The following is a 66,197-nucleotide window of genomic DNA, read 5'->3' as shown; positions in this document are numbered from 1 at the left end:
GGTGGCTCGCGTAGCACCCAGCTCGCCGACGTGAGGAGAAGCCGGCAAGGCTTGTAGAGCGGAGGGAATCAAGGCGTGAGGAGCTTGGCTCGATGGCTAGGTTTCACGAAAGGGAGAGTGGTGGCGGTAGGGATTCGCGATCTGTGAGAGGGGGGCTGTAGCAATAGTTTTTATTTTATATATAATAATATATATATTATATTATATTATATAATAATAGATTATTATATTATTATCATCCGTGTATTATTCACCCATACACGTCCTCGCGGCGAAGTGGACGTTCTTCTTGGCTAAAATTGTCATTTCGAACGCACTGGTGCAGTCCGTTTCATCATATGGGGCCATTTAGACCACTTTTTTACTATGGTACCCAAAACAATAATTCACACATTTTTACCCTGCCTATGAAGCCATAGCAAAGTGGACATCCTTCGTAGGTGAAATCGACATTCTGGACACACTCATGTGGTATATTTCATCTTCTAAGGTCATTTGGACAACTTCGTTGACAATCGCATCAATTTGAGCAATCTCACGCGTGGCACGACAATTAATATTTGTCGACCCGATCGAAGTCTTCCGCCGTGCCAAAATCCGACCGGCCTTCGCATAAGCGAAAGCCAAAGCCTAGCAGAATGACCCTGGCTACGTGCCCCTCAACACATGCTACAAAGGTCTTGAGTGTGTGTATGAACTATCAGATGTCACGGACGGACCGTAGACTATCCCGAGTCAAGCAGGTGGACACCCTACACTCGTAACATAAAAAAATTGATGCCAACACATATGAATTCCCATCTTTCAAACTAAGACTTGATAGTATTAGGCTAGAATTAGCCTAAGGGATTTCTTAATGCGCTTCCTGTGGGAACGATATTGGCGTTTTTAAAGAAATGCCTGTATTACTTGAAGTGATAATGTGCACTTGCGTAAAACCACTAGTATGTGAATTATTATATATATTTTATAAAACATTTTTATTTTTCACATTAAATATTTAATATAAATTGGGTCAACATTTTGGCCATATTTTTTAAAGCTAAATTACTACGTAATTTCGGGGCTGGCCAAGTTTTTGACACTATTACTTGGGATTTAAATTGACATAAAACACACAGAAAAATAACACACACTAGGGGCGCATCAAGTTCCAAGTTCTGAGAGTGTGGTGCAGTGTCTCTAAGAGTTGTAAGAGGAGAGGGAAATTGAGAGATTCTTCTTACTTACATTTCTAAGAGAGATTGAGTATTTTCGTAAAGAGAGAAAGAGTTTCAAAGGAACTTCAAGGGATTTTCTTGGGGAAGAGATCGAGTTAAGTTGTTTTACTTTTCTTTCTTATTTTGTAAACATTTTTTTATATATATATATATAATCCATGTTTTGTTGTATCTATCATTTCTGACAAACTTAACATGGTTACTTAGTTAGTGTAGAAAATAAGAGAATGCAGATGTTTGCTCTCATTATCTTAAATTAAGAAGGTATTTATTCTGTAATATTTTAATTTCATATTTTTGATGATTCAAACTTCGAACTTCATTTACTTTTTGATCTGGCCAACTGAAATGTTAAAATTTGTTGTGAAATATACGTTGTGAAATATACGATCCGAAAGATCCGAAAGGGTCATGCTTTCCACGACAAAGTAAGAATCATATTCGATTTCATTGATGAGAATATGGTCCATGGGGTTGAGTGCAAAAAAATAGAGAAATATTCATTTATGGGCATAAAATTAGAGAGTTTAGCGTGACAAACTAAGGTGACAAACTAAAAACAAACTAAAAATCCCAATTTGGTCCAGGCGTTTGGAAACTAAAGCGATGTTAGCCCTCAGGCGAGTTTTTGACACTATTACTTGGGATTTAAATTGACATAAAACACACAGAAAAATAACACACACTAGGGGCGCATCAAGTTCCAAGTTCTGAGAGTGTGGTGCAGTGTCTCTAAGAGTTGTAAGAGGAGAGGGAAATTGAGAGATTCTTCTTACTTACATTTATAAGAGAGATTTGAGTATTTTTGTAAAGAGAGAAAGAGTTTCAAAGGAACTTCAAGGGATTTTCTTGGGGAAGAGATCGAGTTAAGTTGTTTTACTTTTCTTTCTTATTTTGTAAGATTTTGCTTTTTTTATATATATAATCCATGTTTTGTTGTATCTTCCTCATGAATTTTGAGTAGATTTCCTTGTACTTCTCCCTACAAAAAGAAATGGTCATGTGAAGAATCAAGATTATTCTGCAATATTTTAATTTCATATTTTTTATGATTCAAACTTCGAACTTCATTTACTTTTTGATCTGGCCAACTGAAATGTTAAAATTTGTTGTGAAATATACGATCTGAAAGGGTCATGCTTTCCACGATGAAGTAAGAATCATATTCGATTTCATTGATGAGAATATGGTCCATGGGGTTGAGTGCAAAAAAATAGAGAAATATTCATTTATGGGCATAAAATTAGAGAGTTTAGCGTGACAAACTAAAATCCCCAATTTGATCCAGGCGTTTGAAAACTAAAGCGATGTTAGCCCTCAGGCGAGGGGAACGTGGGAACTCTGGAGTGAGGGCAAGTATCTTCCCAGTCTGACCATGGATTAGCTAATATTCTTTATCACTTGTAAAAAGGATAAAGAATATAATTGCTCCTATTTGACACAATACAATTTTCTTCAATTTGATGATTCACTGACCATAATTTCATTTTAAGGGGAAGAATGCTTTCATAAATTGGCCTCTTCGTCACAAAATCTAGTTTAGTTTTACTAGCTTTAACTTTGAAGTTTAGAGAATACTGTAGTAAACTTAGTTTCCTTAGTAGCATTAAATAAATTTTGACCTATTTTCTTACTAAAGTTTTCTATAGTTTAAATATTTTGTTTTTGCGTGGTTTTCCAAATAAATTTTTACCTCGCTGTGAGATCGTTACTCAGGACCCATTAGAGCATTTTATTACTTGAGTGATATGTATACTTGTGTTTGCAACCTAGCGACGATTTGAAATTGAAAGGACACCTTAATTCACTAGGAGTGGCAGCTTTAGATATTTTAAAGGAGAAAACTTATTATACTGAAGTAATTTTTATTGTGGTTAATTGGTATATTTTTTAGTATAGTTGCCTTATGTGTTTTGAACATAGCTACTTTATGTGTTGTGGTGTTGAAAAACATTTATAATGCATAAAAAAAACTTATGTGATGGATATATTGTGATTTTGTCATGCATAAATCATATATTTTGTTTGTCCGATGTGATAAAAAATATTATAATATTATACATCTTTTCTATTTGAAATTTTCTATTCTAAAACTTTTATTATATTTTACAAAAATAGTGATATAGTGGTGATATAATGCTGGTAAAGATGAATATATTACTTTTTCTCACAATTGAATTATATATTCTACTATATCTTTGATGTGAGAAACAATAAATTATGATGTTATGCACATTTCTTGTTAGAAACTTTGGGCTTTAGTAGTATTACCATGTTTTAGAAAAACGGTGGTATAATGGTGGTACATATGGATATATTGTGTTTTTTTTCTTACAAATAAACCATATCTTTTGCTCCTATGATATGATAAATAAAAGAATATGATGCTATACACCTTGGTTTGAATATTTTTGTTCTAAAAGTGTTAACATGTTTTCGAAAAATGATGGTATAGTGGTGATACATGCATATATTATGTTTTTTTATCATATATGAACCATATCTTCTGCTCCTCTGATGTTTTAAATAATAAATTATGATGTCACACACATTTTCTATATGAAAATTTTTGTTCAAAAAGTTTTACCATCTTTTGAAAAAATCATTATATACTGGGATAATAGTGGTGATACAGATAAATATGCTGTGTTTTTTCTCACACAATAAATAGATGAAGCTTATTAAATTAAATACATATTTTTGCAATAATAAATCATGATTACATATGGTTCAAATATGAGATATGAGGCAATAAATTTAACAAATGAAGCAAAATAGATTGGCCCTAACAATAAAGTATGATTACAAATAGTTTAAACATGAGTAAAATGCAATGCACTCATATGTACATCTATTTTCTTTTGCTAAGAAGAATTGAATAAATCAATAAAAAATTAAATATTAATCAATAAATAAAATTATATTTAAACCCTAAGGTCTAGAAAACTGGACTGGACTAACCGGTTTGATGGTGAACCGGTGGCCAGTCTAGTCCGGGCCTCATAAGAAACCGTTTATGACTATGAACGACTCATAACCGATTCAACCAAAAAATTGGAGAACCGGTTTATCTTTTTCCAAACAGTAAATATTATTTTATATTTTTTTCTCATTTTTTCAATTAAAAAAACATCTAATCAAACTTGTCACAGTTGCTTTGAATTCCAAATCTCTTTAATGTTAAGACTCAAATCCCATTAATGCTAGTTGTTTTCACTTTTCAATAGAAGAGAAGAGAGGAGAGAGAGAGAGAGAGAGAGAGAGAGAGAGGAGGGGGAGGAGAGAATCTCATCATTATAATAATTTAGAGTACTTTGGTACCTATTATAATAGAGAATCTCATCATTACAATAATTTAGAGTACTTTGGTACCTATTATAATAGAATTAATACTTTTTAAAGAAAATATATAAACATTGTATTTATTTATTTATATATATTTATATTATTATCTTATTATATTATTATTATTATTTAGAATATATTTAATTAATATTTATTATGTAATCCTACTCAACCCAGGTCAAACCAATGAACCTTAAACATTTACTTCATTTGGTTTGATATCCAGTCAGTTTTCACAATTTTGGTAAACCCGTATTTTGTTTTGTTTTTTCCTATCTTACTTTGTGACTTAATTCTTTTTAGTTTACTTGGTTTTTTTCACTGGAAAACCCTAAACATTACGTAATAAACAACTCCATGAGTTTAGCAGAAAACTGAATGTTCTTCTGAAATCCCTTGATTAAAGATCAATCAAATAACCTTAATGATTACTTTGTTGAATGCTGAGCTTCGTGAATCTCATTTAAAAATCCTAAGCAAGTTTAAGAGCTCAGAGAGCATTATTGGTAAGCCCTTAAAGAAAAACATTAAGTGGAAAACACAGGAGCTAAAATAAGAAATGAAGGAAAGGGCATGAGTATTTGAATATTTCACTTTTTTTAAATTCCAGACTCATTACAGACCAGGTTCAGCTCAATGCCAATTTTATTTTATTTTTTTATTAGCAGGAGTAATTCCTTTTCCATTTCCTTTAGAATGATCAAAATTCATATCAGGAGCGCTTATTCCATGTGGACACCGCTCGCAGACTTGCGTGCGGTGTCCAATTAAAATGTGACATGTGGAAATGCAGGCCCCATAGTAAGAAAAATATTAAATTTCTAAGCACCTAAAAATTAAACTGCGCGCCTTACCAAAATGTCATATCATCATTTCAGAAAGCTAAAAGCCGCTCGAGCGCAGAGGACCATCATTAGACAATTGTTTAGGGTTTTGGATTGCTTTCTTGAATCAAAAAAGCTTGGGGTTTTGTGTTGTTGTTCGCGGGTCGAAGTGAAGTCACGATTTCTCCTTACCAAGATAGAATCTGAGCCCAAGCAGACGGAAACCGAAGTGTATTTTTTTGTAGCCTCTTCCAACGGAATCCAAGATCAATTTTCCTGGCAGATCAATGGTATGCACTGAAATGCAGACAGTGATTGATCAAATTATGTCAAAATACATTAATAAGTGAGTAAATCTTTAGCTTTTATAATGCATTTCTTTTATCTTATATGAAAGGATCACAAAGATTTTATGTTATTCTTCAGGAAGGATATTATGTTATGCACTAGAGACATTTTTATAGATTGCAGTTCAATGGAAGAATTACTTTGCAATGAAATGATTGCAAATGATCATGTTGACGCCCAAGCTATCATTTTGAATAGAAAGAAGAATGTTGCTCCATATTTTTAAAGGCTTTATCTTTTTGTATCACCATTATACTGAGTAATCATTGATTCAGTATATTTAAAATTTAAATAACTATATGAATATATTAAAAGTTTATCTTTTCATGCAAAGTTATCATAAAATGGGTAACACCGCAGCATTTGTGTGTCATATCACGAAGAAAATAGTTCAAAAAGTTGATATTATTTTGTTCCCATTGTGCACAACCACACTAGGTATTATTGGTTGCAGATTTGAATGATAGGAAGTGGAAAATATATGATTCATTACCCAATCAGATGCACAGAGCCGTGTGCACCGACGTTGTAAGTATACTCCAAATTATCCATCAAACCCATGCAGTTTTGTCCATGCACTAATCAGTATCACATTAAACTTTATAGATAAAAAAATTTGCAAGAGAAGCTGAAAATTCCTTTAGGGTGAAACCTGCGAAATGTCAACTCTCAATCGTTAAAGATGTTCTAGTCCAAATTAATAGAAATTTATGGAAAAATTAGTAAAGATCTACATAAGTGATTGGAGTGAAGAGCTGGGTTGGCAGACAAACATGCCAAGAATTAAGGAAGAGCTAGCCCATGAAATTTTTTTTGTGGATATTGTCTCAAATTTAAAAGATTTATTTGCATGATTAGAATTTTATTATAGCTCTTTGCAATCTCTAATGTACAATCCCTAATGTATCAAATTCCTTAATGTATAGTCCCTAAAGTTATATTTGGCATGATTATTTCTCATAGTTCATTGTTATTAGAATTTATTTACATTATTATTAGAATGTTGGTATAAAATGTGTGCAAATACGGTCCCTAATGTGTGCAAATATAATATGATGGTAATATTATGATAATAAGCTGTTATTTTGCCTCTGCACTTGTTTCATTCAGGTAATATTAAGGCGTATTATGGTTTTATTGTTATTATATTGCACATATTTTTGTGATGAATTTATTCTGCACTTGATATTCCTTCTGAGCGAGACGTTGTTTTATACTGGTTGTATTTGGGTAATATTTTGATAATATTAGGGTAATATTCACCGGAGGTTGGAATAAGCTAGCTAAATATTCTAATTACACCTATCTGATTCCAGTCGTATTTTGACAATATTAAGGTGAAATATTCTAATTACACCTATCTGATTCCGGTCGTATTTTGACAATATTAAGGTAATATTACTGTTTTATGACTATGATAGTGCACATATTTTTTGTGATGAATATATATAAATAACTTAATATTTAAAATATATCCTCAGAACAACCATGCTACGACCGCGAAGCAAAGAATACACTAAAGGATTATTCCAATCAAACCAAGTGATATTCCTTCTAAGCGAGACACTGTTTTATATTGGTTGTATTCGGATAATATCTTAGTAATATTAAGGTAATATTCACCGTAGGCTAGAATAAGCTAGCAAAATATTCCAATCACACCTATCACATTTCAACAATATTAAGGTAATATTACGGTTTATTGCTATTATATTTCACATATTTTTGTGATGAATATATATAAATAACTTAATATTAAAAATATATCCTTGGAACAACCACGCTATGATCGCGGAGCCAAGAATACACTAAAGGAATATTCTAATCAAACCAAGTGATATACCTTCTGAGAGAGACGCTGTTTTAAACCAGTTGTATTAATAGGATCCTCATCTCAAATATTTCCTTATTGAAGGTCGTTGACCACTTATGTCTGATATTGTACAAATTATTTAACCAAGCATTCTCGTGTAGATTTCCTAGCTCATTCATTCTACACCAGGTTTCTTCAAACTCCTCGGAGTTGCATCTACCCATGCATTTATGAAAAAACTCATTGACTCACTTGGTGCTCACACCACAATAGACTTTTGAAGATAATTTCTTGTAAATATGTCATTGGCATAATCTATCTAGTGTGTGGCAGACACTTTTCAATCAATCTGACAATTGTTTGATCCTGGTCAACGAATCTTGTTCTCGGGTGTTGTTATTCATTATCTGGATAAATGATTTGAATAACCACTTGAAAGAGTCAACTGTTTCATCTAACAAAAAGTCAACTCCAAATAGAATATTCTGCTAGTGGTGGTTCAAACCGACAACAAGAGCACATTATAAATTGTATTTATTTAGTCTATAATTTGTATCAAATATTATGACATCCCCAAAGCAATCGTAATCAAACATGGATATTCCATCACTCCAAAAGAAATTCAACAAACTACTAGACTCATCAATTTGGATGTCCCATGCAAACATTGTATCCTCAGCTTGCCTCTCAGCGAACAATCGTAGAAGAGAATTAGCGTCCTCATGTTCAATTTTATTTTTTCTCTCTTTGTATGAAATTATAAGCATCCCTCTTCGTGCAATCTAGATTTTTCACACCCCCGAATTCTGTAGCTAGAAAACTAAATGCATCACTTTGTTCTAATCCCGGATTGTATCATCGATCTGAGCATTTATGCATTGATATCACACATTTTTCTGCTGGAGCGCAATAGATGTTTGTCACCGTCCGCCGTCAAAAGATGGTTATGACCTTCTATAAGTTCCTTAACCGACCAATTACCTTCGACATCGAAGACATCGGATTATGACTGGACAACCAGTCCTTGTGTCCTATCTTCTGAACTTCACCCTCACATTGTTATTCAATTCTTTCTTAAACAAGTCTTACCACAAATGAAATCCTTTGTCTTAATCCTCTTTGAATTTGGCTAAAAACCAACGTAGTCCTTTCACACAGTGAATTCAATTTGGTGTGCATATGCACAATATTGTTTATAGACTTCCTTCTCATTATGGACCTCTGCGCAAAGCAACCTATCAGCAATTGGATCAATGCACACACTTACACTCGGGGAACTGCAAATTTTAACATACCACCATTGGAATGTGAAAAATAATGCTTCAACAAAACTAATTAATAAATTCAATAAAACTAGTATAAAACGATATATAAATAATACCATAATATATAATACCACCATAATAATACAGAAATAATACTATAACAATGCAAATGTATAGTTCAAAACCAATAATATCATAATACCACCATAATAACACCAAAATAACACTAATTACAATGACAACATAACACTCCAATAAAACCATAGTATTACCCTATGATAAAACCTAAATAACACCCAACTACCCTTACAAGCCCAAAATCAAGACAAAAAATCACAATACCAAAAGGATAAGACCAGTAACAGTCACCATAAGATTCCAACTAAACCGGGTAATTAGAACCAATACTACAACTTAACACCATGATAATATCTAAATAATACCACGTCCACCCTCTAACATAACAGTAACGTTGCAATCAAATAATACAGTAATCACACTAGAATAACACCACAATATTACCGTTGGGACGACATTAATAACACCAGTAAATACAGAGAAATAAGCTCACCTACTGAATGTTTCAAGGCACAGCTAATAAGCTCAGCTCATTGGCATCATTCTCACAATCATTTTACGATTTTATCAACATTTGTTGGTCGAGAGAAAATTCTATCGGGTGACTTACCCTAGCTGTTGAATACGAACTCAAATGCAAAAGGAAAGCAATTGAAAATAATTCATGAACCCTAAACCGGAATGTGACTAAATATTCTTTTTTCCAATTTAGCGGGATCTGAAAATGATAAAAATACGCTTTTTGGATGCTTGGGCGGGGCTCAGGCCGAGTCGCGATGTAAAAAAAAATTTCTTATTATTTTGATGTTGAATAATTTTTAATTTTCATTTATGATCATTCGATGACAGGCTAGGCGCCGCTATATAAGACAGATTCAAGTAAAAGCTCGCTTAAAATCTGCCTAAAATAGAATTAAAAATAGCCCAATATATATATATATATATATGTTTTTATTAAAATCTAGGATCTCATTGGAGGAAAGAACGCGCGTCGGAGTTAAATCGGATATGGGTGGGAAGGAGGATGCGAAGGAGAGGCGTGATTGTCGGAACCCTAGCCGACGGCACGGATCGACGGCTATCTTCGTGTTGTTGGACTACATTTTCATCTTCATCTTCTTCTGCTTTCTCTGCTACTTCCTCGCCAAAATCTTGCTCGGATTTAATCTGCCCTTCTCTTTTTGATGGCATCGTTTCCAAGATGGCGACGAATTGATTCCTGGAGTGGTATCAAACTTACTCTTTGTAATGCTTTGTTGTTTCCAGCTCTTATTTCTTTCATCATCTTTTTTATGGGATCAGGTTGGAATTGTATTTGGGGGTTTGGTATTTACCTACGAGGGACGATGAAATAAGATGCTCTTTTTTGCTTCATGGTCTATTTAAATCGTTAATGGCGAATTTCCTACAGCAATTTTCATGTTCAAAGCTGCATTTCTTAGAAGAACTGCATTTTCCTGACCTTGGCCTTTTTGGTTTAAACATATTTATGTTATTATTTGGGGTATTTTTGCTTTTCGAAAGTTGGAACTCAGGGTCTGTTTGGGGTAGATGTAGCTTATCCAACTTATACTGATAATCTGATGATAAACAGCTGATCCGAATAAACTGTCTGTTTGTTTGGTTTGTGTGTTTAGAAAATAACTGATTCTAGAAAAATGACCAATCTGCCCCTGTATTGGATAAACTGCAGCTGTTTGGTTTGCGTTTTTTTGTAAACAGTTGATTTGCAATTTTTTTTTACAAATTTACTAAACTTCTTCATGCAATCATAAATTCGAGATAAATGTGAAGATTGAAGAACATGAAAATACAAAATATTCTTATAATTAAAGTTCAAATATTAAGACATAAAAATATAAAATATTTATATCACTTAAATATTTCAGATCACATCACAGAAGCACAATTACCTTAACAAAAGTGAAATACACTTTAACACACTAATATGTACTATAATGAGACCCAAAAAGAAAGAAAAAATAACATGTTAAAGTACCCTTAATTGTAGTAATCATCCTCGTGCATTAGTGTAATAACACTTAAAAAAATATTCATGTCATCACATTTTATGGAATATTTACATAGAAACCACAAAATTCTTATGTGTTTACATTTCTAGCATCCAAAGTTAGGTATTTACTGTTATAAAGCTATGCATGAGAACGTAAATATATAACAAATGTGTGATATGTGCGTAAATCTTCCAAACAAAAATCAATTTCATATGTAAATGCTGGCATGTAATGCTCTTAGTAATAGCTTGCCTAAAAGCTTTTGAGCCATTGGTGATGCTAGGGAGCCAGGCAACTTCCACTGCATTTTCATATAAAATATAGGTGTAAGATATATAAATTTAGGTGTAAGAATCGTGTTAAAACCGATCAGCAGAGGAGCGGCAGCAGTGCGGGAGAAGAAAAAAAAGAAACGAGCGTAAAGGAGCGGCAACACAGTGCGGGAGAAGAAAAAAAACGTTGTTAACCTGTGCTCGATCGGTGAGGGAGAAGAGAGGAGCAACGAGAGGAGACGAGTTTTTACCTATTTATGTTGCCTGCGATATTAAGGCAGAGGAGATTCGTGTGAAATTAGGGCAGAGGAGATTCGTGCAAAATTAGGGCAGAGGAGCGACGAGTCGTCTTTCGAACATATGAAACGCGGATCGCGGGGTCCTATCCGCGATCCGTGTCTAATAGTAAAATAAAAACAAAGTTCTGTAAAACGCTCGTGAAATGAGATTTCCAAACTGAAGGTGGCGTTTTGAAAATGCTACTGCTGCAAATAAGCTCTCCCAAGCGCACCCTCAGTCATGATTTTGAATAAATTTATATGAGGAATCAATCAAATTTTGTATTCAAGCTAAGTAGTTTTTGCATTCATTCTCATTAAAAAATGGACACGGTTGCTCACTATAAATGGTTATTTATTGGATCTTTTATGTTTTGTCTACCATTTGGTTTATATACACAAATGAACATAATTTATATACTCTTGAACTTGACATAAAAGTATTCTCACATCTGAGAAATTGGAAAAATTATTGCATCAGGTGTCCAATGACAATGTGTCATGTGGCAACCCAGGCCCGAACTGTGTATGTGGGCCCAAATTGCCATGTGGCACCCTATTATTACACATCTGATGCAAATTTGCATCATGTGTCCTGATGCAATAAATTCTCGAGAAATTGAATATTTTTTGTACATCTGATTTCAACAACCTTTCTTATATTTAATGTTTCTATTTATAGGGAATTAGAGATGGTATGAAATGACAATTACAACCCTCAATTTTTTTTTGGTCAACCATCAGCTACCGACTTCATGCGATGGGGTCTTTGGATATCCGGTGGATCGTCCTTTAGCCAAGAAGACATTTTTCTGAGTGTTCTCTGAGTCAGTCAACCTCTAGTTTGGTCTCTCCTCCGAGTCGGTTCACCCCTTGTTCGTATCTGGTCTCTCCTCCGAGTCGGTTCACCCCTTGTTCGCATCTGGTCTCTAGGTATCAGTTTATTTTCTAGAAGCTCAATAGATAAACTTTTATATTTACATTTAAAATACTTTACTGTCATAAAATGATGCATGAAAAACGTAGTTCACTTTTAACAAATAAATAGTAGTGATATCATTTATTTAATATTAAAGATTGAATGCTATGCTTACAAAAATAAAAGTTTAGGATATAAGATATGTAAATACATAAGCTTTATGTGTGCTACATATATATATTATGCTACATCTGTAACAAAATTTACTTTTTTTTAAACTTTTTGGGAGATTCTTACATACCCCCCAATATTTATGTAATTACAGATGTATCAACCTAGCTTTAATTTATTAATATAACTTAATATCATATTACATCAAAATATAATATTTGTGATATTTTTTTATGTTATGTTAAAGATTGGGATATCACATAAATAAATATTAAAGTTTAGATGTTTAGATGGTTAAATACATAAGAATTATCCGGTATGCATATAAAGCCCCATTCTTTCTTGATTTCAATGAGCGGAGCCTTCTGTTCTTAAAACGAAATGCAGTCCATCAAAGATTTCTCTATATATTCAGAAGCACTTGAAAAAAATGTAGAAAATGATTTCAGGCATGCCAGTTCTGACTAGCCGTTGCACGATTTATTGATGCCTTTAGTGGAATACTAGAATTTACATATTATATATATATAGAAATTACATAAGTAGCACACAATTCTTATGTACGTACATTTCTGACACCAAAGCTATCATCTTTACATACATGCATTTGTGTGTCCTAACAGTTATCTCTTGAGAGAAGTTGAGTCACCATTTTTTTGTTTGACCATGCTTGTGAAGGAAAACATTTGTACGCGGCACTGCATACGTGAGGAGTTATTCAGAGGGTATAGGCGTGTTATATTCGCTTTATACACTCCTGTAATCTCCCTGTAACTTACCTGTAATTATCGAAACTACAGAAACACGAAACTTATTTGTGAGTTACATATATGTTACAGGTGAGTTATATGAAAGTTAAAAGATGTATAACACGGATATAACCCTCTGTAACTTACCTGTAACGCGAAACTTATTTGATAGTTACATATATGTTACAGGTAAGTTACATGAAAGTTAAAAGATGTATAACACGGATATAACCCCCTTATATCTTCTAAATAACCTCCCAACATATACAGCTCTGTGTAACTCTTACATACACACATATTTTCCGCCTGTGAAATTTTTGTGATGCACTTCTTTGATGTTACTGTGCTTGAACATTCCATTCAATGAAGAAAACTGTTTTAGGTTATATATTTTTGAATTCACATAAAGTTTCCATCACGTAATTTTTATTTAGTTTTTAAACGAAGTCAAAGTGTAGCCTTTCCTGTAGCTCCATGATCCTACTAATGAGGGTCATGGGAAACCACACACACCAAGCCTTCCACCATTTTGAACTACTAATAATACCTACGAGCTTCTCTCTAGAACTCACTCTCTCTTTACGTTTCAACTCTCCTCTTCAGTTTTTTCATTTTTTTTATTATTATTATTTTTGTTTTGTTATATTAAATCTTGAAGTCTTGTTATGAATTTCTCCTAGAGGTCTAACTCACATCTGGTGAATTCCGATAGACGAAAAATTAAATAGTCAGAAATTCTGACACCTCAAGAACAAATTTGCTTTATGCCAATCAAACACCTATAATTTTTAAAGCCTCTGAATTTGATTTACTTTGCACTCCTAATGCATGCCAACTAGTTAGGTCTCCCCGACAACAGTGCTAATCTACCAAGCAGAAATGCAGCAGCAGATTTGAAATGTTAACATTGATGTATCCACCCGACCCAAGAATTAGTTCCACCAACCTCAAGCAGTTTAAAAACATGTTCCATAATAAGGAGTTCAACCAAAATAAAGAGTTCAACCAAAAGATAAGTACGCCTCAAGCAGTTTAAAAACATGTTCCATAACCAAAATAAAGAGTTCAACCAAAAGATAAGTACGATTGAGTATTTCTTGTGATCTTTTAAATCATCGTATGAGATACAATACATATTAATCATACTTGTAGATGATTAACTTACCCAATGGTTTTGCTAAAAATTTGCAAAATTGGGAATGCTTGATAGATTATTATATACAGTTATCGCAAAGCCATAGTGCAAAGACTAGAGAAAAGAATATGGTGCAGTTTAATATGAAAATCAAGAATAAACAAATAGTAAAGTCAAACATCTCGCTGTGAAGGTGCAGAACCATGTGAACTTGATTGATTGTCGCTCCTACCTGTACAAAATTTGCAAGGTTCCGAACACTCTGTCGAACACCATGAATTAGGAACTGTCAAGAAGTATCTAGACATGAATTTTCTGAACCTTTTCTTATACTCCTTGGGGGAGATAATGGTTGGTAATGAATTTTTGGGAACAACCAGAGATGCCTTCACCCAGGTCTCAAGCTGCTTATCCCAGGTATACTGCCTCAAATAATCAATGATACCAAATACCAGCCGCTGCCTTTTTTTATCCACCCCAACAAGCAGAGAATAATCCATGACATTGATTGCCTGCGAAAATTGGCAGGTTTAGTTGTAGATAAGTTTAAACTTTAAAAAAGATGTGCTTTAGAGACAAGGAATAGAAGAACTAGGATACATATACTGACATTAAGGAAAGATGTATCATTCCAGATTGCTCGCTGCAAAAGATGTTTAGTTTTTCCGCCAACATAGATAGGAGATAAGCGCATATCTTCCACAAAGTTCTGATCCAGAAGAACCTTCTCAGGATCATTTACATCTGAAATGTATCTAGAAAAGACAGCACCTTTCAAATCATATGTGCGTGTCACATTGTGGCCAAAAAGGAGGTTTTCCATCACCATCAGATCAATCTTCATTTCCTTGCCATTTTTAGTTAGTCTAACCTATAGTGGAAATTTCCAAATCAATTCACTTAAAGAATATAAGAAATGCTATGAGTTTAAAGGAAGCCAAATGAATAGGTGATAAGATCACAAACCTGATATATTCCCAGGATTTTTGCCAGGCATGTTTGGTTACCTGTGCTTAAAGAGTGATTAATATGTTTGAAATAATTAGATGAAAATTTCAAAAAGGAATCAAGCTCGGCCCTCTTGATTTGCTTAATGATGAGCCTGTCATCCATTGATTTAGCAAAAAAGGCCTTGCTTTTTCCACCTTGAGCATCCCACTTCCTGCAACGACCTAGGGAAGATACGTAAGCCTGTTCTGAAGGGCAGCACATCCTTCGAAGAGCATAGAATTGCTTTGCATGGATACAGACAACAGAATACTTCTTTAAGCCTTCTTTTCCTATGCCTAGTGGGACTTCAGGATGAAGATTTTCTGAAGTTATCAAACGATCCATGGATAATGCACTTTCTAAAGTCAAGGAAAAAAATTCATCCGAGGAAAGTGAAGAGAAGCTATGTGAAAGATGCATTCCTACGGGATCTATAGATCCATTAGATGACCAATGAGATGAAGTCACAGAACCCTCAGAGACAAGGTTAGATGGATTATCACTTTCCTTGTCAGCCTCCATTTTTCCTTCAAATGAATTCTTCGCATCCATAGTTTCCAACAAACAAATCTGCTCCTCAGAGAGGGCCAATGCACAGGCTATTATGCTGGATATTTCATCCTCACGGACAGCCATGATCTTTCTATTAGTGCCAACAGGGTAGTGCAACAAACCCTGCTCTTGGGGAAAGAGCTGACGCATAGGACTCAAATATTTTGGAGTGTAAGTATGGATGAATAAAAACCTGTGCAAGTAGCCACCATCTAGGTCTTTTTTAAATGCAATGCGGAGTTCAGGGAAAGGAACCCAAATCAAGCTTTCAGGGTCTTCAAAGTCAGATATAGCAGATTCCTTAGGACTTGACAGCTGTACCTTCATCACAGAACCAAAAAATAATCCAATTCCACTTGCGCTGTTGTCATTCATCATCTCCAAGTCATATGTATCACTATATCCAGAGGGTTCCATGTTGTGAACTTCATGCATAGGATCAACAAGAGCAGCACATTCTTCCTCGTACTCTTTAAGTGAAGTGTTGTCTGGTGAACTAGAGAGAGGATTTTGATATACTGCAGTAGGTGCATTTTCTACAGCAGATGGATCAAAAGATGCTGCTTCCATTGAACATTCCATCCAATCAAACCCTGAACTTTGGAAACTTTCAGCAGAGTTGTAGACTGCATCAGGTTGTGGATAACAGTGATTTTGATCATTGTAACTGCTATCAGAAAAGGATCGCTGAACATTAATGGGAATAGGATTTGGTTCTCCAGATACTATATGACCAATTTCAATGCTGCCTTTCCCCATATATTTTTCATTTTCATCATGTGATCTGATTAGGTCTTTGCTGATTTGTGAAAAGTGATGCAAACGGAGGTCCCAAATGTAAAGCCTGAGAAGTAGCTCCTGATTGAACCAACTCAAGCCTATAATTTCATTTACAGACTTCTCCTGTTGCCCAGAGCAGTTGATAGCTTTGAACAAAGCATCCTGCACATCATTTAAATAAAAAGGGGAAAAATTGATCAATCAAAGAAGGAGATGGACTTTGGTTCAGAAGATCAATAAAAAGCAGTGCTTTAAAACTCACCTTAAATTCAGCTTTTTCTTGAATTAATATAGCTTCTGCTTCACAGATGCCTTTTACAAAACCAGAAAAATTCTTATTTTGCTCAGAGACAGAACATGGACAACTCATCTTCAAATTGTACAGGACGTTTGCCACTTCTGAAAAAAATTGCTCTCCTCTTTGAAGCACCTTTAAACAACGACATAAAGGTCAGTTGCTAATACTAAAAGCTAAAACATCATTATCATCATCATCAGCTTTTTCTCAACTATTTAGGAACAGACCAATTTTAGGAATTCTCCATGTGGAAAGCTACATATAACAAAAAATTAAGCTCTTAGAATTCTTACAGATTTTGCTTCTTGCACAACCCAATCTTGTTCACTTGGAATAGGAAACTCAAGTACTGGGGATGGCTTACATGCAGCATAAATTTCAATAGGTGAATATCTGAACATTGCAACTTTGGAGCCCAATCTGCACATGATCAGAATTTAAACAGTATATAAAGGTCACCATACAGAGAAATAGTTACATTAGTTGCAGAAACAAATAAATAATATGCTTACCCAAAAAAGCGAAGACAGTCCCTATGAAGTGAATGTCCGCATTCAGAAGATAACCTGCTTGCTGCAGAGTGGCTAGTGAAGCTAAGCTCTAAGAACTTGCCAAAGGATAGGCTACGAGCTGCGGTGGACATCACAACCCTCTTCGAAGATCTTGGGATCCCATTTTCATGCTCACATTTTAGGCATCGACTCCACATCCAAATTTTCCCCTCTGTTTCTCCTGATAAAGATGAACTGGAAGGCAGCTGTCTAACTAGAACGGTAAGATTTCCATTCTGGTGGGTATAACAGTAAATATGTGCTTCCGGTGGTTCACCGCATGAAGAGCAGACATGTTTCTGTCATGCAGTCAGTATCCATTAGTTCTGTTAAATAAGAAAAGTAAAATAAATTAAATTAAATAATCTGGCCAAGTAGAAGAGTCATAAACCTGGTTGAGTAGAACATCTTGAAGGTATCTTCCTAGAGAGACATCAAAATTCCCATAGTATTTTATGCGAGAAAGATGACTCTGTTCACAAACAATCCCTTTCTCAATACACTGGCTAGACAAGAGAACCAATATGCTCTCAGAACTCATTACACCATCACTGTCATCCTTGCCTTCAGTTTCACTTCTGTTTGCGGTAACAGCAGTAGAGTATTGAACAGGTTCATTCAAAATTGACATGGTCTCAGACCTTTCATAGTTTGGCTTCTCTGCCATCATGTTATCATTTACTTCTATACCATCGTCAATAGTCCCAGATGAATAAATTGGTAGGCCACTCAAACTTGGATAATCATGCTCATCCTCTTTAAAACCACGGTAGGATGAAATGGACTCAGATGTCACAGGCCTCAACCTGTTCTCTTGTGACAGCAATTTCGTAAGGGAAGCTGAGAAAGATGACATTAGCTGTACAGAAAGATCGGACGATAATAATGAGCTAGATTGATTCACTGCATTTTCATTGGATAAACTTCTGGGAAGATGTTCTTGAGTAAAGTTATCTTCACAAACATCAAAATCACCAGCAACTTCTGAGTCATCTGAAGATCTGTTTGCATCAAGATGTGCAGTGTAAAACCCTTCATGAGATGAATTATTTAAAAAGCCATTAGAAGCAGGAGTATCAGTAAAATTTGAGCTTCTTGCGGCAATAGTTGGAACTGCTTTATGTGTTAATGCATGACTGTCTTCTGAACTATCAATGTTAGAGAATAATGCACTTTGATCAGCAAAAAATGAGGTTTCCAGAATCAATTGATATGCTGCAAAGATGGTGTATTGAACAACTCGTTTAACTCTTTTCAGTTCATCAATATGAGCACCTTTAAGCAATATCTGTAACATCAAAAGAGCATCATATGTTAAGGAGTATTGGACATATTTTTTTTACTAATATAAAGGGTTTTGCACTTAATTGAAGATACTAGCTTCCTGCTTAACACACCGAAGTGTTTAAATAGTTATCAAGAAGATGCATAACCATAATCCTAAAAAGTAACGCTGCAAGAACCAATACATTAAGTATTTTCATTACAATTTGCTTCTTAAAGTAACAAGTTTGCGTTAGGTCATAAGTTTTATATTTGAAATTATCTTCAAATCTAGACTAAATTTAGATCTCAATATACTAGTTCCTACCTTTTGTTGCACTAATTTGGCAATTCATAAATTGTTTATTTGATCATACAACAGTTAACGAAATATCTAATCTCTCAAACAGATCATATATTCTAAATTATTCAAAAATGAACTATGTGAAATCTCCATTTAGCAGTAATATAAAGCATATAGCCTTAGTATAACGCCCATCTAAGTCATTTTCATAATAGATTCGGCTTGTTGTTGCTATACATTCAAGAAACTAATTAACCACAGGTAAATTAAAATTCAAACAAATCTATTAAGATGGGGTTATTTGTTTGTCATTGTATTTCATACCACCGGATGGCAATGGTAAAACCATTTACAAGTATCATTAGTAAATACCCTCCAATCAAATTACGGATTAACTTTAATGTTAGTTTTCCTGCACTGAATTCAATAAATAATAAAATATCAAACATCTATAGAAATAGATAACAAACAAATCATTAATTTGTTGCATGCCAAAAAATTTATGTTTTCTGCAAATTGATATTCATGTTGATGCCTAGTATTGCAGTTAAAAAATCAGTTAAAAGAATGACTGCAGCATCCTATTAATAAGTTGCTTTTTTCCATCCTAGCACCAAATCCCTTCTTGAGGATCTATATGATGCAACCAGAACTTTATTCATTAAGATTTTTTGAGGCATGGCAAATTCTCATCAATTTAACCATTACAACTAATTCAATAGTAATATGGGTTTGTTTGGGGCAGCTGCAGCGGTTTGAAGAAGCAGCTATGAAGCTTCTGTAGAAGAACCAGCTGTTCAAAATAGAATTGTGACTATTACAAATTCATTTTAATATCAAAAAGTTTAACTGTAGCTTTGCCACACTTTAATAGGTTAGGTTGAAAAAAAAATGCTGTAGCTTTGTGGCAATTGCCACACTTTAATAGGTTAGGTTGAAAAAAAAATAGCTTTTAACCACAAAACTTTCTAGAAAGCAGCAAAAAAATAGTTCCCAAACAGAACTGCAGTGGTAGAATGAAAAACAAAGCAGCCAGAAAGCTGTCCCAATCGGACCCTAAATGCATTTAAACAATGATTTATACATGAGGGTCTTGTCAACTGTTATTTGGCCTGAAAATGCTGCTCTATGCATGAAAATAACAGCAGCTACTTGGCTGTAACGTTTTTGGATGAATGAAGAAGTCTTGAATCTGAACTGGTAAGCACAGCTGAAAGTGGCTTATCATATTCAGTAGACTATTTTTTTCAACATGATCACGTAACTTTGCATGTGTGCAATAGACAAGGATCTCACAGGTTTTTAGCATAAACAATTTACTAACCGTGCATCCCAATGGCTTGGAGAAGCCCTCCAGAAACATCAGAGTTTTGGTTGTCCTTCTGCCAACTTCATTAGAGGTGTTATGTTCTTCTGTCAGCTTTTCAATATGGAATGAGTCACACTGTGTGACATTTCGGTTAGTAAGAATGTTGGCAGAAGGAATAATCTGAGAACCAGTACAGCGAGCAATTCTTTCTAAACGTGCAATTTTCATATCAAATACCAAAGTCATTCCCTTAGCTAGTAGAAACTCTTGTATATCACGTGAAACAGATTTCTCCACCAAAACCAAATTGGGATGGCAGGCTTCGATCATCTCATTGATTGACTTCAAGTAGTCTTTTTCCTGCTTCCAGTAAAGAAGCCCGAGTGAGAAAAAACATATCACTCCATAAAGGCAACCCGCAAAATCCAATTTGAATAACCTACCTGATCCATTGAATCAAATGATGACAATCCAAGCTCACGTTGCCCAAGGACCCCTTTTACCAGTAGAAGCCTTGGATTTTTGCATTTTGTTGGCATGTGTTTGTGAGCAGCATTTTTCTTGAAAATTAAACCCTTGATCACCTGACTGTACAATCAGGAAGTTCTTCGAGAATTTAAAAGGATGTCCATTTTTATCATTGGAAATGCTGAAAATAACAAAAGTAGAAAATAAACACTTTAAAAAAATGAAATGCTCAAACATTACCTTTGGCTTCGAGCACCAGTAGCAACGCATTTTACTTTCACATAGGATCCTGGATCCATAGCTATTCCCTCCTTTGCATCAGGCTTAACACAAAGTGCAGCTTCCCAGGATAAAGAAGTAACAATATCAAGCCAGCCAAGGTCATGACCTTCATCCACAGAAGCAAGTCCTTCTGATGCCAAAAAACGACTTACAAGAATCTTAAATTGCCCATTCATTGCCGCCAACATTGCTTTTTGGCGTGCTTCTTTGTAGCTACTTCCCTGAATTTTATCAAAATCACCTAAAGAAGTAGATTGCCCCCACTTTGTGCCATCCCCATAGTCATCATCATCATCATCATCATTATTTGCAACACTATCCATGTCATCCTCAATATTTGCTGCCTCTGGTGGCTTCCAAATGCGAGGATCAGATTTCAAAGTGGACAACATCAATGAACTACTTGTTGTAACACCATTCTCAACCTTATAAAAATCATCCCCAGCAATTAACCTGGTAGATTGAAGATCTTGCTGAGAGGTGTCAACTTGATGAAGCCTCTCATCTTTACCATTCTCATACCTTTCAAAGGTTCTCGATGTAAAACTTACTCCAGACAATGTGGCCTCTGCAATTCTGTCCAGTCCAGTTGTAATATCAGAAGTTGGAGCACTGAAAATCTCAGAAAAGACCCTACTTCTTGTCACTTCCCCATGTTTAGTAGATCTTTCTAGTTGCTCTTGAAGAATATCAATAGCTTCATCTCCATTTTTCCTGCATAGGAAATACTTTTAGGTATGCAAGGCATGTTGGCGAAGAAAAGTGTATGAATAAATAAAAGGAGGAAATGCCAAAGCACTCAAATTCAAATGCTAGCCGAGTCAAGATTACCAAGAATACAAATTTACTCAAAAATGGTAGACAATACATTGCTCGTCTTTAAACACCGAACTGAAAGAAAAAATCAAGCGCTTATGAATCCAAATTCCAAATACAGGATTCAAAACCTCAAAATGGTATTATATGTGATGATAATTGCTGTCATTGTGTAGCACAAGTATCATAAAATGATTATATAACATAAGAGGCTTCAAAATAAGAGCATCTTGATGATACAAGATAATTGAGAACATAGATAACAATAGATGGAAGTAGAGTTGCTATTTACCTGATAAGTGGATTCACCTCAGATATTGTGTTGCCTAAATAAAGAGAACCAACAAGCAATTGAATCAGAAAATCATATTTACACCTGTTAGCAGAGCAACTGTTGTGTTAAGAAAAAAAAAAAGAGAGAAAAATTACCACTATCAGAACTAGAGTTCAAAGGATCCATTGAGAGGTGTGCTGGAAAACTGCAGGTAGGAGTGTCAGTCTTAGGAATCAATTCAAATTTTGAATTCTGATCGGTTGCATACTTGTCCAAGAGAGAAATATGAGAGTACGTAAGGTGCTTTACGTCTATAGTTAATTTAAATTCTCTTTTATCAAGATCAACAAAGAAGGAAGCACTGCAGCCTTTACAATAAACCCCATGGCCCAGTACTTTCTGCCCATCATTGCATGCATTACACATTGTAGTTATTAAATCCCAATGAATATCGGCAGCTTGAAGACATCAGACACATTCAAAATGATAAAATTCCACTTCTTGATACCACTGCACAAGCAAAGCCCTGAAGAAATGAGAAAGAATGAGCATCAAGAAATACATTAATATAACAGAACTTCAAGATATAAGACATTGGAATGTAGTGACACATCATGAATATTACACAATCACATTCTGAACTATAAAGGTTAAACTATGGGCATCCTATAAGCTACAAACAAAAGCCCTAACAGGAAATAAAGATTTACAAAGCAAGAAATATATATCAGCTCAAAAAATCACCGGCCTCATAATGACTACCTGGAAATTTAAGTTAAAGGCAAAAGTTAAGGCACCCTTTGGACCATCATAATCATCATGATTAGCCTCATCCCAACTATTTGGGTTCAGTTCTTTTAAAACTCATTTTTCATTCATTCAAATTAATTGTTGTTTGAAGTGTTAAACTTAGGGGTGTAATTGAGCCGAACACGAGCGAGCACGAGCCCAGGCTCAGCTCGTGTTCGGCTCATTTATATTTCGAGCTCAAAAAGTGTGTTCGTGTTCGGCTCGTTTGCTTAGTGAGCCGGTTCACGAACAAATGACAACTCTAATCAAGTAGCCATAAGATGTTAAGGATTGAGGCAAGATTTAAAAATTATAATTTATATTAAAACATCATTTGAATCTAATTTAATAATATTTATTCTATTGTCTTAATTAATACTTATAATTGATTATAAATCTTTATAGCCTTGTAGCCAATTAAGTTTTTTAAAAATACTATTCATCAAAGATATTAATTGATTTTTTAAAAATACTATTAATTAAGTTTTTTAAAAATATATTAATTGGTTAGGTATTTCGAACCAAAACGAGCCAAACACGAATGAACAAATCTTTCTTCGTGTTGTTCGTGTTCGGCTTGTTTAACTTAGTGAACGAGCCGAACACAAGCTTTTCGCGAACAACGAGCCGTTTTGACAGCCCTAGTCAAACTATTCATCACAAATCATTTGGAGCAACCACTATACCGTTACATTAGATGCACTCAATCTTCTTTAATCATTTGACACTTTTTTATCTGTTCTTCTAATAAATGAATATCTTCTTCTTCCTAGTTTGACAATCCATTCATCATAACATTTTGTTCTTGTCACCCTCAATTTTTTAATATACAATATTATGTTTTATGCAATAATACTAGCTAATTGTGGTTTAATAAGTCTTATCATTTGGAATGTTTGGTTGCAATTCTTAGCCAAGAATTAAAGCTAAACCTTGTCAAATAATTTTTTGATCCATATAAATACCATTACATTCTTAAATTTTATTCTCCTCCCAGTATAGGCTAAATAAAAAATTTAGTAAACCGTAGAAAGTAGGATTCAAGAGAGACGCATTTCTCACGGTGCCTGTTTTCCCTTCATTTAAATACTAAATCTTGAAAACATTTATCACTGTTTGTTAGGATTTAACCAAATTTAGTGTATATGACATAAAAAAAGTTTAAAAATTTAATGCCCCAGAGTCTGCTAAATATAGATTTACATGATTTACTAAATCCTACTTGCATCCAACTAACCCCTTTAAGTTTCCATATGATCATTCTATCCAATAATACCTCAAATGACACTATTTGGATGTTCAGACCGAGATGAAATGGAAAGACGTTGGAAAAACAAACAATCATTGCCCAATCTTGATTGAGCTAACAAATAATTGAATTCTATTCACGCTCCAACCTAACATTTCTAATTCAATTAAGAGGACCAAAAAATTAAGAAAAACAATTTATTAAATCATAGATGTTGCAAAGCTACCTAAACATAGCAATAAACTAAGCCATAAGCATGATGAATTGCTAAAAAATTCTAGGTCAAAGTCCATCCATAATTAGGTTTCATTCAAGGACATCGTGCCCATAAGTTTATACTAAGGAGTAGTTTCAGATAGAAAACGCAATGAAAATAAACTATTACCAATTAATCCAGAAGAGCAGAATGAACCTAAAAACCTATTCTAAGCAAACTTCTCAGAAAGAAAACGCAAAGAAAATAAACTAGTACCAATTACAAATCCAGAAGAGCAGAATAAACCTAAAAACCTATTCTAAGCAAACTTCTCAGAAAGCTTTCAAGTCATCACAAAGCTATAGTTCACTCAGCGTAAGAATAAATGGATATCGAGTTCAAACAAGCCAAAACACCCACAAAAAGTTCTTCCGATTAATAAACGAAAAAAAAAAACAAATAGGTGGTAAAAGAGGACAACAACGGATCGGCCGTTCACAGGTCATACTCGCTTCCTATAAACCAACCACACAAGACAAAGATCCAGCATCAGACCCGGGACCAAAAAAAAAAAAAAAAAACCAACAATCCATCAAAAGCCAAACACCAAACATCACCCAAAACTATCAGTCAAATCCTCAAAGTTCATAAATAAAAGGGGTTTTTACATATCTATCAACCACCTAAATAAAAAGTATCGAAGGAGAATACCCTAGGGTAAGGAAGAACTTAAAAAGCGATGATGAAAAAATTAGATCCAAAAGTCAAGCTCTAGGAACCCAGTTCAAAACCAGAGCCCAAAAACCTAAGCATCGTTACAAACCCCAAGAATACACCAAACAATCAAATCCGTCCATCAACAACAAAGCCCCAATCCTGATTCCCAAGAACATCAGAACCCAACCTAGAAAGCTAGAGGCAAAACTACCAACCTGACATGGACCAAAGCGTCCCCACCAGCAGTAGCGGCCCGCCTACAGCTGCATCCGTCACGAACCGCCAATACCTTCTCCGATCTCAAAAAAAAATAAAAAAGATCACACAGCTAAACAAAGTACAAGCAGAAGAGATCGAGACACCAGAGAACACAGAGAGCAGGCGAGGAGAGGGAGAGAAAAAGAGAAAAGGAGAGAGAAGAGAGATTGCAGCTTATTAGCTAAATAGGAATTTTCTACCGTGCGCAGATGAGAAAAAAGGGGCAATTTTTGGAGTGAAAGGTCGATGTTGACGAAGACTGTTTTGAATATCTTTTATCCAACATCTGAATTGATTCAGGACTTCTGTCGCCGGCGCAATTTTAACCGTCCGATAAGAGCGCTCGGAGAATCAATCGGCCGCAGCCGTTTGAAGTAGTTGATTTCAAAGGAAAGTGTTTTTTTTTCCCTAATTTTTTAATTCAATAAAATAAAAATATCTTGTTGTCGCAAAATCATGAATAGTTGTCGGGTGGATGTCATGAATAATTAAACAGCTGGTAAAATTTATAATATTAAATTATAACTTTATTTAGGACATTACTAATTAGTCCAATCTAACGAGCACCTTGATTAAAAACTGTTTGATTTTGAATAAAATTAAATAAATATGAATTTATGCAGATCTATCCATCTTGAGGGCTTTAAGGGTGTGTCTGCTGTCTGGTGCAGCTCTAGTTTATTGGATAATTTGTTGATAAACTTATTACAAACAATCTGCTAATAAGCTAGGTGCGGTGATTATTATAAATTTATAATTTTTTTGGAAGAGTCAGACTGTTGCCAATAAGCTGCCACCGTAACTAGATAAATGCGGTGTGAAAATACTATTTTTTGCGTTTTGAAAACGCTGTTTTCTGCGTTTTGAAAATACATAAGCTGTCAAAACACAGTTTACCCAAACAGATCAGATGCGTTTTCAAAACGTCACCGCACCAAATAAGCTGCCCCAAAAAGACCCTGTTTGGAGAGCTTATTCTGTGCGGATAGCGCACGCAATTTGCATGTGTTGTTGAATAATTTTTTTTTAAAAAAAATTTAAAGTAAGACCCACTGAGATACATTTTTGATAGAGATAATATTTTACTTGATTAAACGCATATATTTCTGCGTGCGGCTAAAATTTGAATAATTTTTATTAGATTTTAGAAAATTCAAGATAGTAGAAAAATATCGAAATAGTTATATTACATGAAAATATTAAGCTAAAATATAAAAATAGTAAAAGGAATTTGTTTCTTTTCCTAATAAAGATCTAATTAAGATGCAAAAGTACCATCTGGCTCCCCTGTCGGTATTTCCTTATAATATTTTATGAGATGCATATATATTATCTTTTACTATTTATAGGAATAATTTGTTGTGGCTCCAAAGATCGCGTATCAAATACTTTGGTACCAAATCAATATAAAAATGAATTGGTTTGAACAAAAATATGACATAATTTAATGAGCAAAAAGCAAGCGATAATCTCCATCTCTTCTGATTGGGTTTGAACCGTTGTGGGCACAAATTGTATAATTATTTGCTTATGAATTATACTAAAGAAACTAAAACAATAGGAATATTTACATGCATATAACTCGATTTTTATGTATTTATATTTAACACCAAAGCTTTAATTTTCACGAATATGCCTCTTTATCGATGCATGAAAAATATGCTTAGAAGTCAAAATAGTGATATTTTTTATGAGATATGAAAGATTTAAGATGTATGAATATAAAAGGTAAAATTTAAATGTTAGATATGTAAATATATCAGAATTGGGTGATATCTATGTGTAAATGCCCCAAAAATTAAGGGAAATTTTACATGCATGTAGTAGGCCATGCATATAAATTTCTTACAGCTCTCTCCATACTAACATCCTTTTTAACTACTCATTACCCAAGCCAAACCACACGCCAACTACAAACTAGCTAAACATGATTAGGACCAAGGTTCTTCTTTGCCCTTTGACATCCATGAGCATCAAAACTAGTCATTCATTCTATGTCATAAGTGCATGTCCTAATCTAGCCATTCAAAAGAATTTATAGCCTTTTATTTCACTCAAATTCCATTCCCTAAAGTGATCTTTTAAATTAGGCTAAATTAGTCTAATCTAAATAAGTTGTGATATTTCTACTGCAAAACCCCCTTCAAGTACATCATCACTCAACCATGAACTTTGAGAAACTTTCGTAAATATTAAAAATAAAGCATTGAATATACCTTTTGGATGAAGTAGAAGTACCCATTCCTATCCAACGGCTTTTAACTCCAAGGTATGTTACAAATCCTAATTTTTCAACAAGAGACGGTTTATTAATTATTATGCACAAAATTTGTATGAGAAAGTGCTGGTGAAAAATAAATTAATTAAGGAGCGAGGAATTTTGAATCAAGGACATGAAGTTTCAAAAACTGTGGTGGAAGTTATCATAATGAAGAGGAGATCTGAAGTCTTATGCTACACTGCTACAGCAGTAGTAGTTTCTATGGTAAACGAGTTCTATGCTAATCTCCATGGAATTAACCAAGGAGTAGTGTATGTGCGAGGTAAAGAAGTACGTCTTAATCCTTCTCGGATTAATGAGTTATTTTTTATCAAGAATGTCCCTATCTGTCATTACATTAACTTTGCCTCGAGGAGAGACAACATGTACGAGACATACAAAATTTTGTTGGATGAAGATAGAGGTTGGGAAGCAAAAGATGAATTTGATGTAAGTTTCCCATCTTCTTTATTAAATGTTGTATCTAGGCCTTAACATATCTTTATTTCTGCTAAATTACTTCCCACTACGAGACTAAGTAAAGTCACAAAGGAGAGTTTTATTCTGAATTATTACATTCAGACTAGAAGGCCAATAGATGTGGGAACTTTGATTATAAAATATATTCTGGAATTAGCATTAAATGGATCTTCTACTGGACTTAGACATCCTTCTACCATCTTTCTGTTGTGTAGCCAGTCGTAAGTTCCATATGATAATTGATAAAAGGCTCTTCTTCCGTAGCAACCTTTGGACCCAATTTTCCACTTTTCGAATTTGGTGAACCCAGAAGAAGAGAATGTTTCTTTGGATCAATCATCTCAAAATTCAACACCTACTTTATTACCACCACCACCAGATAATTTGGATATTGTAATGAAAAGAGTTAAAAATTTGGAGAAGAAAATGAATTGTATCATCAATGAGATTGATGGAATTTATACTAAATTTGAACATTTAGATTGCAGATTGAAACAACAATAAGACCATACCGGACTTGTAGAAGATTGGATAGTGCGATTGTACAAGAGGAATTGTTGGATCGAAGATGAATCAACAGATGAATTCCCAAGCCACCCTTTCTACAATTTACTTGTTCATTACCAATCAATGAGAGATATCAAAGTGGATCAAAGTGATGAGAGTGAAAATTCTTGATGGACTTAAAGTACTGAAGATATCAAAGTGTGCTTGAGTGTTTAAGTATGTTTGTGTTTATGTTTTTGCTTACATGAATGGGATTGCTATGATTGAATTTAGATTTCTTATTTTCAGCATTGATTCATTGGTTTGATTAGCGACGCTGATTTTTTATTTATGTTAAAAAAACTGTTAAGTATATATAGGAAGTGAGTTTTTGTGTTGTTTGTAAAAAACTTAATTATTAAAAATTACTAAAAATTAGAAATTAATGAAGAGTTGGGCTAATTATAGCTTAATTTGGTTTAGTGCGAAAATTTGTAGCAAAAACGCGAAATCGAGTGTTTATTTGTGCTAGCGCCAGACTCGCAAAAAGTCCTAGTTAGGTTGAAAAATTCACGAAAAGATTTTTTTCACCATTATTGAACTCTAAACTTCATCTTCTTCTTGAGCTAGGGTCAAAAATCATTTTAGAGCATCAAAATACTTGGATTGAAGAAGATTTGAAGGCTTGAAAACTCCGGATCTCATCATCTCTTGGTAAGAGCTTCAATCTAACCTAGAAATTTTTTATTTTAACCATGGATTTCTCCTACATTTTGGAGAAACCGAAAATGGGAAAACCAATGAAGTGAAGCTTTTTAGCCATGATTTGGATTTTAGGAGTTAATTTAACCATTATTTGAGAAATATTGGATATATTTTGGAATTTTTAGATCTTTATGGCTCCTAAAATGAAAAGAACGGTTGGAAGACTTGGCTTTGTTGAATACAGGTTCGTTAATCTGAAGGCACAATACCACTAGAACTCGCATTTTTACAAAGAAAAATTTGACTCAAGTGGGAGCAGTTTTCAACCCAGGAGGAATGATTCAAGGATTAATTACAGTGGGATACTTTCTGTTACTTTACTGATATAGCAGTTAAAAGCATTTTCTCTTTGTACATCCCAACTGATTTTTCATGTTTCTGATTGCAGCTCATTGACTTTGTAATTGACTCCCCACTTGCAATATCAATTCTTCCATTGAAAAATTTTAAACTTTCTCTCTTTACTTTGCAAATTATTAAATCCTAAAGGTTAATAAGGTTTATAAGTTGGATTTCCTTGATTGTTGGAGTTTCCTAATGGGTTCACAATGTTGTTTCCCTATTTCGGATTTGCAGCATTAGAATTATTGTTGCTCCAACTAAAATTCGGATGATTTTTCCAACCGAGATTATAATAATTGACATAAGGATAATAATTGACATAAGATTGACATAAGGATTATTTGAACGATTATTTATTGCATTTAACTTCTCATAAGAAGATTGAGATTCTATTGTCGCAATGAATTTTCCTCAAGCACAGGCAATGTCTAAGAATAATTCATTCCATATTGATCTATCTTCTTCGATATAGTAACTATTTGTGCAGTTAACATAGATATTGCATCAGAATCATGAATACTAGCTACTCTTTTTGGATTTACCCTTTCAGAGGGCCATTACAAATTATTAGTAGTCATCTCTTCAATTAAAGAATATGCTTCATCAAATAGTTTTGACTTTAATGATCCACTAGCAACAGTGTCAATTGTCGATCTAAGAGTTCCAACCAATCCATTATAAATAGTTTAAATTATTAACCATTCTGACAACGCATGGTGTGCACACTTTTTAAAGAGATCTTTAAATCTTTCTCAGGCTTCATAAATTGATTCCCTTTCAAACTGAAAAAAAGATATAATATCATTTTTAAGATTAGAAGTTTTTGAAGGTGGGAAATATTTAGATAAAATTTTTTGTGATAATTCTCCCCAAGTTCTGATAAATTTAGGTGCTAACGAATTTAGGTGCTAACGAGTTTAACGCTAACGAGTTTAACCACATCTTAGCTTTATCTCTTAGTGAAAAATGAAAAATTTTAAGTCTGATGGTATCATTCGACACTCCATCATATTTAAAAGTAGCACACAATTCTAGAAAACTAGCAATGTATAAATTAGGATCTTTAGTTGGTGTTCCTCCGAACTGATTGTTTTGTACCATTTGGATAATAGCAGGTTTAAGCTCAAATGAATTCGCCGCTACAATAGGGTTTTGTATACTCAAATGAATTTCATCTATTGTAGGATTAACACAATCTCTTAAAGGTCTCTAATGATGTTCATTTTCATTTCGAGCATTACTTGAGTTGCAAGCCATTTTGCTAAAATTATTTATCTTTTTTGTTGTTTTCTAATTTTTTTAATAGCTCTTTCTAACTTCAAATCGTAAGGTACTAAATCTTCAGATCTTACATTACACATGAATAAACACAATAAGTAATTTAAATTAAGTAAACACACCAAAATATGAAAATATTCAAACTAAACTACAAAAACTTTTTTTTTTAGTTTTTAAAATAAAAATAATATAAATTATAAAATATCTTACTACTACTTTCCATTACTTCCCCGGTAATGACGCCAAAAACTTGACGCTCATAGATTTAGTGTGTTAATTTTCCAAATATTTTTCAATTTTACAAAATACACACGGCTGATACAATATGCAAATAATCCCAACAAAATAACTTTAGTTTAAATAGTTTTATCTTTCAAAAATCTTTAAACTGCTAAATCCCCTTTAAAAATAACACAAGTATACGTATCACTCAAGTAATAAAGGGCTCTAATGGAGTCCTAGATATAGATCCCATAGGAAAGTTGGAAAACCCTGTAAATGAGTTCTTAAGATTATAATGTAAAGTATAATTTTAAAAATACAAAAAATAAAGTGTGAAGTTTGAATATTAAATGACAAGTGAATGCTAATTAAAATGCAATTGAAAGACAAAGTTAACTAAACTAAATGCTAAACTCTTAAAAGTAAATTTATGAAAATTAAAATTAAGATGTTGTGACAGAAAGTTTAAATTTAATAAAACATCCTTCCCTTTTACAATGAGTATAGGGATTGTGAAGAAATTAAAATCATTTGAAAAAAATATATATATAAACTATTTTGTGCTAAATAGGAGCAATCTGATTCTTTACCCTCTTCAAGTACATAAAGGATATTCACTAATACAGAGTTAGTTCCCTAATTATGTGGTTAGGCTGGGAGGATACTGGTTGTCACTCTAAAGCTCCCACTACTCCCTCCTCTGAGGGCTAACAGTCTCGTAGCAGTTTCCAATCAATTGGACCAAATTGGGGATTTAAATCTGTCACTTTAAAATCTCCAATTTTACATCCAACAAAATATATTTCCTTATTTATTTGCACCCAATTCCATGGATGAAATACTCTTCCATGAAATCAAATGTGATTCTCCTAATGGTGTAGAAATCATAGCCCTTACAGAACATATGTTTATCAACACCTTTTAACATTTCAATTGGTTAGATTGAAAAGTAAATGAAAATTAGAGTTAAATCATCACAAATTATTGACATTTAAAACAGTATAAACAAAATCCATTCTTCACAAAATCATATCTCAAAGTAGGGAGAAAGATAAAGAAGACTACTTAGAATTCACGAGAAGGATATGACAAAACACTGATTTCATATATAAAAATAAGTTTACAAGATAAAAGAAATAAAAAACACAACTTATCTCACAATCTTTCCCAAGCAAACTCCTAGAAGTTCTCTCCAAGCCTTTCTCTCTTTACAAGCACTCTCAATTCTCTCTTAGAAGTATAATGAAGAAGAAATCTCTCGCCTTCCCTCTCCTCTTACAATCCTTGAAGAAAATCTCCAAGCCTTTGACTTTCTTTCTCTCTCTCTCTAACTCTCCTTGACACCACACACCTCACGCCACTGTAAAACTCCTCTCCTGCTTTAAAGGCTACCTCCCTCCTAAAAGAATTCAAATTTCGCCCCAAAATTCTAGCCAAAAGTCAACTCTTTTGACTTCAAAGGACATGTCCATTGACCCAAGAGACATATCCCTTCATAAAAGAACCTTCCAAAGTTTCTAGATGCATTGAATTACTCCAAGGGTGTTTAGAACAAGTGTCCCTTTGAAAATTCGTAAAAAATTTGTCTCGAACCACCTTAATCCGCAAAAAGTCATCCCTGGCACCAAATCTGGCGTATCATGCGCTAACTCTCTTTGAAATGGCACATCTAGCACCAATCTGGAGCTCAGTATGTGCCAATTTGTTGAAGACTGTATTGTTCTGGGTTTTGGTGCATCTGGTGCCAATCTGACACATCATGCGCCAAAATTTGAAACTTCACTATTTTGGCTTCAAATTTTGTCATTTTTTCTAATTTTTTTATCGAATGCCTAGAATTGATATACCTGCAACAAAACCTGAAAAATACCCTTCTTCACCCAAAAAAGAATAAAATATATACTTAAAATAACATAATTTTTTGGTGTATCACCAACCTAACCACCATACGGTCAACACATCACCATATGACAAATGCATTTTGGTGAACCCATGATCCAAACGGCCAACCTAACCACCATATGGTCAACACTTCACCATATGGTCAAATGGATCATTTTAGTCAACCCATGATCCAATTGGTCAACCTAGGATTCAATTGGTCAACATTAGTCAAATGGCCAACCTTATGGAATAAATAAATAAATAAATTAATTAATTAAGTAATTAAACCATTTCATGAAAAGCTTTGGCTCAAGGCCCCTTCATGGAGCCTAAGCTTTTCCATGGAGCTTAAGCTTTTCCATGGAGCCTAAGCTCATTCATGAAGGCCCAAAGCCCAAAATCTCCTTCAATCATTGCTTTTGGGTCACCTTCAATCCAAAAAGAACCCTCTTGACATAAAAAACCCATAAAAACACATCATGAAACCTAAAGCCACTAATATTGACTTTTTCCAAGAGGAAGTGAGGTGGAAAACACCTGTCCTCTTACATGGCATCCATCTCATCTTCTTGGATCAACTTGGGAAAGTCAAGCCAGCTCATCTCTGAACAATTCATCCACCTCAATGGATTTCCAATGAAAGGAAATACTTACCCTAGCCACCCTCTTCAACATGCTTAGACACATGATGAGCACACCATGAGAAATGAGGGGATAGAATATCCTCGGTTGAAATTATATCCTTTTAGCTCCTCTGAGCTTCTCTGAGCCACCACCCATCTTATCTAATCCATCCAAAGCTTGGTTATGACCTTCAATGGCTATTTAAAGCCATACCCGAGAGCTTTACATAAGAGAAGAATTCTACATAGAACCCCTAAACTCTGTTGGACTTAATAGTAAAATTACTTCTTATCCCATAGGCAATTGAAACTCAATAGCTTCTGCCTCTAGAACCTTTTAGAAAACCCTAATTTTGCACCCCAAAATCCAGAACATTTTAGGGTCAAACAGAAATCCTTTCAAATCCTCAACCTACCTCTTTCAAAATTTCTCAAAACTCTACAAAGAAGAACCCAATCAAAATTGAGCCACCTCGAGGCCTCCAACCTAATGCAAGATAAAACTAAACCACCCTTTCACCATGAACATAGATAGGCTCAATTTCATCCCAATTTGAACCAAGGAAAATCTTTGTGAGTACAAGGCAAATGTTTACGTTAAACTTAATCGAGGCTACACCTCTTGAAACCAGGTATGTGCCGAAAATTCTAAAAATGGCCTCAGTTTGGACCTTTTTGAAAGAAATTTTTACACTGTGCATAAATAATCGTATGAATGTGTTCTCCTAAGCACAATGAAGCTTTAGGAATAAAAATCATGAAATTTTACCAAAAAAACTAGAGATTTCTTGAAGTCTAAACATGAACATGCATCAGTTAATCTCCTCGCGAGGATAATGAACTGGTGACCTCCATGTCCGTGTACCAAAAATGAATTACCATGCTTGCGTCAACTCACACATTCTTTCATACAAACGACACTAAATTGTGGGCCATCTCAGTGCCCAAGTGTTAAGCCCTGCAAATCCAAAGCCTACGCATGGAGCTTCAAGGAATCCTAGGTTCGAGTTGGTCCCTCCTTGGATAAATAGAAAATCAGATTTTTTTATCTAATCAAATTCAGAAAATTTCTAAAACCTTAGAAAAATCATAACTTTGCAAAGGAAAATCATTAAAACAAACTAAAAATATCACATAACTCAACAGAGGAAGGAAAGATAATAAAAAGTAAAATTGAAAATTAGTAAATTATATTTAATTTTAGATTAATTAATGACTCTCTAGAGTAATTTAATTATTAAAAATTAATTTTAAATCTAAAAATTACAACATTCATTTGGGATATTCCTTCTATCCTTGAAAACATTCCCTGATTTTTCTAAGTTTAAGAAAAATCCCCAAAATGACATTGACCAATTTTCACCAAATTTTTTTATTATTTACAAAAATAATTTTAAAAAATAACAAAAAAATTGAATATTAAAATTGAAATTTGTTAGAAAATTCTTGGAGGTTAATCTAATGTCTAAAACCAATCTTTGTAAAGGTTTAAAATGATAACTTAGAACTTTAAAGGTTTGAATTGTAACTTCATAATTTACAAATTAGCCCAAAAAATTTAGTTTGGACCATATGAATTACGGTTGATCTAATATGGAGATAAAATTAGGTCATATTATGAGTCCAACTAGTTAAACCTAATCCAATCCTAAGACTTGGGTCTAGAGTACTTTAAACCCTGATTAGGTTTAACTTACAATAAACTTGATCAAACCCTTAAACCTTACCAAAATTAGGTTTAAGTATATTTAAACCATAATTAGGCCTAACCACTATTGGACCTAATTAAATTCTTTAAGCCTTACTTAAATTAGGCATAATCACTTTAAACCCTAATTAGGTCTAAATCCCATTATACCTAATTAAACTCTTAAGCCTTACCTAAATTAGGCTTAAGTACATCATAAAACCTAATTAGGTCTAAACCCTATTAGACTTAATTAAACCTTTAAGCCTTAACAAAATTAGGCTTAACCAAACCTTTAACCTTAATTAAGTCTAACCCATATTAAACTTAGTTAACTTAAGCCTTACTTAACTTAGGCTTATAAAAAACCTTAAATTTTAATTAGGTCTAACCCAAATTAGACCTAATTAGTTCATTAAGCCTTAACTAAATTCAGTTTAATTAACCTTAAATCCTAATTAGGTAGAACCCAAATTAGACCTAATTAATCCATTAAGCCTTAATTAAATTAGACTTAATTAACATTAAACCTTAATTAGAAATAAACCTGAAATAGATCTAATTAATCCTTTAAGCCTTAACTAAATTCAGCGTGATTAACTTTAAACCCTAATGAGGTCTAACCCTAATTATACTTATTTAATCCATTAAGCCTTAACTAAAGTAAGGTTTATTATACATAAACCTTAATTAGGTTTAAACCTCAATTAGTCATAATTGATCCTGTAAGCCTTAATTAAATTAGGCCTAGTTAACCTTAAATCCTAATTAGGTCTAATCCTAATTAGACCTTATTAATCCATTAAACCTTAACTAAATTAGGTTTAATTAATCTTAAACCTTAATTTGCTCTAATCCCCAATTAGTCATAAGTAATCTTTTTAGCCTTAACTAAATTAGGCTTAATTAACCTTAAACCCTAATTTGGTCTAACCTCAATTAGACCTAATTAATACAATAAGCCTTCATTAAATTAAGCTTAATTAACCTTAAACCTTAATTAGGTCTAAACCCCAATTATACCTAATTAATCTACTAAGCCTTAACTAAATTAGGCTTAATTAACTTAAAACCTTAATTAGGTCCAACCTCAATTAGACCTAATTAATCCATTAAGCCTTAACTAAATTAGACTTAATTAATCTCAAACCCTAATTAGGTCTAACCTTTATTAGACCTAATTAATCCTTTAAGCCCTAATTAAATTAGGCTTAATTAACCCTAAAACCCTAATTAGGTCTAACCTCAATTTGACAAAATTTATCCATTAAGCCTTACCTAAATTAGGCTTAATTAAATTTAAACCCAAATTAGGTTTAACCAATATTAGACCTAATTAAACCTTTAAGCCTTATTTAAATTTGGCTTAATTAATCCTAATATTCTAATTAATTTTAACACCTATTATGTCTTAATTAATCTTTTAAGCCTTACTTAAATTAAGTTTAACACAACCCACATTTTTTGGCTCAATCTAACTGGAACCTAACTCCAATCAAAATCCTTAGGTTCAACCCAAATTGAACCTAAAACAATCCAAATCCATAGGTTCAACCTAAGTTGAACCTAAAATAACCTAAATGCTTAGGTTCAACCCAACCTGAACTTAAGTCAACATAAAACAACTTAATCTACCTTAGTTTCAACCCAACTTGAAACTAAATCAACCTAAACCCTTAGGTTCAACCCAACTTGAACCTAAAACAATCCAAAAACCTAGGTTGAACCTAAACTTGGGGTTCAGCCCAAATTGAACTTAAACCTTAGATTCAACCTACATTGAATCTAAACCTTAAGTCTAACCTACATTAGGCTTAACCAATCTCTCTTAGGTTCAACCTAAATTGAATCTAAACCCTAAGTCTAACCTACATTAGACTTAAACAATCTCTCTTAAGTTCAACCTAAATTCAATCTAAACCCCAAGTCTAACCAACATTAAATTTAATCAACCTCTTAGGTTCAAATTAGATTGAACATAGACCGTTATGTCTAGCCTAACCTAGATATAACCTGGGTCTAATCAGTCATGCCAATCTGACCTGGCTCGGGATAGATCCAAATCAACTAAACCTTTGATTTGATTTAACCTAATCTAGGTTAACTACAAACTTATTTAAGGTTAGTTCATTACAACATGAATTAATATGAGTGAAGGTTAGGTAGAGTTTGCTTCTTCACAAGAGAATAAAAAGCTCGCTCAACCTCAGTTAAGGACAATTAAGATAGATAATCAAACTAACTTTAAACCAACCAACATAAAACCTAATAATCAAACCTTAAATCAACCAACATAAGAAATGTATCTTAAGAGAGACTAAAACTTAAACTCAAATAAAAAATACAACCTTGTTTGAGAGGATACTTTGGAGGAGGCAACCCATGCCCGCTAACAAAGTATCCTCTAATCACTTGTAACTAATCAAATTGAAAATTTAAATGATCTGGGATGACGAAACCATGAGATCTTGACTGGATCATTCCAAATGACAAAAATAAAACACAAAATGATAAAACTTAATTGACTAATAAGCCATAAGCAACATAAAATTTTCCAACCCTTAAAAGCTGAAAAAGATATATAACTTATATGAAACATTAACAAAAAAAGATCACCGAACGCAATTTGAACCCTAGTGTTTGGATCTACAAAGATCTCTTGGACGACACAATCTGTAGTTGTTGATAAGAATCTTCCCGTTCTTGTTTAACCACCTTTCAGACTAAGTAGATCTGAATACCCCGACGACCCCGAAATGACAGAGTCATATAATCTTGACTGGGTTGTCTAAAAATTAAAAATTTAAAATGAATCAACAAATTAAAATATAATCTTGTACTAACTTTGTTTCGCAAGACTGCTAAAGAAATAAGGCGAATTGCATTTTAGATTTACTTTAAATGTTATTAGGGTGTGCTAACTCTGTTTTGTAGGCATGACATTTTAAAGCTTGAAATGTGAATCTAAAAAATAACAAAACAACAAAACAACATAATAAAATAACAATACAAAATTACAAAACAAAACAAACAACAGAAAAATGACAAATTACAAACAAACAAAACCTTTAGGTAATATACAATCTTCAGGAATCTGCTACCTTTAGGACTGAATATCAACGTTTCTTTCCTTGACAACACTTAAAATTTTCAAGAACAATTGTTAACATTAATCAGGAGTTAAAAATGTGAATATATATAGTGGTCTCATTGTTCTTGAAACCCCCATCTTGCTGGTTCTAGATATTGAATGACTCATATTCCACATTATCAACCACATGGACAGCTCCAAGTTCTCCTAAATTGTGATGACTTCTCTATCACCCAAAAAATTTACTGCAACATGGTACATGGAGACCATAGCTCTGAAGTCATTAGATACGAGTGACCAAAGATGACATTACTGCTGTGTGGTGATTTAATCACTAAAAAATCTTCCATGTTTCTAAAGTGGTTGTCACCTTTCCCCTATGTTACTGATAGCCCATTAACCGATGGTCTCCTTTCACTCGCTAGAGAAACCAAGGTAATGGGCTAATTATATCAGTCAATCAACTAGGTGATGCATCCAGTTGAAGGTTGACTTAAGCAGATTGTTTTCTATACTATCAGTGTCAACTGTAATACTACCAATTTGATAGTTGGTTATCACCACCTTGATCACGACAGTGTCCGTTAAACTGTTTCTCTTTGGGGAAAAGTTTGCATCAGTAAAGTTGATTATAGAATGAGGCTTGCACTTTAGAGTAAAAGTGTTGACACATAATTATCCTATCCAGATCATCTTATGATTGGCTCACAAAGTCGAATATCCTCCCAAGATGAACAAAACTATCCTAGTGATGTTGATAGCATTGGCCCAGACGGGCTCATCAAAAACTTCCTCTACTGAGGACTTCCCTGCATTTGGGTTAACACCCCTGGTGCCACAAACTCTTTTAGTTTCTTAACTCAAACCAATTCCTTGACTAGGCTCCAAAGGTGTTTGCAATCCCCAATGTCATAATTATGGTATGTGTGATACTTAAGGAACTTATTTGTGTATGGGAGAAAAGCTTCTGCTCTTATTAGTGGAGAATTTTTAAAGTACTTTTTATCTTGTTTGGCCTCCAACAACTCCGTCATTGAATACCTCAATGAAGTGTTCTTTGGTACCTCACAGTCGTAAAAAAGAAGGTCATGGGGCTCGATTCTAACATCTTCTTTAGTGGTTCTTTTCCGCTCTCAGTTATCACGCGATGGTCTACTGTCTTCATATATTGCGCTAAGGGCTTGACATGAACCAACCTTTGACCTTCAACCATCCTCTCATGAGGCTCTGTTCAACAGACCAAGGTCAATGAGCCTTCTCAGAGGCTCAGAGAGAAGTTCCAAGAGGGGCCATTGGCCATTTTCTGAGGAGCTTTGGAATTGGCTAGGAGAGCTGGACGTGGATGACTGCCTCCCGGATTGAGCTCCTTCTATCTTTCGTTTTGATGTCCTCCGGTTCGGTCGCCTCAGAGTTCCGACCGAAGGAGACGACGCTTGATGTTTTTTATCTTTTAACTATCCTGATACATTGTTCTTTGATTTTTATCAATGAGACCTATTGGACTGTATCTTTTTGTCTTCCAGTTCATTGGTTTTTCTCAAGATTTATGCTGACACATTTAGTAAGCACACTATTTTTTTAAATATTTTTCTTAAGAACCCATAATCACTCAATTTTCACTTTCATTTTTTATTTCCTCTCAAATTACTCGTTTCCGTCCGAACCAATTCAGAGCCAATTATTTCATCCGACGATAGATAAAGACACTATCTTGTTTTTGCTAATAAGAAAAATGCATTTTTTTTAATACATACAATTACTCCTACCTTCATTGTTATATTTCATGTCAATTATATAAAAAATAAGGTAAGAAAGAAAAAGAAACCGGCTGGAGTCGAAAAGTCATGGTGGAACGAGTCCAATGCTATGAGGTTTCCACGTCCTTCGCTTGTTGCCCAAACTCAGCCACCCAAAAAACGAAAATAAGGTTACAAAAAAATAGTAAAATAATAAGAAAAATAGAGTCAGCTTCAAAATACGCGGAAGAGGAAAAAAGAACGGTCAACAATAGCAGCGGTGGCGGTTTCTGCTTGTGCGCCAAGAAAACTTCGAATTTCAACCAAGCTTGTTTAAATCTAGCGCAATTGGAGTTATTTGAGGTGTAGTGGGCCTAATGCAAGTGGCTTCGTAAATTAATTTGATTTTTTAGAATAAATTGTTAATATTGATGGCACAAAATGATGGAAACTAAAAAGTCGTTTGGGACCACTATTATTTGTTATTTTTGTTATTTATTTATTTTATTCATATTTTGTTATGAAATAAAACATGTAGCTTATTTTAGTAAGCATGCTTATTAGAAAAATAAAATATTTGATTCAAGGCGGAAGGTCTCTAGTGGCAGAGCAATGAATTATCGTCTTAGTGTTAGAAAAAAACCCAAGTCACACTTAAATAATGAATTAAAGAGAAATAAGTAGGAGGAGCATCCGTTTTCACATGAAACTCAGAAAAAAAGAAAAAAAACCAATGGACATAGCCCAACTGAAACAATTCATTATAATTTGTGAATACACAGATCTATTCTTTTTCATGAAAAAGAGAAGAGGGAGTTATACAGCTTACCATGTTAAATGTACAACAGTAATTCATCGTTAATAGCCATAGTCAGCTTGTAATGAATGTATTTCTCGGTGATCGCAGATTGTAAGGGTCGTAGTTGATTACTATCTAGGCAGTATTCTGTTGTGAATGTTTTAGATGGTTGTAGCGTCAAATTTTCGTATAAACAGTAGGAGAAGCAATTGTAGTTATTGGTCGTGCGAGCCACAAATTGTTACTTTAGGAGGATTGGTTGACACAGAGGTCGCAGTAGGAAACTGCAAAAGCTGTGAGCCACATAGGTCGTAGTTGATCACATAATTTATAATGGTGAGCTACGATAACATTTGTTGGTCAGAGTCGGGATTTACACACGTTATGAGCCATATAGGTCGTAGTTGGTCACGTAAACTATAGTGGTGAGTTTTCATGACGTCCATATCATAGTTGATATTTACACGAGTTGCAAGCCAAGTACACCACAGTTTGTCACACGGGTCGTAGTAGTGATCTATGATAATGCTTGTAGGCTATACTCGGGTGTTGCATGAGTTGTCAGTCATGTAGGCTGTACTTAGTCACGTTGGCTGTAATGGTGAGCTATGATCACATCCGTAGAACATAGAGGCCAGAATCGGGGGCTGTACTAGTTGCAAGTCAAGTAGGTTATTGATGATCACATAGGCTGTATCAGTGAGCCATGACGGCGTACATAGGTTGTAAGAGCTGGAGTTGGGAGTTGCAAAGGTCGCGTAGGCTGTAGTCGTCAGCAATGATGAAGTTGGTAGGCTGTAATGGTCAAAGTTGATAGTTTCATGGGCTGTAAGCCACATAGGCCATAATTGATCATGTATGCCATAATGGTGAGTTGTGATGACATTCATAGGTTGTAGAGACCAGAGTTGGGAACTTCATTCGCTATGGACCTGACATGCCTAAAAATATGCTACTATTTTATATACATTTAATGCTCATTTTTAATGATATTGAAATTTAATGGAAGGTATTTTGCGTGTTTTTTGTTTCAGGTATGAGAGATGGATTTTTGGGGAAAATTAAGCAAAAAGAGTCCAATTTGCAGTCAAATCGAGCAAGAAAGAAAATTTTTGACCTGGTGCATTTTGATGTCTTTCTTTTTTTATGCTTAATTTCCTTTACATTTATCACATGTTTTTGAATGAAATTTCACTTTAAAGAAATATTATTTATTTTCATGTTTATCTTGCATGTTTATCTTGTAGGTATAACATTTGGAGTGGATTGGAGCTAAAATGAGGTGAAATGGAGCAAAATGAGAGCAACTGGGGATGCTATCAGCAGAATGGCACCTAGGCACTAGTGCCCTCCCAGAAAATAGAAAAGATGGCCCCATGACGCCACTTTATAGTGCCTAGACACCAGAAATGGTTACGGATGGGTTCTAGACTCCTCAATGAGTTATTAAGCGAATTGTGGCACTTGGAAAGCCACCTTTTTTACGTTTCAAAGTCATAGAATCTCCAGGAATGCGAGGTCATAAATAAGAGTAGGAAAGGTAAATTTCTACCTTTTATGGAGAGATTAGATAGGGATTTTGAGATATCTGTAAAGGATTGTATTAGAATTGCATGAATCAACAAGAGACTTTGTTGGAGGGATTTTCATCTTTCTTTCATAGAGAAAAAACTAAGTATTATGGTTTTCATTATCTTATAATCATTGTAAACACTTATCAAGTGGATTTGCTTTGATTTAAATATAGTTTTCTATTGTGTTTTCTTCATACTTAGTGAGTAGTTTTCCTTACTCTTTCCTCTTATTATGAAGTAGTGACATTAGTGGTAAAATTTGTTTTATGATAGAATAGTTTTAATTTCAATACGATAAGTAATATCTTAGTTGCTTCATTGACATAACATACTCACCGTAAGTTATGTTCAAATCTGTTGTAAGTTGGGCTAAGACTCGAAAGAGCAGAGACTTCACAACTTGTGCACTCATATTGTCCGGTTGGCTATGTTGGAATAGTTTAGGTGGCAGTAAAATGTTATGGAAATATTCGTTGATTGGGTGTAAATTGGTGTTTCTAGGGTGACAGGTGATCTCGACATTCTGGTACGATAATACTAGACTGTATGTGTGGTTATATTCTCAATTTTTTTTATTTATATTTCTTCCTTTACAACGATGCCAAAAAATTGACACCGAAGCAAATAAGAGTACAACTATTATATTTAAATATTGGGATACTACGTAATTATGCACATCGTTATCAAGTAATATATGACATGTTGATTAAGTCCCAAATATCGAACCCACAGGGGTACTACATATTTTTAAGAAGAAATTAGATAATAAGTTACATTTTAAAAAACATTCTTACTCAAACTATGGATGCTATAATAGGAATGAAAGTTCAATTTTTTTGGTAATTTTTTATAATGGAAAATAAAGTAAACAACTAGCTAAATTTAACTAGATTTTTGTAAGATGAAAGCAATAAAAATAAAATATCTATTTCCTTATTTTGAATCCATAACAAGTATACGAATTTTGTTGTGGAAGTACTTAAATAGTCTTGTGCCAAAAAAGAGCAATATTATTCTTTACCCTTACTAAAGATGTTATAAAGAACATTGGCTAATTTAAAGTTTGAATAGTCCTTAAGACGGGCTTGGTAGGGAAGATACTAGCTCTCACTCTACAGTTCCCTCTTCTCCCTCCACTTAGGGACTAACATCTCATATCAGGACCTAAAACAATAAACCGAATTAGGGGCTTTAGCCTGTCACCCTAAAGTCCTTCAACTCTACACTCCTCAAAGTTTATTTCCCTATTTATTTGCACTCAATTGTATGAATTACATTCTCATCCATACAATCTCATGTGATTCTTACCATTAATATACTAAGAAAATACCATCTCGGATCTTATATGTTCTCACAACAAATATTAACATCTTAATTGGCCAAATCAAGAAGTAAATGAAGTACACAGATTAAATCATCACAACTTATTCCGACATTAAAGATCAATACTTCACACAACTTCTATCCAACACTTACTTACTTATCATCTTAAGGAAAAAGATAAAGAAAACTACTCAAAATTCATAGAAAAAACATAACAACACTTATGTTAAAAAGTAGAAATCATGTTAACACACAAAAAGTCTAAATTAAAACCAAATGTAGTCACAAAGATAAAAAATTATGTCAAATTTCTCTCCACCAAACTCTTGAATTTCCTTTAAATCTCTTTCTTTCTTTTACAATACTCTCAACTAACACAACTAAAACTTTTCTTTTTCTTCTCTCTAAAAGTATCCTAATTGTTATACGATGAGAGGAGTGGCAGAAAGAAGTCTCAAGGAGAGAGGGGGGTTTCAATTCAATCCAAGTCCTTCTTTTATAATTTTTGAAAAGGTGCTTTGGTGTCTGTTTAAAAATGCGTCCACATTCAATGAATCTTCCAAGTGTTTCCTCATTTTAACATCCATTTTAATTTAATGTATTTTTGTGCCCATTAACTATAATCCACGTTTTCACCAAAGGTTGCTTCAAACACTTCTTCAAAATTCGTCCAACTTCATTGAATTTTGAAATAACTACCCTGGCGCGTAAGCGCGAGGTATTCGACACTTAGGCCCAACCGTCTCTTTTCTCCTGGCGCTTAAGCACTTGTTCTGCACGCTTAGGCACCAAAATTCATTTACACACCTTTTTCATTTTTGCTCCAAATTTGATTATTTTCACTCCTTTCACCATATTTCATCCATTTAAGTGCACCTGAAAAAAAAACTCACAGATACATTCCATTAAAGCGAAATATTCTTAAAAATAGGTATAAAAATGTGTACATAAATAATATATATTTTAGGTGTATCAAAATCCCCCAAACTTAAAATATTATTTATCCTCAAGTGACACTTCAATCTTTTAAAACAAAAATAAGCTAATTATGTAAATGAATTTCTTTAGGATATTTTAAAATTTTGATCTAGAAATATAGTAGTTCAATTTAGAAAAAACTTTAGTAAATGAGACCAACTTAGAGTTTAGAAATATTTAATGTAAAGAAGTCGGGCAACACGAGTTCCTAATTAGTTCAAAAATACTTGTAAATTATCCAAATATAGAGTTTAGGCATTCTATCTTCTCTACTTAAAAAAAAATATTAAGAATAATTATACTTACTATAATATATCCTTACGTTTAAGAGTTTCTCAAGTCTTATACTTTAAAAAGATCAGATGTGGAACAAATTTTTTATTAGAAACTAATCCTCAAGTTTCTCCTCCCTATTTCAACTTCACTTTTCTTTTCTTTTTCTTTTTCTTTTTATTTTTTTTCGTTCAGGTGAGGATTACTATATTTGGATTGACCTTTTATGACTTTGAATTTCACTCTTCCTTTCCTAAAGCAAATGTTTGATATATATCCTTTACTTAAAAATTATAATAATAGTTTTGAAAATTATTTTTAATAAAAGAAATTTAAGTATTGAAAATAAAAGTCTAATCCTTTTACATTTTTCAAAAGTACAACTTCTCCTACTAAAGATATTTACACAATATTTATTAAATCAACACTAAAAATTTTAAATTTTTTTTCTTCATTACTATAGGTTTCAACTAAAATTTCTTAATTATTTATATATTCAATATTTTAGTTCCCTAATATAACTTAACACACATAATCATTATTTTTCAAATTACCATCAAATTTCTTTGTAGCACATTTGAGAACAAGTAAAATTCAAGTTTTGGAAATTTGTTCTCATCCCCCAAACTTAAATGTTTAATAAGATAAAACATTTTAACATCATATATATAGGCAGGAATGAAAACTAAAAATAACACGCTTACATAAATTTTCATACCCTAAATATACAAGTACAAAAATTAAAAATAGGAGTAAAAATTAATTGATCAAAATTTAACATAATTTTAACATATAACATAATTTTTAGACTTCTATGCAGTGGAGGATAACACAAAAGCAAATAAACACACACTAACATAAATTCATAACTACAACATAAAGAAAATACATGTTAGTAAATCGAAAACTTAAATATGGAGTTCTTAAGTAAAAGTTAATAATATTCTAAACCTTCTTAATATCTCTGGAATAAGTTCTACACAAACCAATAAAATACACTAAACAACATTGTCTAAACAACATTGTTCACACAATAAACAATATTGTTCACCCAATTACTACCAAAAAGACAAAATATAACTATTCAATATAACACAAATGCATCATAACAGCGTCTAACATAACAAATAACAACACAAAAAATAACAGAAGTCTAAATATTTACAACACAAAATAGAGTAGCACTTCAATACAAAAAATACACATAAAGTTAACAATTTTAAAAATAAACTATTCAAATCAATTCTCCTCCTCCTCCTCCTCCTCCTCCTCCTCCTCCTCCTCCTCCTCCTCCTCCTCCTCCTCCTCCTCCCTCATTTGAAGGGTATTGTGGATATGAAGGAAATACCACACTTTGGTCACCCCTGATAATGGTTTTCCAAAGATGAGTGATATTTTTCTTCATAATCACAATGTCTCTTCATGTAAGCATCATATGTCCAACATAATTCTCTAAATTTAGTACCTTATCAACAATGTATCTGATGTTATCTAACATCCTTTGCATTAATTGTGTCTGCGAATCAGAACTAATAGACTGACCTTGTGATGTAGATGCTCGTGAAGTAGAAGCACATGATGTAGAAGCACTAGAACTTCTTGAAAATCCTCCTCTTTATCCAAATATAGAATGTTTTGAATAAGATTTCACATTGAAACTCATGATAGGCTTTAGTGCCTGCAGAATCTCCTCCCAACTATCAAATCTAACACCAACCTGCTCACATAAAGAAAAGATTATAGATGCAAATTTCAAACCTGCAGTAGTGGCAGCTGTAGCAGAACTAGTGATTGTTCAATAGATTAAGGATCCAATATCGATCGGCTTAAATCGCTGAATATAATAGTTCAGAGTGGCTCTTTCTCTTATAAATTCACTAAGATGTTTTGTAGGGAGTAGAAGAGCTGAAATAAAATAGTTCCACACTTTTGCTGTGGCATCAAGCTTTGACATAGGAAAATTGATTCTCCTTTGATTTATTATTTTCCTTAATCCTCTTCCCACAGTTAATGAAGATGTAATCTCATCTTTCTCCTCCTCAGTAGGATTATAATTTGAATAAAAATATAACTCACTTGTAGGCAGCCGGTAGAACAAATTTATTACCTTAGGGGGAAAAGCTACTGATTTTCCTTTGATCATAACTTGATCTTCCTATGCCTTAGGGATGTTAGCATTAAACTCCCCAACCACATAAATTACCGCAATGGCAGAAAAATAATAGAATCATTCCCACTGTCGGCAAACTATTAAATCTTTAACTATTCCACCTAGTTTTTTGAAACACCGCTCTGGAATCAACTTACTTGATTACATCACTTCCGTATGTCTATTCTGAGCTTTCAAATTAACAAATTTACAGGAATCACACTTGGACTTTGATCTCTATTCTCTTTATAGATGTCAATGTAATGTATGCGATTATGTACTTAATTTAATTATTTATAATTCTTAGCTTACAACAAAGCCCAAAACTTGATCCCAAACAAAGCTAGGTGAAATTTTAATTTCAAAGAAAGTAAGAATACAATTATAATATTTAGGAGGATATTTTGGTTAAGTCCCGAATATCAAACCCACAGGGAAAATATATTATGCACTTTATAAAATAAGAGAAATTAGATAATCAAAATTCTATTTAGCAAAATATTCTTACTTAAACTCTACATACTAACATAGAAATGAAATTTCAATTCTTTTTTGTAATTTTTTGTAGTTGAAAATAAAGCAAGCAACTAACTAACTTAACTAAATATTTGTAAGATGAAGGAAAAATAAACAAAATATATTTTTCCTAATTATGAATCAGTAATAAGTATATGAATTTTGTTATGGAAGTATTCTAATTGTGTTGTGTCAAATAGGAGCAATAATATTCCTTACCCTTACTAGAGATGTTATAAAGAACATTGGCTAATCTATAGTTTGAATAGTCTTGAAGACGAGTTAGGTAAGCAAGATATAGCTCTCACTCTAAAGTTCCCTCTTCTCCCTCCACCTAGGGGCTAACATCTCGTATCAAAATGTAAAACTATAAATGAAATTTGGGGCTTTAGCCTATCACTCTAAAGTCCTCTAATTCTACACCCTTCAAAGTTTATTTCCCTATTTATTTACACTCAACCCCATGAACTAAATTCTCATCCGTAAAATCAAATTTGATTCTTACCATTTGTTGTTGAGATAATACCATCTTAGATCTTACATGTTCTCACAATATGTATTAACATTTATGTATTAACATTTACAATATGTATTAACATTTTAATTGGCGAAATCAAGAAGTAAATGAAGTACAAGGTTTAAAATCATCACATTTTCTTCTAACACTAAAGTCTAATACTTCACACAACTTCCCTCCAATACTTAATCACTTATCATTTTAAGGAAAAAAGTTACAGAAAACTACTCATAATTCATGGAGAAAACACAACCATACTTGAGTATGTAAGTAGAAGTCATGCACATAAACAAGAAGTCTAAATTAAAACCAAATGTTATCATAAAGATAAAGTCTTATCTCAAATTCCTCTCCAGCAAATGTCTTGAAGCTCCTTTAAATCTCTTACTTCACTCACAATACAAAATACAGCAAATGTCTTGAAGCTCCTTTAAATCTCTTCCTTCACTCACAATACAAAATACACTCAAAATAAAAGGAAAAGATTGGAGGTGGTAGTGGTGGTGTATGTGGTGGTTGGCACTAATCAGTCTAGATGGGTGATGATGATTGGCCTCTTCCCTGGATGATCTAAGTCTTCTTTCATAAAAATCCAAAAGGTGTCTTGGTGTATCTTCAAAATGCATCCCCATTCAATGAATCTTCTAGAAGTTACCTCCTTTCAAAAGCCAACTGAATAAATTTTTGTGTCCATTAACTGGCTCTTAGGCGTGACTCTCTCTATTTAACTGGCGCATAAGCGCCAATCCTTGGTGCTTAGGCACCGCAGTTCATATTTTCACCTTCTTCATTTTTGCTCTAAATTTGATCTTTTTCATTCCTTTTACCATTTTTCTTCCATTTGATTGTACCTGAAAGAAAAATACAAATACCTTTTATTAAAGCACCATTCATCAAAAGTAGGTATAGAAACGTGTACATAAAGAATATATATTTTAGGTGTATCAAAATCCCTCAAACTTAAAAAGTTACTTATCCTCAAGTGACACTCTAATCTTTTAAAAACTTAAAAAGTAGATTATGTATACGAGCTTCCTTAGGATATTCTAAAATTTTGATATAAAAATATAGTAGTCCAGTTTAGAAAAAACATTAGTGAATGAGATCAATTTAGTATAAGAAATTGTATTTTTGAAAATATGAGTTTCTATCTAGTTCAGAAATATTGTAAATTTTCTAAATATAGAGTTTAGGCCTTCTATCTTCTCCACTTAAAAATTTTTAGTTAGCATAATTTTACTTACTATATTTTATCTATAAGCTGAAGAGTTTCTTAACTCTTATACTTTAAAAGATCAGTTGTGGAACCAATTTTTGATTAAACACTAATCCTCAAACATCTCCTCCCTTTTTCAACTTTTCTTTTCTTTTTTCCTTTTCTTTTTCCTTTTATTTTTCTTTTCTTTTTTTTTTTTTTCTTTTTCTTTTTCTTTCTTTTTCTTTTTCTTACCATATATGGATAAGCCTTTAAAGATTTTGAATTCCACCCTTCCTTTTTTAAAGCAAAAAGTTGATATAGTTCCTTTACATAAAAACATAATAATAGTTTTGAAAATTAATTTTAATAAAAAATTTAAGTTTTGAAAAAAATTCTAATACTTCTACATTTTTCAAAAATACAATTTCTTATACTAAATATAGTTACATAATATTTATCATTTTCACACTAAAAATTTTTTAATTTTAACTTTTTCTTCATTTCTATATGTCTTAACTTAATTCTCTTACTCATTTCTATCTTCAAAATTTTACTTCCCTAATATAACTTCATATACATGATCATTTTTTCTTAAAATTAAAATCAAGTTTATTTGAAGTACATTTGATAACAAATAAATTTCAAGTTTTTAGAAAAATTTCTAATCTCCACCAAACTTAAATTTTTAATAAGATAAAACATTTTAGCATCAAATATATAGGCATGAATAAAAACTGAAAATAACATGCTTGCATAAATTTTTATATCCTAAACATACAAGTACAAAACATTAAAAATAGGAGTAAAAATTAAATTGAACAAATTTTAATTTACTTAACATATAGAGATCCATTAGACTTTTATGCAGTGGAGGATAATATAAAAGCAAACAAACACATTACAAACATTCACAATTGCAACATAAAGAAAATATCTGGTAGTAATTTAAAAATTTTAAACTTGAAGTTTTTAAGTGAAAATTGGCAATATTCTAAACCTTCATAAGATTCAGGATTAAGTTCAACATAGACTCTCTAAAAAAACTAAACATCACAGCTAAAATAATTACTACCACAAAAAACAAAACATTAATACTCACAAAAACATACATACATCATCGTAGTGTCTAACAAAACAAAACACAGACTAAACTAATAGTCTCAGACAAATAAACAAAACAATAAATATAGTATAAATGTACCACAAAAAGTTCAGAACAATACATAAAAATGAAACTAAACTATAGAACAAGTCTAATCATTCTCTCACTCCTCAGCATCACTCTCATCACTATACCAAACAACTGCAAGCTCATATGATGGATTTTTTGTATATTGAGGGAAAATTACACTCTGGTCACCTCTCATGAGGTTTTCAATACATGAGTGGAATTTTTCCTAATAATCACTATATTTTCTTATATGTCCATCTATAGGTTCTGCAAAATTTTTTAAATTTAATACCTTATCAGTGGTATAGTTAACATTATCCAATATCCTCTGTAATAATTGTGACTGAGAATTAGATCTAGAAGCTTGACTCTATAATGTAGAAGTACGTGAAGTAGAAGCTCGAGATGTAGAAGTACCTAAATTGCTAGAAAATCCACCTCTCCAGCCAAAAAATAGATGATGTGAATAGGACTTCACATTGACACTAGTAATGAGCTTGAGTGGCTACAGTATCTCCTTCCAGCTTCAAATCTAACTCTAGACTATTCACATAATGAAAAGATTAAGGATGCCAATCCCAAATTGGTAGTAGTAGCAACAACGATAGATTTGGTAATAACATCATAAATTAATGCTCCAATGTCAATAGGCTTAAACTGCTGAGTACAATGGTTTAAGGTTGCTCGATCTCGGGTCACTTCACTAAGATGATTTGTAGGCAGCAGACGAGCAAAAATAAAGTAGTGACATGCTTTCATTGTGGCATCCAACTTCAAAGTGGGGAAGTTGACTCTTCTTTCATTAGTAATCTTCCATAATCCCCTTTCACCAGTCAATGATGAAATAATCTCGTCTAACTCCTTGTTAGGACTATTGTTTGAATAAAAGCATAACATGCTAGGGGACAATTGATAAAACTGGTTTATTACCTCAGATGAGAAAGGCACTGTCTTTCCTCTAACCATGACTCCTTATTCTTCACCTCAGAGAGATTTGCATAGAACTCTTGAACAACAGAAATAACTTCCACAGAAGAAAAATGAAAAAAACCACTCCCATTGGCGACAAATAATCAAATCCTCAACAGCTCCTCCTAGACTCTTGAAATATCGCTCAGGGATCAATTTTCTCAATTGCAGTGCATCATTATATCGATCCTGAGCTCTCACACTAACAAATTTGTTAGAATCAAATTGATATTTTTCCTTGCTCCTCTTCATCCTTGGGGCCATTGCTAAAAATCATATAAAATTCACAATAAATTCCAAATTCATCTCTAATCTCTAAATCATTAAACTTAATTCATCTCTAAATCATTAAACTTAACTCTTAAGAATTTAAACTACCAAATTTATGAATTTTCTATAAGTTTTTCTCAAATTTTTACAGTGACTAGTGATTTTCAGTTAGATCCATAATGTGCTCAAAATACATGGTAAAATTAAAAAATTTGAGCATAGAAGTGAAGCTCTTACCTCAAGAAGATCAAATCTAACAAATTTTACTTCAAACCACCAAGAAATCTTCAAATTAGGTGATGTCCTAATCTCCACATCTTGAAATCTAGAGGAAGAGGATGAAGTTAAGGGTAAAAATGGTGTTTTTTGAACCCAATAATCACTTTAAATTGTTCGCAAATCGGTTTACATGAACCAAAACTTAAGTTACTTTAAACTATCTCTCGATTAAAGCAACGCTTAAGCCCAGGGTCTTAGCGCTTAGGCGCTAGTGCACAAATTTTGATTTTTTTGATTTAAGTAAAATGCACTTCTAGCTTAAGTCAACCAATCCAACATGGTCTCATAAATCTTTAATAACTATATTCTTCCCTTTTAACTCTCCTCTTTCTCAAGATTCACCAATCTTAACTAATTTGATTCAACACAAAATAACACAAAATTTCACACAAACAAACACTTCTATTAATTCACAAACAATTACAAACATCTTCAATACAGAAAGTCTCAATCCAAAGGGTCTTGGATGAGATAGTTCCTAACAGAAACAGTAAACACTCATAATATTAAGAACACACTAAACAAACTTAACATGAACAAACAAACACTAAAAAAAGAACTTAAATCCACTCTCCATCCTGTGGAACAAATCTTGGCCTATCATTAATCTCTCTTTCAACATTTGGAATGTAAATCTGATAGAACTAACGGTGGTTAATAACTCTGGTTGTATCTTCTTCAATTCATTTATTTTTCAAATACATAGCCTTGTCCGCTTCTTCTATAAAACTAGTGTGGCTAAGCTACATCTTAAGTTGTCATCACATATGATCTAACTTCCATCAATTTTACTTCAATTGAAACCATGTCAGCCTCAATTTTAGTGATTTTCTCCATTATTCCTTCGATACTAACTGTTAGGAAACCATTGTATAACTTTTATGCACTCTGACTAATGAATTTCTTCTTCATTGCTTCCTCTTTTTTCATTAAGTCACTCTCCCAAGATGACATCTTTCAAAATCTCTCTTTTCACTTATAATTTAGGGTTAAAGAGGAAGTGTGGTGAGACTTCTCCTCATACCCTTCTATTTAATGCTAACCAAACCTTACTTAAAACTTGAAAAAAACAAAAATTCACACATGTTTTTAACTGTAGCGCTTAAGCGCCAGTGCTTAATTTAGCACAAGTCAGCTTAACATCCGAAAACTCATTATAACATGTTTAAGTCGTCTTTTAAGTTCTTAGAATCATTACTAAATCATTATAAATTCATAATACTATCATGATTTTCTAAATTAAACATAACAACATAACATTCAAAACAAACACATAGATAACTATGGGTTGCTCCCACAAAGCACTTGGTTTAACGCCGTTAGCCCGACATAACCAATACTTATTTTGCTTGACCCAAAAACATAAGAACATTCAATTTAAGTTGATCCCCTAAATAGTAGAGTTTCAGCCTGTCACCATTCACTTTCAATATTTTATTAGTTTTAGGATCTTTGATATTCACAGCTCCATAGGGATAAACTTTTATCACAACAAATGAGCCTATTCACCTGGACTTAAGTTTCTATGGAAATATTCTTAACCATGCTTTATATAACAAAAATTGTTGCCTGGCTCAAAATTTTTAGTAAGAATCCTCCGATCATGCCACATCTTCATCTTTTCTTTATAAATCTTAGCACTTTCATAAGAGTCATTCCTTATCTCTTCAAGCTCATTTAATTGCAATAGTATTTTTTCACTAGAATCCCTTAAATTGTAGTTGAACTCTTTACTATCCCAATATGTTTTATGCTCAAGTTCAACTGGTAAATGACAAGTTTTCCCAAATATTTGCTTGTATGGGGACATTCCTATAGGAGTTTTGTATGCAGTCCTATAAGCCCACAAAACATAGTCAAGTTTGATTGACCAATCCATTTTTGTTCAATTCACAGATTTTTCAAATATTATTTTAATTTTACGATTGAATAATTTATCCAAACCACTTGTCTAAGGATGATAAGCAGTAGAAATTTGATGGTTAATATGATAATTCTTTAATAATTTCTTTATGATTGCATTTCTGAAATGACTTCCCCCGTCACTTATGATCACTTTTGGCATCCCAAATCTATAAAATGTGTTCTCTCTTAAAAACTTTGCAACAATTTGAGTATCACATTGAGGCAAAGCAACACTTCTATCCATTTGGATACATAATCTATAACTAATAATATATATAAATTTCTGAAAGATGGTAAATATGGTCCCATAAAATCTAATCCCCAAGCATCAAATATTTAAACTTCTAACACATAATTGAAGGGTATATCATTTCCCCTAGAAATATTACCTACTCATTAGCATCGATCACAACTTTTATTAGAAGCGTTAACATTTTTAAAGATTGTAGGCCAATAAAATCCAGATTATAAAATTTTGTATGTTATTTTATCAACACCAAAATGTCCACCAAAATCAGAATTACAACATTTTTGGATAATTTCATAAGTTTCTGCTAAAGGCACACATCTTCGAATAATAAGATCCTTTCCTTATTTATATAAAAACGGGTCATCCCAAAAGTAAGTCTTAGCTTAAGATGAAAATTTCATCTTCTATTGGCATATCATTCCATAGGGTATAATATTACTAACAATGAAGTTCACAAAGTCGACATACCATGGAACATGAAACTCATTAACATTGAGCAATTCTTCATCTGGAAATTGTTCATTAATCAGATTTTCAAAATATAGTGGTTTTTCTGATTCAAGCCTGGACAAATGATTAGCAATTTGATTCTCAGAACCCTTCCTATCTACTATCTCAAAGTAAAATTCTTGTAGAAGAAGAATCCATCTTATAAGTCTTGGTTTTGCATCCTTCATTTTCATTAAATACTTAATAACAGAAACAGAATGATCAGTATAATAACAGAATGATCAGTATGCACAATGCATTTAGTTCCAATTAAATATGATCTGAATTTATTAAAAGCTTATACTATTGCTAATATCTCTTTCTCAATTGTGATATAATTAATTTGAGCTTCATTAAGAGTTCTACTAGCATTGTAGATTCCTTTGAAAATCTTATCAAGCTTTTGTCCTAAAACAACTCCAATAGCATAATCACTTACATCACACATTAATTCAAAAGGTTTTTCCCAATTTGGTGCAATAATAATTGGTGCAGTGACTAATTTTTCTTTTAATAATTCAAAAACTTTTAGGAACTCCTTATCAAAATTAAAAATTACATCTTTTTCAAGTAAATGGCATAGAGGCTTAGTAATTTTTGAAAAGTCTTTATTGTCCCGCCTGTAGAATCCAGCACGTCCAAAGAAACTCCTAATTTTCTTCACACTAGTTGGGTAAATAAATTAGCGATCACTTGAATTTTTGTAGGGTTTGATGTCCAAACACAATTCCTCCTACTACCATAAATTGACATTTTTCCCAGTTAAGGACTAAATTTGTTTCTTTACAGTGCTTAAGAACTTTTGATAAATATTCCAAACATGATTCAAATGAAGTTCTAAACACTAAAAAATCATCCATAAAAACTTCATTTCCTTTTTCAATTAAATCACAAAAAATAGTCATTCCTTTGAAATGTAGTAGGGGCATTACATAAACCAAATGGCTTTCTTCTAAACGCAAATGTATCATAAGGACTAGGAGAAGTTGTTTTCTCTTGATCCTCAAGAGCTATTTATATAGAGTGTAACCAATATATCCATCCAGAAAATAAAAGTGTTTATGCCAAACTAGTCTATCCAACATTTGAATTAGAAAGGGTAGTGGAAATGATCTTTCCTAGAGGTTAGATTTAATTTTCTATAATTAATGCATATTCACCATCCTGTGACTTTTCTTATTGGTATTAACTCATTATGTTCATGCTTATTCACAGTCACTCCTCCTTTCTTAAGAACACAGTGAATCAGACTAACCCATGCACTATCTAAAATAGAGTAGATAATTCCAGCATCTAACCACATTAAAATCTCTTTCTTAACAACTTATTTCATAAAAATATTTAATCTCCTTTGAGGATCAACCCTGGGTTTAAAGTTCTCTTTCCTATGAATTATATGCATACAATTTGAAGGTTTGATTCCTTCTATATCAACAATTGTCCTTCCAAAGGCTTTCTTCTTACCCTTCAAAGTTTTCATTACACTCATTTCTTCTTCTGTAGTTAATTTTGAGTAAATTATAATAGGTAATGTTGAGGAATCACCTAAAAAATGTTGAGGAATCACCTATGTTGAGGAATCACCTAAAAAGACATACTTCAAATGTTCAGGAAGTAACTTCAACTCAAGCTAAGGAGATTTTTCATTTGATGAACAAAAAGATGTATCTTTTTTTGTTATATCCAAAACATCAAAACTTTATAGAACATAGTTTGAATATTTTATATAAAAATCTTCACATTGATCTACTTCCTCTTCTTGCTTGTGTTCCAACTTTTTCATTTCAGAATCTTCTTCATAATTTGCTTTGATATGACATTCACTTAGATATCTTATCACATCCATTCTATAACATTCATGATCATTACCTTTTATAGTATATTCCATTGATTTAAAAATATTAAATGTAACTGTCTGATCATTAACACACATAGTTAATTCCCCTTTTTGCACATCTATCATTGCTCTTTCTGTGGCAAGGAAATGTCTCCATAAAATGATAGGTATCTCCTTATCTTCCTCCATATCTAACACAATGAAATCAATAGGAAAGATAAATTGATCCACTTTCACTAAGACATCTTCTATAACTCCTTTAGGATATGTTATTCAATGGTCTGCTAACTACAGAGTAGGGGATATTTCTCCTAATCCTAATCATTTAAATATTGATATTGGCAAAAGTTTAATGCTTGCACCTAAATCACATAAAGCTTTCCCATAAAATATGTTTCCTATTGCACATGAAATTGTGAAGCTACTAGGATCTTTAAGATTTTTAGGAAGCTTTTTTGTAAATTATAGCACTGCACTCTTCACTAAGTTAAACAGTCTCGTTATCTTCAAACTTTCTTTTTCTATTAAGAATATCCTTCATAAACTTCACATATCTTGACATTTTTTCTAAGGATTCAGCAAATGGAATATTAATTGTAAGCTTCTTAAAAATTTCTAGAAATTTTGAAAATTGTTTATCCAACTTCTGTTGACAGAGTCTCTGAGGAAATGGAGGTGGTAGTTTTACCAAGTCAACTTTAAGTGGAGAAATAGGTCTCTCTAAATCTTTTGGAGCATCCACTTCAGGCTCTTCAATTTCTTTTCTCTCAACTTCAGTCTCTGTTTGAACTCTACCTTCCAATTCTCTTCTGCTTCTAAGTTGAATGTTTTTACTTGCTATTTATTATGGTCTTTTGGGTTTACTTCAGTATTACTAGGAAGTGTTCCTTGGTATCTATTACTTAATGAATTTGTTATTTGTCCCAATTAGTTCTCAATATTTCTATTTGTAGCTCTTTGACTTTGTAAATGATTTTTCATTTGTAACACCAATTCTTCTATAGACAACTTTTTCTTCTTAAATTGTGGATTACTGCTAAAAATCAGAGAATAAATAGGTCTATAATTACTATTGTTTTAGTTGTTATAGTTTCCCAATGGGTTTACTTGATTAAATGATTTTTCATTTGTAACACCAATTCTTCTATAGACAACTTTTTCTTCTTAAATTGTGGATTACTGCTAAAAATCAGAGAATAAATAGGTCTATAATTACTATTGTTTTAGTTGTTATAGTTTCCCAATGGGTTTACTTGATTAATCCCCCATTGCTGATTATTACCACCTGAAGTATTAGTCCAGTTAAAGTTGGGATGGTTCTTCCAACCTGAGTTATAATAATTTGAATATAGGTTATTCTACTTATTATTTATAACATTCAACATTTTTAATGATGCTTGAGAATCTACCATTTGGCCTAATGAATTCTCTTTAATCATTGCAAATGGCTAAAAAAAATTCATTCCAAATTGGTCTAACTTTCTTGAAATTGCAGCAACTTGGTTTACTAACATTGTAAAAGCATTAGATATAAGCATATTTGCTACTTTTTTAGGATTTACCCTTTCAGAAGGCCATTGAAAATTACTAGTATCCATCTCTTTAATTAAAACACAAGCTTCATGAAATGGTTTTGACATCAAAGAACCACCAACAACTGCATTTTAAATAGGTCTAAGAGATCCACCTAAATGAATTGTAAAATGTTTCAATTATTAACCAATCTCGTATAACATGGTGTCGACACTTTGTCATTAGTTTTTTAAATCATTCCCATGCTTCATGAATAAATTCCCATTCAAACTAACAAAAAGATGTAATATCATTTCTAAACTTCACAGTTTTTTATGGTGAAAAATACTTAGAAAGGAATTTCTGTGCTAAATCACCCCAAGTTCTAATAGATCCAAGTGCTAACGAATGTAACCATATCTTAGCATTATTCCTTAGCGAAAAAGAAAAAAGTCTATGTTTTATAACATCATCTGATACACCATCATATTTAAATGTAGCACATAATTCTAGAAAATTGGTAAAATGTAAATTTGGATCTTCAGTTGGTTGTAAATTTGGATCTAAAATGTAAATTTGGATCTTCAGTTGGTACCCCACAAAACTGATTATTTGTTACCATTTGGATAATAATAGGTTTAAGTTCAATAAATTAGCCACTAGAGTGAGTTTTTGAATATTACAATGAAGTTCATCCACCGTAGGGTTTGCATAATCTCTTAAAGGTCTAAACTTTTCAACATTTTGATTATTTTGATTTTCCATTTCTTGAAATTTTTTATTTTTTTCAGTAATTTTTAATATTTTAATTTTTCTAATAGCACTTTCTAATTCAGAATCGTAGGGCACTAGTCCTGCGGTAGAATCTTAACTACACATTCATTACTATAAAACACATAAATAAAATAAAAACACACAAACAAGAACTTTATATAAAAACAACACTAAAATATTCCTATAATAAATCTAAAATTTTAAATAAGATTTTATAAAAATAAAAATTTTCCCTTCTAAAAATCTCTTTTAAAATTTTGCAATTCTCGTTAATTTTCCCCGACAACGGTGCCAAAAACTTGATCCCGATTCTCTTTATAGATGTCAATGTGATGTATGTGATTATATACTTAATTTCCTACTTAATTTCCTTAATTTCCTTATTTATAATTCTTAACTTGCAGTAAAGCTAAAAACTTGATCCCAAGCAAAAGCCAGGTAAGTTTATAATTTCAAAACAAGTAAAAATACAATTATATTATTTAATATGGGATACTACGCAAGTATACGTATCGTTATCAAGCAATATATGACTTTTTGATTAAGCCCCAAACCCCAAATATTGACAAATATTGAACCCACTGGGAAAATATATTAGGCACTTTATAAAATAGAAGAAATTAGATAATCAAAATTCAACTTAGCAAAATACTCTTACTTAAACTCTAGATACTAACATAGGAATGAAAGTTTAACTTTTTTTGTAATTTTTTGTAGGTTAAAATAAGGTAAGCAACTAGCTTAACTAAATATTTGCAAGATGAAGGCAATATAAATAAAATATATTTTTCCTTATCATAATTCATTAACAAGTATAGGGATTCTGTTGTGGAATTATTTTTATTGTGTTGTGCCAAATAAGAACAATAATTACTAGAGTTGCTATAAAGAACTATGGCTAATCTATAGTTTGAATAGTCTTGAAAAAGGGTTAAGAAAGAAACATACTATCTCTCACTCTTGAGTTCCCTCTTCTCCCTTCACATGGGGGCTAAAATCTCTTATCAAAACCTAAAACTATAAATGAAATTGAGGGCTTTAGCCTGTCACTCTAAAGACCTCTAATTCTGCACCCTTCAAAGTATATTTCCTTATTTATTTGCACTGAACCACATGAACTGCATTCTCATCCATGAAATAAAATGTGATTTTTACCATTTGTTGACTGAGATAATGCCATCTCAGATCTTACATGTTCTCACAACATGTATTAACAATTTAGTTGGCCAAATCAAGAAGTAAAAGAAGTACAAGGTTTAAAATCATTGCAACTTCTTCTAACATTAAAGTCTAATACTTCACACAACTTCCCTCCAATACATAATCACTTATCATTTTAGCAAAATATATGACGAAAACTACTCAGAATTCATGGAGAAAGCACAACCAAACTTGAGTTTGAAAGTAAAAATCATGCACATAAATAAGAAATCTAAATTAAAACCAAATGTAGTCACAAAGATAAAGACTTATCTCAAATTCCTCTCCAAAAAATGTCTTGAGTTCCTTTGAATCTCTTCCTACACTCAAAATAAAAAGAAAAGGTTGGTAGCGACAGGGGCGATGGGCGGTGACAGTGTCATATGTGGTGGTTAGCACTGGTCAGTTTGGATGGATGATGATGATGATTGATCTCTTTCATTCATGATTCCAGTCTTCTTTTATAAAAATCAAAAAGGTACCTTGGTGTCTCTTCAAAATGTGCAAAAAGGTATCTTGGTGTCTCTTCAAAATGTGTCCCCATTCAATAAATTTTCTAGAAGTTGCATCGCTAATTAAATGATTTTTTGTGTCCATTAACTAACGCTTATGCACGACTCTCTCTGTTTAACTCTGCTATTCCTTTCATGTTTGCACGTTCTTCATATTTGCTCCAAATTTGATCCATTTTTGCTCCTTCTATCATTTTTCATCCATTTGATTGTACTTGAAAGAAAAATGCACAAATATCTTTCATTAAAGCGCAATTCATCAACAATAGGTATAGAAATGTGTACATAAAAACTAAATATTTTAGGTGTATTGGACTTCTCCTTTCTCCTCTTCAATTTTGGTGACATTTCTAAAAATCACATAAAATTCACAATAAATCCAAATCTCAAGTCTAAATCACTAAACTTAACTTCCAAAAGCTTAAACAATCATTTTCATGTATTTTCCATAGATTTTTCTTAAATTTCACCATGAATAGTGATTTTTGGTTAAATTCCCAATATACTCAATATATATGGCAAAAATAAAAAATTTTTACATAGAAGTGAAGCTCTCACCTTGATAAGATGAAATCTAGTAAATTTGGCTTAATTCCACCAAGAAATCTTCACTTTTGAGGAGCCAAAGGTCCCAAAATTGTAAACTCTCGAGGAAGAAGGTGACGGTCGGGGCAAAAATGGCATTTTTTGGCTCAAATTTTCACCTTTAACCATTCACGAACCAATTTAAGTGAACCAGGACTTAAGCGCGACTGGTTTGGCATTTAGGCGCCTACCTCTGGGCAACCTACACTTAAGCGCATGGTTTTGGCGCTTAGGCGCTAGTGCACAAATTTTGATATTTTTGATCTTTAAGTGAAATGCACATCTAGCCTAAGTCAACCACCCCTAAATGGTCTTATACATCTTAATAACTATTTTTTCCCCTTCAATTCTCCTCTTTCTCAAAATTTATTAATTTTCATAAATTCAATTCAACACAAAATAACACAAAATTTTACACACAAACAAATACTTCATTAATTTCATAAATAGATACACACACCTTTGACACATAATTTCTTAATCCAAAGATTCTTGGATGAGATAACTCCTAAACACATACTTAAATACTAACAAACTTAACATATAAAACAAACTTAACACTAACATCAAACAATCAACTAGACTCTAGAACATAATTTCGTTCTCCTTCCACTGGAACATATTCTGGCCTTTCATTTATTTCTCTTGGGGCATTCGAAATATAGATATGATAGTACAGACAGTGGTGAAAAACTATTGTTGAGTCTTCATCAATCCATTTGTTTTTCAAGTCCATCGCCTTGTCCGCTTCTTCGAAAAAACATGTATGACTAAACTACATTTTAAATTTCCATCCATAATCCTCCAAATGTGCGTTAGTCTCATTTACTTTTGCTTTATTTGAAGCCACATTAACCTCAATATTTGCCATCTTCCCCGCTATTCTTTCTATAAAAACAACTAGGAATCTATTGTATAACTCTCGCACACTTTAACTAATGAACTTTTTCTTCATGGCTTCTTGTTTCTTCTTCATTTCAATCTCCCAAGAAGACATTTTTGTAAGTTCTCTCTTCACTTAGACTTTAGGATGAAAATTTTGAGTGGGTTGAGAATTCTCTTCATTCCATGCTATTTATAGGCCTTGGATGAAGCCTATACCCACTACACACATTCACAAACTACTAAACCACATTTAATCGCACTAAACCATGTTTAATCATTCTAGAAACTTAATTATGTATGTTTTATTAACAGTCGTGCTTAAGCACCGAGTGTTAGTTCTTAGGCACCGGTGCTTAATTTAGCATAGGTTTGCTTAACGTCCAAATATACTTTCTAACACGTCTAAGTCATCAATTAAGATTTTAGATCATCACTATATAATTATATATATTGAAAAGTAGTACTACATTTTCTTAATTAAACACAACAACATAATATTTAAAATAGATACACACTGATAACTATGGGTTGCCTCCCATAAGACGACGCTTGGTTTAACGGTTTAACGTCGTCAGCCCGACATAACCAATGCTTATTCTGGTTGACCTAACAACATAAGACCATTTAATTTAATTGGATCCCCTAAATAATAGGGTTTCTGTCTGTGATCATTCACTTTGAATATTTTCTCAGTTTTGGGATCTTTGATATCCATGGCTCCATAGGGACAAACTTTTATCACAACAAATGAGCCCATCCACATGGACTTAAGTTTTCCTAAAAATAATCAAAATCCTACATTTTATAGCAAAACTTGTTGCCCTGGCTCAACTTTTAGTAAGAATCTTCTGATCATGCCACATCTTCTTCTTTTTTTATAAATCTTAGCACTCTCATATAATTCATTTCTTCACTTCAAGCACATTTAATTGTGACAGTCTTTTCTCACCCGCATCCTTTAAATTATAATTAAATTTCTTAATAGCCCAATATGCTTTATGCTCAAGTTCAACTGGTAAATGATATGCTTTCCCAAATATTAGCCTATATGGGGACATTCTTATAAGAGTTCTATATGCAGTCCTATAAGCCCACAAAGTATAATCAAGTTTGACTAACCAATCCATTTTTGTTGGATTCACATATTTTTCCAAAATTTTTTTAATTTCACGATTGGATAATTTAGTTAAATCACTTGTTTGAGGATGATAAGCAATAACATATTAATGGTTGATATGATATTTATATAATGATTTCTCCATTATTGCATTTCTAAAATGACTTCTCTCATTAGTTATGATCACTCTCGGCATCCCAAATCTGTAGAATATGTTCGTTCTTAATAACTTTGAAACACTTTGAGTATCACATCTATGTAAAGCAATAACTTCTTTCCATTTGGATGCATAGTCTATTGTTAACAAGATATACAAATTTCTAAAAAATGGTACAAATGGTCCCATGAAATCTTATCCCCAAACACAAATATCTCAACTTCCAACATATAATTGAGGGGAATCTCATTTCTCTTAGAAATTTTCCCTTCACATTAACATCGATCACAAGTTTTTATATAAGTATTAACATCTCTAACGATTGTAGGCAATAAGATCCAGATTGTAAAATTTTGTATGCTATTTTATCAACACCAAAATGTCCCACAAAATCAAATTATGACATTTTTGGATAATTTCATAAGTTTCCTCTAAAGGCACACATCTTCAAAAAATTAGATCATTTCCTTTTTTATATTAAAATGGCTCATCCCAAAAATAAGTCTTAGTTTCAGATAAAAATTTCCTCTTTTGTTGGTATTTCAGACCATATGGTATAATGTCACTGATAATAAAATTCACAAAGTCGGCATACCATGAAACACACTACTCATTAATATTGAACAATTCTTCATCTGAAAAATGTTCATTAATTTGTTTTTCAAAATAGTGTGATTTTTCTAATTTAAGCCTGGAGAAATGATCAGTAATTTGATTATCAACTCCCTTCCTATCGACTATTTCAAAGGTAAATTCTTGCATAAGAAGAATCCATCGTATCAGTCTTGGTTTTGTATCCTTCTTTTTCATTAAATATTTAATAGCAGAATGATCTGTATGCACAACACATTTTATTCCAATTAAATATGACATAAATTTATCAAAATCATATGCTGTTGCTAATTGCTCTTTCTCAGTTGTGATATAATTAATTTGAGCTTCATTAAGAGTTCTACTAGCAGAGTAAATTTCTTTAAAAATCTTATCATGTTTTTGTCCTAAAATAGCTCCAATAGCATAATAATTTACATCACACATTAATTTAAAAGATTTTTTCCAATCTGGTAAAACATTAATTGGTGGAGTGACTAATTTTTCTTTTAATAGCTCAAAAGCTATTAGGAACTCCTTATGAAAATTAAAAATTACATCTTTTTCAAGTGAATGACATAAAGGCTTAGCAATTTTTGAGAAGTCTTTAATAAATCGCTTGTAAAATCCAACATGCCCTAAGAAACTCCTGATTTCCCTCACATTTCTATGGTGAGGTAAATTAGCGATCACTTGAATTTTTGTAGGATCTACTTCCATACGATTTTTTTATATATGACATCCAAGAACCCAATTTTGATCCATGGACCAAAGGTCCCTTGAATCATGCAAACCTATCTCCAAATTTGATTAATTCCACTAACCCATGCAACTCCACCTAGCACCAACCTTTCACAATTAAAACTTTCCTGACGTTTCTTGACTTTGCTAGTCACCTGCTAGCCTGGCTGGTCAGCCTAATCGCCAAAAGTCCCAAAATTGAGAATCCCCTTTTTGTTTTAAACCTAAAATTCTACCATCCAATGTGGCTCACTCCCATTGGTGATTTGCACTACTCAATCCTCCACCTAAGCATCCTTCTCCACCCCCTAGCTTGTCTAATGAAGCCTTAATTCCATGGCTACAAATTGAGCCCCTCTGAGAGCCAAATGAAAAGTTTTGCCAATTTCTTAGGGAAACCCCTTTAAATTGCTTTCAATGCTTCCCTAGACCTTCTTAAGCTCATCCCAATCAAATTACAGCCATCTCCCCTAAGGTAAAAGTCTAATTTCAAGCTTGAAATCTAGGGTTTTTTTCTGTCATTCCACCAAACTCTATAAACCTTTAAATTGATTGCTCTAAAATATTTCACAGACCAAACAAGGAAGTTCCCCACCAAAACTCCTCTCTTCTGAGCACTCTAACCCACTTCTAGACCAAAGGCAGACCCAATTTTAGCTTGAAGTCACACTTGGAGGACGTTCGTAGACTCATATAAAATCTCAGAAACAAACCCAATTGAGGTCTCACCTCTTGGGTAAAGGTATAAATCCTTAAAATGTTGCTCAGTTTCACTAATTGTGTAGTGAACCTGTATTTCACATGATTTTAACCTTATGTATATCTCTATCTCGATTAGATGAAGCTATAGAATCTAACCGTGAGTGATTTGGTCGAGTATCGAGTGAGATCGAAGCATTTTAGTGTGCACGATTCTCAGTTTAGCTCATATGGGGATCATAAATGGATGTCGTTCATTCATGCATGTATTGATCCAACAATAGAGAAGGAGTTGGATGAGGAGATGAAACATAAGGTGCGGGCTGAGTCAGTAATGATGCATATGACGACGTCGAATGAGAGCATGCGGCGTGGGCGTTCAAAGCTACTAAGTAAGGACGGGGTGCCACGTGGATAAGTAGATAATTAGGTCATTTTTTATTTAAATAAATTTAGAAAATTCAAAAATTCATAACTTGGTGTAGAAAATTCACAAAATGAAAAAAAAATACCCCTATGCTCAATGAATAGAGGAAAAAATTATG

At 32.8% G+C, this 66,197-nt stretch overlaps 1 protein-coding gene across 3 annotated transcripts; it reads right to left on the bottom strand.

Annotated features, from left to right (window-relative positions):
- Positions 1–14,427: 14,427 nt before the first annotated feature.
- Positions 14,428–25,782, bottom strand: LOC110026708 (putative 1-phosphatidylinositol-3-phosphate 5-kinase FAB1D). 3 transcript variants are annotated; one of them, XM_020727770.1, is made up of 13 exons: positions 25,486–25,782; positions 22,475–22,845; positions 22,338–22,371; positions 21,188–21,943; positions 20,923–21,067; positions 20,495–20,839; positions 17,995–18,891; positions 17,565–17,902; positions 17,346–17,472; positions 17,017–17,184; positions 15,399–16,916; positions 15,043–15,303; positions 14,428–14,944 (listed from the first exon to the last, which is right to left on the bottom strand). In XM_020727770.1, exons 2-13 carry the CDS (start codon positions 22,743–22,745, stop codon positions 14,606–14,608), a joined length of 5,199 nt encoding a protein of 1,732 aa, XP_020583429.1. In that variant the 5' UTR covers positions 22,746–22,845; positions 25,486–25,782; the 3' UTR covers positions 14,428–14,605. The 3 variants fall into 3 exon arrangements, with proteins under 3 accessions (XP_020583429.1, XP_020583432.1, XP_020583431.1); XM_020727773.1 differs by having other exon boundaries at positions 17,020–17,184; XM_020727772.1 differs by having other exon boundaries at positions 22,475–22,829.
- Positions 25,783–66,197: the final 40,415 nt, after the last annotated feature.

The sequence above is a fragment of the Phalaenopsis equestris genome, unplaced genomic scaffold, assembly GCF_001263595.1.
Source record: "Phalaenopsis equestris unplaced genomic scaffold, ASM126359v1 Scaffold000393, whole genome shotgun sequence".
In the NCBI taxonomy this organism is placed as follows: domain Eukaryota; kingdom Viridiplantae; phylum Streptophyta; class Magnoliopsida; order Asparagales; family Orchidaceae; genus Phalaenopsis; species Phalaenopsis equestris.
This window is presented reverse-complemented; position numbering and strand designations above follow the sequence as displayed.

Bases quoted from the DNA above. Each gene is read 5' to 3' on its own strand.
- LOC110026708 (XM_020727770.1), bottom strand. From the start codon at position 22,745: ATGTGTAATGCATGCAATGATGGGCAGAAAGTACTGGGCCATGGGGTT. The intron at 17,903-17,994 runs GTTTATGACTCT...ACTGCATGACAG, and splicing joins AAGATGTTCTACTCAACCAG to AAACATGTCTGCTCTTCATG. The intron at 15,304-15,398 runs GTTTGTGATCTT...TTTCCACTATAG, and splicing joins AAATCCTGGGAATATATCAG to GTTAGACTAACTAAAAATGG.